Source organism: Solanum pennellii, chromosome 11 (assembly GCF_001406875.1).
Source record: "Solanum pennellii chromosome 11, SPENNV200".
NCBI classification, from domain to species: domain Eukaryota; kingdom Viridiplantae; phylum Streptophyta; class Magnoliopsida; order Solanales; family Solanaceae; genus Solanum; species Solanum pennellii.
This window is the reverse complement of record NC_028647.1, coordinates 24,311,075-24,383,163: the sequence shown is the minus strand read 5'-3', so window position 1 is coordinate 24,383,163 and position 72,089 is coordinate 24,311,075. Positions and strand designations below refer to the sequence as shown.

At 35.1% G+C, this 72,089-nt stretch overlaps 1 pseudogene; it reads left to right on the top strand.

The window, feature by feature from the left end:
* The first annotated feature begins 23,073 nt into the window (after positions 1 to 23,073).
* On the top strand, positions 23,074 to 58,014 carry LOC107003758 (annotated as a pseudogene).
* The last annotated feature ends 14,075 nt before the right edge of the window (positions 58,015 to 72,089 follow it).

Genomic DNA, 72,089 nt, shown 5'->3' with positions numbered 1-72,089 from the left:
CATAGCACCGCCACCATAGGTCGACCATACCAATGATAGCATAATACAGGAGCTACATTACTTAAAATAAAGAGAATTAGGGAAGCATACCACCAATCCATTCTCACCACTTCAATCCATAGCTAAATCATCCGATTCAATACCTTAAGACCCTTACCCATGACCATGAACATAAATTCAACACATAAACTATAATACTCAATGAATATAGGTCAATTCAATATAAATTTATCAATCTAATACTAATTAGACATCAATTGAATACAATTCTTACATCATTCTATAGCCCACATAATCCTTTACTAGGGTTCATCAATTACATGGGTTCATAGATTAATTATGTTGAAATCATATAATTATCAACAATTCAATCAATATTCAATGATTTAGAACCTTTAATACAAGATCCCATGGATAGATTTCAATTTAGAAAACACATCTTTTGAGAAGTCTTTGAAAATTACTTTGAAGATTGTCTCCTTGATGAAAAGAGTTTCAAGGATAAAAAATCATACCTCAATGATGTTGATCCACAAAATTGATGAAAATTCACCACCGAAATCTTCAAATCCAAGCTCTTCCTTGAGTTTTAGCTTCAATGGAGTTCTAGAGAATTTCTACGATATTTTGCGTTTTGATTTTCAAGACTGATTATCCTGAGTGTTTAAGGCCTATAAACGTGTTTAAAATACCCAAATTACCGCTAAGTAACCGACCAAAGTCTCATTTGGACGTGGGGTGAATTTACCACTTCACCTCTAGAATTACAGTAAAGTTGCGCTGGAAAACAACTTCACAGACGGATGCAATCGACTGGCCGTTTCCCAGCCAACGGACCGTCTTGTTGGTCCGTGGTTTGGGACTGAGGCTTGTCGTTTCAAGATTTCCATGCCATTCCTACGTCTTGACTCACTCTCTCAATTGAAGGGGCATCGACCATGCTACTGGTCGTCGATTGCCTCAGTCAATTGGACTGGTCTAAGACAACCTTTGGCTCAAGGCAAGGTCCTTCCTCAAGGACCCTTGGATTGTCCTTGGGGATGTTTTCCTGGACGATACCAAACCGAATATGTTCGTATACAAGTTTAGGACTTCCAAATCAATTTCATCGAAAACGAGCACGTAAAACTCGACGAAACATGCCAAGACACAAAAGGTCGTTCCATGGCAAACCTTTCGAACGTCATGGACGTTCTTGGACGTTTGACCTCCAAACATCATGAAACTAAACACACTACCTATAGGCACTGTAATTACTCATATAAGGACCTCATTAAATTATGAAACACACATATAGACACATAACCACACATGACAGAGATAGGTGACTTAGTCGTCGAACGTCTTAGTCGTCCCTTTACGTTTGACATCCAGTGCACCTAAAACTCTAGACAGTGCCTCAATACCACATTATAGACCAATTTAGGACCTTAGAACCTCAATAAAAACATGTTAGGCTCTAGATTCACCTAAGTTATTTTTGAGTATGACATTCTCCCCCACTTGGACAACATTTGTCATCGAATAACACTTGTCACTCTCCGAACACTTCCAAGAATAGAAATTCAATTAGCATCTCATGATCATACCATATAACACCTTATAAAATACAAAAATCTAGGATAACATCAATTTCACATAATCAAGAGCAGCACAACACAACAAGAAACTAGAATAAATTCTACAACTCATCAAGTCATAAAACTCACATCCTTCATTCCAAATAATAAAAAATCATTTTATATTCAAAATCATGCTCATATACATCAGTTTTAACAACCATACAAATTTTTTCGACTGAAGAATGAATTAGCTAATTTTCATGAATCTTCACAGTAAACTGGAAACCTTTACAGTGATTTATGCAAAATTTTCAAAAATGCAACTTTTAGGGAATTCATGATGGAAACATGCTAATGTGCAAAATAAGATCATATAAACACATTTTACAACATAATCATAACTTCATCAAATACACAGTGCAAGGAATCAATTAAATTCAATTTCAACAGGACCCCCAAACACAATGCTCATGAAACATACTTCTATGACTTTCTACTCTCAAGCTTTATTTGAATAGAGGAGATGATACAATCAATCAAAATTCCACTACTCACCATACTTCCCCACTTGGAAGGAACTAAAAACATTAAAAGAAAGAAATACAAGAACTTATCTTCATTATCACCCAATATTTTTTGGAGGAATTTGCTTGGCCTTCCTTCCTTCTAGTCGCAAAAATAGGAGAATCGCTCCTCTTATGTCCTTCCTTACTAAAATCAAAGCAACTCCCGGTACACAATAGGCATTCCCCATAGTGCCTGTTCGTACAAGTAGAAGAACTGGACTTAATAATTTGAGAACCATTACCTATCCGAAGCTTCTCTTTTGAAGCACTAGCTCTATCTTGATTTGGGGCTCTTTTCTTAAACATAGGTCGACCTTGCTTATTGGACTTTCCATTTTTCAAAGTCGCCATGCTCCTCTTTAAAATCCTCATGCTTCTCCTAAGTTTGGGTTTTTCAACATTCACCTTAGTTTGACTAAGGTCTATGAAATCCACAACCTTCACCTTCCTTCTCTCGTGGAGAAAGTACTTCCTTAGAAATACCTCTTGAACGCCTCCCACTCTATGGGACCTGACTCAACCGGCCTATTATCTTTCCATTGAGTGTACCACAATTGAGCAACCTCCCTATATTTGGCTGAAGCTTACTCCGCCTTCTCCATAGAAGTCACCCCCAAGGCATTCAACACCTTGTACACTATATCTAGGAACTCTTGAGGATTCTCTCGCACCTTAGAACCAAGAAAGATAGGATTCATCCTCACATAGTCTCCCAACCTAGAATTCATGTTACTCCCAAAAGCATCTACTCTAGGCTCAACACCCCTAGTCACATGAGTTGTTATTACTCGGGCTAGTGCAAAGAAAGCCTCCCTAATCTCTCCATTGGTCAATAACGGGGAAACCACCGGAACCTAATTTCATTGAGGAACTTCCTCATGCACTCCTTCCTCTTCCCACCTTCTTGCAGCCATCCTTCTAGAAGTCATCTTCCTATTAGAACAAGGAAAACCATAAGAAAGGAGTACCTATAACTTTTACTTTATGTCACGACATAGGAGTAGAAAATAAATGAAACTCTATCTTCCTATAGCCTCTCGCCCATAGATGTTTCTCGACTCACACCAATGGTGAAGACTCTACTAGACGTGACTTGATAAGACTTTTTGATTCCTAAGACCACTTTCATAACCTATGCTCTGATACCAAGCTTGTCACAACCGACACCTATATATACCCTAGAAGTTAGGGCATTCCTTAGGTCCTGGACCGCCTTACTTGACCTCTTGGAGGTCTTGTACAAGACCTTCCATATCGTTCATCGCATATAAACATATGAAAAGTAGTGCGGAATTAAATGTTTCACAAACATTTGCATAGTCTTTAAAAAACTCTTTCATATAAAACTCCTAGGAAATATTAAGTCTTATTTCATCAAATCTTTGAATCAAGAGTACATTGGGACACGACCCATACACAAATGAAATATAGTATTACTTAGATTATTACAATACTTCAATAAGAGAGACAAAAGCCATCTATGCCCTCGAGTCAAATGAGGACATACTTCAACTTCCTGGAATGATCCTCTAATCCAAACTTAGATGCCAAAAGCACCTTCACCTATGAATCACTTTAGAGATAAATAAATGCATGGAATTTGTACAAACACATGTACTATGTGTGATATAATGCATAAATATCATGAAAATAGACATTTATTGAAAACATGCATCTTTTGATTTAAATATCATAATATAAGCATAAGAATAACATTTCACACCTTATAAACACATAAGATGAAAATTAGTTAATTTATCACATTTTTAGAAACATTACAGTCAACTCGGTCAAGTTACAGTGAACTAATTATCATTGTTACAGTGAAGTTTCTCAACTTCACAAGGAACACTTTCTAGCATGCATTCCTTTCACTAAAAGCTAACTTAAGACTCACTTAAGTAAGACAAAGAAAGACCGCCCATACACCCTCTCTAGGCACACCTAAATGATCTTTAAGACCACTTTAATGAGATACACACACTTACAATACCTCAACCACATCAATCTGAGATCCTCTTACCAAAGGTGATTCTAAGGTTCATTGTGTGAGTTGTGAAGCAACCACCCATACAATCCCTTACACACACACTTAAAAGATCCTATAGATTAACTAAAATAAGATCATTCTCACTTAATACAACAACATACATAAAATATGACATTCACCCTTCCAAAGGTTATCAAAAGACGTAATCAAGAAAATCAAGAAGATAACATCCATGATTGACCTCTCCAAAATTACCTAAGTAATCCTTAAGACTATGTAAGTTTGAATGTCTACATAATCTACCAACATCCCTAACTAGAGTCATTCATAAGACTTATCTAGGTAAGATACGAAATGACCATTCCTATGCCCCCTTCACACATTAACTAGCCAACCCATAACTACTCTCATTTTGTACTTCATTATTTAACATACTTCCTTAACTTAAGTCATCAAATTCATTAGTTAATTTAAGAGACATTTATCATATAAAGAACATTCAGGTAATAGTCTTGGAGAAGACAAGGGACTCTCACTAACATCTTCAAATCTTATTGTGCAATGTTTAGATAGAGTCCCATACTACCACTTAATCTTCATAGAACTTTTCTAATGCTAATAGGTATCCCATATTATGAGAATTTGCAATAACCAAAATAGACCATGATAGCAAATCATGGAATCCGAAGTTCTAACCTACTCCGATGGAGGGTGTTCTACTTGCCAATGGTAGAACGTGGACACATCCATGTAGGCACATGGTTAAATAATAAGAAGGGCTTACTTTGTACTCTATCCTCATCCTTTAACTAGATCTACTTTACTTACCATACTCAGTCGGTTCTAGCCTCTGTTCTCATAGAGTAACTTACATTAAAGGATCATACAAAGGGGTTCCATATCAAGTTCATAACACAATCACATTCACCCTACCAAAGAGGTCCTCTAGGGCTACCATACAATGGTGACAAGATAGCTATTAATGACTTTCCTAAGGAAGATATGATGTCGTTCCAGCCAACCAACCTTAAGTTCATCATTCAATACATGAAGGATACCATTACGACTTTCGAAACCTTACCACTAGTTTCAAGGTTTCACTTAAGGGACTTTCTTATAATCATTCAAGGTCTCATATATTTCATACATTCAACACTAATAGTCTTTAGCACCCTAAGTCAAGACATCTCATATTCACATTCATACATGTAACAAGTAAGGGAAAGAAGTAAACCAAAAAAAGACACAACATACTTCACTTTAACACATATATCATATCTCTCTAGAAGCATAAAGGAATAACCATTATCATCTCTAAGTCATCTTATACACTACTATAACATCATCAATATAACAATCATAGACTCATATAGTCAAGTAGGAATAATTATGCATCAACTCTAAGACTACATATACAAAGACATAGTCATAGTCTAACATGATCACCTAACATCAATAGAAGAACACATACTTTCACTTTAATAACAACTAGATGACTATGATTATACTTCACACAAATCAACTACACAAATCATCAGAATACTTCAAGTAGTGCCGACAAGTCCATGATCATCATAACACATAAAGTAATGCCGACAAGGCCACATCATTCACATAGCACCGCCACCACGACCATACCAATCATATCATAATACAAGAGCTACATTACTTAAAATAAAGATAATTAGGGCAGCATACCACCATTCCATTCTCACCACTTCAACCCAAATCTAAATAATCCAATTCAATACCATAAGGCCCTTACCTATGGGCATGAACATCAATTCAATAGATAAACTATACTACTGAATAAATCTAGGTCAATTCAATATATATTTTTCAATATAAGACCAATTAAACATCAATTGAATGAAATTCTTACATAATTCAATAGCCCATAGAAAACTACACTACAATTCATAAGCATTAAAACAATATAACTTAACCCATTAAGTAGTCAAATCTAGGGTTCATAAATTACATGGTTTCATAGGTTAATTATCTTGAAATCAGATAATTAATAACAATTCAATCAATATTCAATGATATAAAACCTTTATTGGAAGAACCCATGGATAGATTTCAATTTCGGAAACTCATCTTTTGAGAAGTTTTTGAAAATCACTTTGAAGATTGGCATCTTGATAAATAGAGTTTCAAGGATCAAAAAAGATACATCAATGAAGTTAATCCACGAAATTGATGAACAATCACCACTCAAATTTCCAATCCAAGATCTTCCTTGAGGTTTGTCTTCAATGGAGTTCTAGAGAATTTCCAATATATTTTGGGTTTTGATTTTGAAAAATGAATTATCGTAAGTGTTTAAGGATTAAAAATATGTTTAAAATACCCAAAGTACCCCTAAGTAACCACCCAATGTCTTTTTTGGACGTGGGGTGAATTTACCACTTCACCCCAACAATTACAGTTAAGCTGCGCAGGAAAACAACTTCACAGGCGGATGCAATCGACTTGCTGTTTCCCAACCAACAGACCGTCCTGTTGGTCCGTGGTTTGGGACTGAGGCTGGTCGGTAATCTTGCACTGCCACACCTATGTCTTAACACACGCCCTCAATCGAAGGGCCATCGACCAGGATACTGGCCGTCGATTGCCTCAGTGTATTGGGCTGGTCTAAGATAGCCTTTGTCTCAAGGCAAGGTTCTTCCTCAAGGACCCTTGGATGGTCCATACGAATGTTTACCCAGACATTTCCAACCCGAATATTTTTGTATATGAGTTTATGACTTCCCATATAAATTTCATCCAAAACAAACACATAAAACTCGACGAAACATGCCAAGACACACAACATCATTTCAAGGCAATCCTTTTGAACGTCATGGACGTTCTTGGACGTTTGACCTCCAAACTTCATGAAACTCAACACACTACCTATATACATTATAATAACTCATATAAGGACCTCATTAATTTTTGAAATACACCTATAGGCACATAACCACCCATGAGGCACATAAATGATTTAGTCGTTGAACGTCTTAGTCGTTCCTTGACGTTTGACTTTCAATGCACCTAAAACTCTAGACACAGGCTCAATACCACATTATAGACCAATTTAAGACCTTAGAACCTTATGACAAACATCTTAATCTCTATCTTCGTCTAATTTATTTTCGAGGGATTACAATTTTTCCCACTTGGAAAACATTTGTCCTAGAATTACACTTGTTACTCTCCGAACACTTCCAAGAATAAAGATTCAATTAGAAACTCATAACCATAAAATATAACACATTATAAAATAAAAAAATCTAGGATAACATCAATTTCACATAATCAAGATCATCACAACACAACAAGAAACTAGAATAAATTCTACAACTCATCATGCCATAAAACTCACATCCTTCATTCCAAATAACAAAAAATCATTTTATATTCAAAATCATGCTCATATACATCAGTTCTAAATACCGTACATATTTTTGACTAAAGAATGAATTAGCTAATTTCCAAAAATCTTTACAGTAAACTTGAAACCTTTACAATGATTTATGCAAAATTTTCAAAAATGCAACTTTTAGGGAATTCATGATGGAAACATGCTAATGTGCAAAATAAGATCATATAAACACATTTTACAACATAATCATAACTTCATGAAATTTAAAGTGCAAGGAATCAATAAAATTCAATTTCAACAAGACCCCTAAACACAATGCTCATGCAACATACTTCTATGACTTTTTACTCTCAAGCTTCATTTTAATAGAGGAGATGAGACAATCAATCATAATTCCACTACTCACCATACTTCCCCACTTAGAAGGAACTCATAACACTAAAAGAAAGAAATACAAGAACTTACCATCATTATCACCCAATGATTTTCGGAGGAATTTGCTTGGCCTTCCTTCCTCCTAGTCGCAAAAATACGAGAATCGCTCCTCTTATTTCCTTCCTTACTAAAATCAAAGCAATTCCCGGTACGCAATAGGTATTCCCCATAGTGCCTGTTCCTACAAGTAGAACAAGTGGGCTAATAATTTGAGAACCATTACCTATCCGAAGCTTCTCTTTTTAAGCACTAACTCCATCTTGATTTGGGGATCTTTTCTTAAACATAGGTCGACCTATCTTATTGGATTTAACCTTCTTCAAAGTCCCCATGCTCCTCTTGAAAATCCTCATGCTTCTCCTAAGTTTGGGGTTTTCAACATCCACCTTCCTTTGACTAAGGTCAATGAAATCCACAATCTTCACCTTCCTCCTCTCGTGGAGAAAGTACTTCCCTTAGAAATCCCTCTTGAACTTCCTCCCACTCTATGGGACCCGACTCAACCGGCCTATTATCTTTCCATTGAGTGTACCACACTTGAGAAACCTCCCTAAATTGGTACCAAGCTAACTCCGCCTTCTTCCTAGAAGTCACCCCAACAACAATCAACACCTTATACATTCCATCAAGGAACTCTTGAGGATTCTCTCCCACCTTATAACCAAGAAGGATAGGAGGATTCATCCTCATAAAGTCTCCAACCTAGAGGTCATGATACTCGTTAAAGCATCTACTCTAGGCTCAATACCCCTAGTCACATGAGTTGTTATGACTCGGGCTAGTGCAAAGAGAGCCTCCATAATATCTTTATTGGTCATGTCTGGAGAACCACCAGAACCTGATTTCCTTGAGGAACTTCATCATGCACTCCTCCTCTTTCCACCTTCTTTCGGCCATCCTTCTAGAAGTCATCTTCCTATAAACACAAGGAAAACCATAAGAAAAGAGTACTCATAACTTTTACTCTATGACATGACATATGAGTACAAAATAAGTGAAACTGTATCGTCCTATAGCATCTCGCCCATAGATGTGTCACGTCTCACACTCATGGTCAAGACTGTAATAGACGTTACTTGAGGAGATTTTTTGATTCCTATGACCACTTTCATAACCTATGGTCTTATACCAAGCTTGTCACAACTCACACTTATACATACCCTAGAAGTTAGGGCATTACTTAAGTCGTGTACCAGCGTACTTAACCTCTTGGAGGTCTTGGACAAGCCCTTCCTTATCATTCATCACATATAAACATATGAAAAGAAGTGCGGAATTAAAACTTTTCAGAAACATTCACATAGTCTTTAAGAAAACTCTTTCATATAAAACTCTTGGAAAATACTAAATCTCATTTCATCAAATATTAGACTCAAGAATACTTTGGGACACGACCCATACACAAATGAAATATAGTACTACTTAGTTTATTAAAATACTTCAATAAAAGAAACAAAATACATCTATCCCTCGAGTCAAATGACGACATACTTCAACTTGCTTGAATGATCCTATAATGCAAACTTAGCTAACCTTCACCTATGAATCACTTTAGAGATAGATAAATGCATGTAACTTGTACAAACACATGTACTAAGTATGACATAATGAATCAAGATCATGAAATGGACATTTATTGAAAGTTCCATCAAATTGATTTCAAAAGTATGAAATTGAAGTGGGTCTTTTCCAATCTCGAAATTGATCTTTAAAATTTATTTGTTTATGCTTTATTTGGATTGTATTGATTAAATTATGATGAATTATGAATATGTTACACTAATTATTGATGGATTGGTCTAGGTTGTAGAAGATGACCTATTCCCCTTAACCCTAGGTTTTGATCTTGATATGAATTGTGTAATGTTGGTTCAACTAAATTGGATATTGGTTGAATTAGTACTAGATGATGTTATAGTATCAATTATGAAAATATTTCGATGAATTATAGTCCTATAATGCTAGTTCTTGAGTAATTGATCTAGATAATGACTTTGACGTAAGTTCCTTATCTTAAGCTATGAACTAGTGATGAGTTGTGATGTATTGATTCAATTGGCTTTATTGTCATGATTGTTTATTGATATGTGATGATATAACACCCTAATTTGGTTGAGCTAAGGGTTGATGGTAAGACCTTGATTATGGATTATGAAGGATACTTGGGAAGTCTTGAAATCCCTATTCCTTACTTCAATTGTGGTAAATTGTGATTAAGTGATGATATTGCATTAAAGTATATCTTGTAATAGCATTCATAGGGTTAGTATGATGTTAAATTTAAATTTCTTGACTATGGTTAATGAGATGTTGTCTAAGATGTAAATTATATAAGGATGGTGATAAATTACCAATATGCCTTATCATGATGTGATTATGCAAATGTGCTAACCTCACTTATATGAATTGTAATGAAAGGAAGATACTAATGTGATTCTTATTGAGCTATGATGATGATGCTTATACAAGGGATAGACCCTATTACCTACATTAATCTATTATGATTATTAAAGACATTAAAGACATTTCAAAAGGGACTCTAGCTTAGCACCGAACTAGAATGAGTGTCCCTTCCCGCATAGGGAAGGTAGGTTCACTAATGTACTCTTGAGATTGGAGACTATAATGCATGTAGCATAAATAGGGTCCGAACTATATCTCCTAGGTCTTGAACTATGTTGCCCTCATAGGAATACTAGTTAGTGGATCCACGCAGTTTCTATGTTCATGTTTTGGTACTACCTTGGCAAGTAGTCCGCCTTTCTTCGGTGTAGGTTCCATTACACTAGATACCACATCTGCTAATGTGATCTATGTTAGTTAAGGAAATATATTCCTAAAATGTAAAATGAATTAAAGTAATGAACTCTAACTAGAATAACCTAAGGGTTTTAGCTTAGTCTAGGTAGGGGTATGAGACCTACCTAAACATTGAACTAGTTAGGCTTGAAGGAAGTCTTTGGAGGATTTTCTTATATATATATATATATATATATATATAATGGTACAAGATATGTATATGATGATCTTGCATATTGTTGATACTATATGATGATTGGTTAGACTTATGAATGTGTGTTGGTCTTCATTGTTAAAGTATGATGATATGTGACCTTAATGATATGCTATGAGAAGTTGTATGTTGGTCATGATTCTTGTTAAGTTACTTGATTGAGTAAGAATATGGGGCTTTACTTGGTCATTGCACTAATTGAATTAATGAGGGATCATGGGTAATTGTCTTGCTATGGTTATGTTGAAATGAACTCTTATTCATGCTTGTGGCTATTATAACTTGATGATAGAGTTGATTTGACTATGTGTTCAATTATATAATATGCATGTTCACTTGACTAGACTTAGTATTGTTGGTGTTGTGATGTACAGTCTTTAGACTTAATGAATATGTCTTATTAATTGGTATGGTCTTCTTGAATGTGCATAAGGCTTTCTAGAGTTAAAATAGCATGTTTTATTGAAATGTCCCTTTTTAGCATGATTTCATGATATGTGTGCATATGGTCTCATAGTTAGTGCAAGTGGCATACTAACCCCATTTTCTCTGTTTTTCCTAATATTTTAGGTTATGATCGCTGATGGGATTTGAGATGAATTTGAAGAAGACATGGAATTCTTAATCATCCAAGTTGGGTAGGTTCTCACTTTCCGAGAGCATTGCTAATATCAGGATTATGAAGTTGCTCTAATTTTAAGACTCTTATGTTATTTCCTTTTCATTTGAGTATTAAACATTGTATAGTCTTAATGGGACATTATTACATTGATGTATAGTCTAGGCTCAACTTGTTGTACTTATGTTAGATGGTTATGAGGTGAGTCATTTATTTGAGACTATGTTATATTTCATATATCTATGTGCAATAAAAGTAGAAGACTATGTACTACTCCTATACGAAGGGTCTATGTATACTCGATATAAATATTATGCGCATGTAGAGGTCTATGTAAACCTCCATGTAGAAGTAATGAAAAGATTAAAATTTTCTGTATTTTTGACCTATGAATGTAATGATGTAATCTAAGAGGCTATTCTTAGTTCTCAAAAAGGATGACGACGCCTGTTACGTTCTACGGGGTGCTCCCCTGATGTGACAATCTTGGTATCAGAGAATGAGGTTTAATATCTTTGAGTTGATGTCTCTCGCAACAACGTCAATATTGATTCATATTCCTAATTTTTTAGCGCGCCACACTTATTGATAGGAATCTATATGATGCTTAGGAAATTCTCACCTGCTTGGAAGTCCCATATCGTGCCTCTAGAGTTTTGACTCTACGTGCTTTTAGCATCTAATCCTTTTATTGTGATTATAGGCAATGAATACTCTAAGGAATGCGTCATGAAGACTTGAAGAATACATTGGCACTGCAGGAGTTCCTCCACGTGGTGATCAAATCCCTCCTCTTGAAGAAGATGCTAATGATGAACAAGCTCCGGTTAATCCTCCACCTTTGACGGATCGTGACATAAGGGCTTCTCTTCTCCACATGCCCAAGCCATTACTACTCAAGCATAAGCCGTCACTACCCAAGATCAATACATGACGACCCAAGTCAGGAGGTTGCACCCCAAGCCAACAAACATGTTGGTTTCATGGTCTCCCATTTGAGGGATTTCACAAAGATTAATCGCCCTAATTCTATGGGTCCAAGGTTGAAGAAGACCCCTAAGAGTTCAATGATGAAATCTACAAGATCCTCTATGCTATGAGGTCGAATATTAGTGAGAAGGCTGAGTTAGCAACGTGCCAGATCAAAGATGTGGCCCAAACGTGGTACGTCTAATGAAGAGACAATAGGCCTTTAAGGGTTGGACCAGTGACTTGGGAGAATTTCAAGAAGGCTTTTCTTGATAGATTCTTTCCTAGGGAGAAGTAGGAAGCTAAAGTGGTGGATTTAATCAACCTTCGTCAAGGAGGTATGAGTGTGCTTGAATACTCCTTGAAATTGACTAAATTGTCGGAGTATGCTCCTTCTTTGGTTTTCGATCCTAGGGATGAAATGAACCACTTTGTGACTGGAGTGTCGGATGGCTTGCAAGAGGAATGTTAATCAGCTCTTGCTACATGACAATATGAACATTTATTGTCTCATGGTTCATGATCAACAAGTGGAAGAGGCAAGGGCTAAGAGAAAGAATAGAGATGCCAAGAGGGCAAGATCTTTTGATAGTGCTTCTTCAAAGGGTAGGCATGATATCCATGCCAAGCCAAGGTTCAAAAAGAGAGTTTCTAATTAAGTTCCTTCCAAGTTCTCTAAGGCTAGTGATGATAGGGTGCCAAATCCTAAGCCTAAAAGGGGAAGGGATACTGATTCACAAATCAAGAAGAGGCACTTGTGGAAGGTGTGTCAAGAAGCATTATTGTTATTTCCTTAAGGGAATGGATAATCGTTTTAGTTCTAGTAAAAGTGGGCACAAAGCTCGAGATTTCCCAAATGTGAAGTTGAAAGACAAGGAGAGTGGGCAAGTAAGTGGTTCTAATGATGATTCGAACAAGAATTGCTTTTATACTCTCCGCTCTAGCGGTAAACAAGAGACTTCCCGGTGCTAACTTGTCATTTGTTACTCCTGTAGTAGCTAAAAAGGTTGATATTTTGCCCGATATCTTGATTGAACCTTTTATGGTGTCTACCCCGGTGGGTGAGTCGGTGGTTGCAAAGAGGGTGTATAAAAATTTTCCTATAATGTTACCCAATAGAGTTAGTTATGTTGAACTAGTAGAACTTGATATACTTGATTTTGATGTCATTTTGGGTATGGATTGGTTCCATGCTTGCTTTGCCTTTACAAATTGTATAACAAGGCTGGTGAAGTTTCACTTTCTACATGAGCCTATGTTACAGTGGAAGGGGGGGAATTCTATTCCTAGAGCTCGTATCATTTCTTGTTTAAAATCTTGTAGGATGATCTCTAATGGGTGTTTATACCATATAGTAAGAGTCCAAGATTTAGACTCTGAAATTCCCCCATTGAGTTGGTCCCCGTAGTGAGGGAATTTCCGGAGCTCTTTCCTAATTATCTTCCCAGTATTCCTTCCAAATGGGAAATTGATATTGGTATCGACTTGTTACCGAATACAAATCCCATTTAAAGTCCTCCATTATCGGATGGCTCCGGCCGAATTGAAAGAGTTCAAGGAGCAACTCAAAGATTTACTAGACAAAGGCTTTATTAGAACTAGTATTTCTTCATAGGGTGTTCCAATTTTGTTTGTGAAGAAGAAAGATGGGTCCCTTGGGATGTGCATCGATTATCGCCAGCTCAATAAAGTCATTAGTAAGAACAAGTATCATCTCCCTTGGATTGACGACTTGTTTGATCAACTCCAAGAAGCAAGCTACTTTTCTAAGATTGACTTGAGATCGGGGTATCACCAACTTAGGGTGAGAGGTGAGGATATACCAAAAACGACACTTCAGAGTAGATATGTTCATTATGATTTCTTAGTAATGTCCTTTGGTCTCAGTAATGCCCCGACGACGTTTATGGGTCTCATGAATAGGGTGTTTTGAAGTAACCAAGATTCATTTGTCATTGTCTTCATTGACGACATCTTGGTATATTTGAAAAATGAGGGTGAAGTGAACACATGGACAATTTGAGGGTGGTGTTGCAAGTTCTTAAAGATAACCAACTATTTGCCAAGTATAGAAACTGTGACTTTTGGTTGATGTCAATTGCGTTTCATGGTCATATCATCTCTAGTGAAGGAGTTAAGGTTGATCCAAGGAAAATGGAGGAGGTGAAAAATTGGCCTAGACCATTGACTCCAACCGACATTACGAGTTTCTTGGGTCTAGTAGTTTATTATCTACGATTAGTGTATGGTTTTCCATCCATCTCCCTTGCCTATGTTGACCCAAAAGAGTAAGAAATCTGAGTGGTCAGAGGCATGTGAGAGAAGCTTCCAAATCTTGAATGATAGGCTTACTTCCACTCCGGTATTGACTTTACCGGAGTGTACAAAGGGCTTCATTGTATATTGTGATGCATGCTGAGTGTGTTTAGGGTGTGTGCCTATGCAACCTTGGAAGGTACTAGCCTATATTCTAGACAACTTTAGGTGCGTGAGAGGAACTATCCAACTCATGATCTTGAGTTAGCGGTTGTGGTATTTTCCTTGAAAATATGGGGGCATTACTTGTATGGTGTTTATGTTGATGTGTATACCAACCATAATTGTCTACAATATCTGTCTACTAAAAGGAGTTAAAGAAGGTGGTTGGAATTGTTGAAAAAGTACGACATGAGTGTTCCTTATCACTGACAAAACCAACGTGGTTGCGAATGCTATAAGTCGTATAACCATGAGAAGTATGTCTCATGTAGAGGAATCCAAGAATGATCTAGTGAAAGATGTTCATAGGTTTGCTAGATTGGGTGTTAGGTCAGAAGATTCTCCGAATGATGGTTTCATGGTCCATCAAAACTCCAATTCATCTTTGGTGGTTGAGTTGAAGTCCAAACAACACCTTGATCAACCATTGATGAAGTTGAAGAAATCGATTCTTGGTAAGCTTAATGAGTCATTCTCCTTAGGAGGGGATGGTGTCTTATGGTATCAAGGAAGGTAGTGTGTTCCCAATGTGGATGGTTAAAGGAACTTGATTCTTGAGGAAGCTCATGTGTCCCGTTAATCAATTCATCCGGGTTCGACAAATATGTATCATGACCTTAGGGAAATGTTTTGGTAGGGAGGTTTGAAGAAGGACATAGCGGGATTTGTAGCAAAGTGTCCAAATTGCCAACAAGTGAAAGCCGAACACCAAAAGCCGGGTGGTTTACTCCAAGAAATTCAAGTTCCTACTAGACGAACACCATAAGCTGGGTGGTTTACTCCAAGAAATCCAAGTTCCTACTTTGAAGTGGAAAGACATCAATATGGATTTTGTGGTAGGTTTGCCTCGGACATCAAAACAATATGACTCTTTATTGGTGGTTGTCGATAGGTTGACCGAATCCACTCATTTATTTTCGTCAAGTCTACCTATTCAGCGAAGGATTATTCAAGGATCTTTATATATGAGATTATCTATCACCATGGTATTCTATTATACATCATATCGGATAGGGGTGCACAATTCACATCTAGGTTTTGGAGGTAATTCCAAGAAGGGTTGGGTACCAAGGTAAATTTAAGAACCGCCTTTCATCCCTAAGATGGTCAAGCGAAGCATACTATTCAAACCCTTGAGGATATGCTTAGAGCTTGTATCGCATATTTCAACGGAAATTGGGATATGAATTAGCCTTTGGTGGAGTTTGCTTAAGCAATAATAACATTCATCTATATCTATGGATCCTTATGAAGCCTTGTATGGCAGGATATGTAGATCTCCAATGGGATGGTTTGAAGTGGGTGAGTCTTCACTTTTGGGCCCCGATTTGATTTATAAGACTTTGGAAAAGGTTCATATCATAAAGAACCTATAACAAACACCCTATAGTCGGCAAAAGTCTTATGCCGATCATAGGAGAAGGGATTTAGAGTTTGAAGAGGGTGATAAGGTGTACTTAAAAATTTTGCCTATGAAAGGGGTGGTTAGATTTGGAAAGAAAGGGAAGTTGAGTCCTCGTTATGTGGGTACTATATGAAATCATTCAAAAGATTGGTTAGGTTGCCTATGAGTTAAAGTTTCTAGTGAATGGTCTTCGGTTCATCCGGTTTTTCATGTTTCTATGCTTATGAAGTGTATCGGTGATCCCGAGTTTATTCTTCCATTAAGAGTCTTGGTTTGAAGGATAACCTCTCTTATGAGGAGGTTCCTGTTTAAATCCTTGATAGTCAAGTAGAGAAGTTGAGGAACAAAGAAGTGACTTCCGTAAAGGTGTTATGGAAGAATCACCTAGTTGAGGGTGCAACATGGCAGGCCGAGGCTGACATGAAGTATTGTTACCCTCATCTATTTGATAACTAAAGTTAGTTGTTCTTACTTATAATGCATATAATATCTAAAAGTTGAAGTTCCTATTATTTTCGGTGAAGTTTTGCAAAAAGGTGCATTTTAGTGTCATTATAGTGAAGTTACAGTGAAATTGTGCATATTGAATCAAAACTTTTCAATTCTTCTTGTTTTGAGTTATGTTGTGCTTTTTTATATGGTGAGTATTTATGAAATGATATTGTGCATGTGGGTAAGTTGAGTTTAGGCATAATTGACTCATATATGGTATGTTGAGCTCATGTTGTTGTTGTGAGAATGAAATTTCTCATGATGTGATGTTGAGTCTTATAAGTGGTAATTGAAGTTTTTAATTGCAATGTGTAAATGTCATGATTGATGTGGTAACTCATGTTTTCATGTATTGTTGATTGGTTGGGCTGCTAGTCTTGAGTTTATTCCTTCCTTTCAAATGATTTTTGTGTCATATTTCAGGGAGAAATGTTCCTAAGGGGGGGATAATGTAACACTTCGAAAGTCTAAGATGTGTTCTAGAGCCTAACATGAGTGTTAAAAGGTTTAGATACTGTTTTAAGGTCAATTTTAATGTATATAAGTCATTCAGGAAGTTTAGAAATCAAAACATCAAAGAACGTCCATTCCGTTTGGAGAATAGTTCAATGAGGTAAGGTAATAGCGTGCCTTAGCCTATTTGACTAGAATTTAGAAGTCGAAAATTGATGAATTTTGGTGGAAGGGTGTGTAACACGTATTAGAGTTTATTTGTAGTCGAAACGTCCAAGCACGACACTCCAAGGACCAACCAAGGGACCTTGAGGAGGACCCTTGCATTTTGGGGTCCAACGCTGCCAAGTCACTTTCCACCAACGGTTGCAACCCACGATCCGTTGTCCAATGGATGAGGCGTGTACTACTTCCGTTGATGGTTACTTAGCCAAACTTTGGGAAGCCTACAAATGGACAGTCTCTGAACTCATTGAGGAGTGTGCAGCACAGATATGAACAGAGCCTAAAGATGGACACACGATCCGTCGATTGTGGTCTAGTCTGTGGAGCCACTGTTTTGCTGCTCGTTTCTAATTAATTAATTTAATTTGTGTATTAATTAGGAGGTTAATTAGGGGTTAGTGGAGGCATAATTAAGTTAATAACAACCTATATAAATACCCTAACCGAATTAGACTAACCTAAGCTCTCATAGTTGACAACCCACATTCTCTTCATTCTCTCTTCGTTCTCTCTCAAGTTGAAGAACTCCATAGAAGTAAAATTTAAAGGTTATCTAGGGATACAATCACAAAAATTTCTCCATCAATATTCATCAAACATTAAGGTATGGGATTCCTTTGACCGTTGGGACTTCTTTCCCCAAAGGGTTCCATCAAATTGATTTCAAAAGTATGAAATTCAAGTGGGTCTTTTCCAATCTCGAAATTGATCTTTCAAATTGATTTATTTATTGTTTATTTGAATTTTATTGATTTAATTTTAATGAATTATGACTATATTACACTACTTATTTATGGATTGGTATAGTTTGTAGAAGATGACCTATTCCCCTTAACCCTATGTTGTGATCTTAATATGAATTATATAATAATGGTTCAATTGAATTAGTTATTGGTTGAATTACTATTAGGTGATTTTATGGTATAAATTATGAAAATATTTGGATGAATTATAGTCCTATCATTCTAGTTCTTGCGTAATTGATCCAGATTATGACTTTGACCTAAGTTCCTTATCTTAAGCTATGAACTAGTGATTGATTGTGATGCAGTGATTGAATTCGCTTTGTTTTCATGATTGGTTATTGATATGTGATGATATTAAACCCTAATTGGGTTTATTTAATGGTTGATGGTAAGACCTTGATGATGGATTATGAAGGAAACTTGGTAAGTCTTGAAATCCCTATTCCTTACTTTAATTGTAGTAAATTGTGATTAAGTGATGATATTGCATTAAAGTATATATTGTAATAGGATTTATAGGGTTGGTATGATATTTGATTGAAATGTCTTAACTATGGTTTTTGAGGTTTTGGCTAACATGTAAATTATATATGGATGGTGATAAGTTACCAATGTGCCTTATTATGATGTGATTATGTAAATGTGCTAACCTCACTTATATGAATTGTAATGAAAGGACTATACTCATATAATTCTTATTGAGCTATGATGATGATTCTTATACAAGGGATACACCCTATTACCTACATTGAGCTATGATTAATAAGTTCATTAAAGATATTTCAAAACAGACTCTAGCTTAGCACTGAGTGAAATAGAGTTAGAAGTGACCCTTCCCACTTAGGGAAGGTAGGATCACTAATGTACTCTTGATATTGGAGACAATAATGCATGTAGAATAAATAGGGTCCCGACTATATATCCCAGTTTTTGAACTATGTTGCCCCATAGGAATTCGAGCTAGTGCATCCACGTAGATGCTCTATTCATGTTTTGGTACTACCTTGGCAAGTAGTCCGCCTTCCTTCAGTGTAGGGTTCCATGACACCGGATTCCATATTAGTTCATGTGGTCTATGTCGGTTATGGAAAGATGTTCCCAAAAGGTAAAATCAATTAAATGATTGAACTCTAACTAGGATAACTTAAGGGTTTAGCTTATTCTAGGTCGGGGTATGAGACTCTACCTAAACATTGAACTTGAACTAACAAGTTCAATGTTTAGGTAGAGTCTCATACCCCGACTTAGAATAAGCTAAACCCCTTAAGTTATCCTAGTTAGAGTTCAATCATTTAATTGATTTTACCTTTTGGGAACATCTTTCCTTAACTGACATAGACCACATGAACTAATATGGAATCCGGTGTCATCGAACCCTACACTGAAGGAAGGCAGATTACTTGATATATATATGCTTATATTGGTACATGATATGTATATAATGATCTTTCATATTGTTGATACTATATGATGATTGGTTTCACTTATGAATATGTGTTGGTCTTCATTGTTAAATTATGATGATATGTGACCTTAATGATATGCTATGAGAATTTGGATGTTGGTCATTGCACTAGTTGACTTAATGAGGGTTCATGGGTAATTGTCATTCTATGGTTATGTTGAAATGAATTCTTATTCATGCTTGTGGCTATAATAACTTGATGATACAGTTGCTTTGACTATATGGTCAATTATATGATATGCGTGTTAACTTGACCAGACTTAGTATTGTTGTTATTGTGAGGTACATTCTTTAGACTTAATGAATATGTCTTATTAATAAGTATGATCTTCCTGAATGTGCATAAGACTTTCTAAAGGTAAAATAGCATGTTTTAATTAAATGTCTCTTTTTAGTATGATTTCATGATATGTGTGCATATGGTCTCATACTTAGTGCAAGTGGTGTATAAACCTTATTTTCTCCCTTTTCCTCAACATTTTAGGTTCCGGTTGTTGAAGGGCTTTGAGACGACTTTGAAGATGACTTGGAATTGTCAATCATCCAAGTTGTGAAGGTTTTAACTTTTCGAGGGCAATGGAAATATCAAGCTTATGAAGTTGTTCTAGGTTTAAGAATCTTATGTTCTTTCCTTTTCATTTAAGTACTAAACATTGTATAGCCTATTTGTGGCATTATTACATTGATGTATGGTCTAGGCCAAAATTGTTATACTCATGTTAGATGGTTATGAAATGATACGTTCATTTGAGACTATGTTATATTCCATATATCTATGTGCAATAAAAGTAGAAGATGATGTAGTCTTCCTATATAATGGTCTATCTAGACTCAGTAAAAATATTATGTTGTTGTAGAGGTCCATGTAAACCTCAATGTAGAAGTAATGAAAAGTTTTAAATTTTCTGTATTTTTTACCTATTAATGTAATGATGTAAGCTAAGAGGCTAGTTTTAGTCCTCAAAGAGGACGACAATGCCGGTTACGTCTAAGGGTGCTCCCCGGATGTGACAGTGTGGTGTAAGTCGGTTAAGGCAATTGTTCTCAAAAGTAAAATAAAGTAATAAAGTAAACACTAACTAGGCTGACTTATGGGGTTTTACTTAGTGTGGGTAGGGGTGTGGGACTCTACCTATATATTACTCTAATTAGATTTGAGGGAAGTCCTAGGGTTTTTTTCTTATGTATTATGATATCATGAAATGTATAATGTTGTATTCATATGATGTTACTCTTATATCACATTGGATGCACTGGTGAACATGGTATTGGTGTAAATTGCTATGAGTGGTGATGGTTACCTAAAATGATATGTGATATGAAGCAAATCATTATCTATGAGCTCTTATCTTGTTTACATGATTGTGTGGGGTTATAGGTCTTCACATGAGCATTGGACTTGTATGCATGGGATGGGATTGTTGGTAAGGGTTTTGTATGATATGTTGTTATGATCTATTGAGTACGAAGTGTTGGTATGGCTTTATGTTGATGTTTTCTTTGGTTATGTACATATTTTATGTTATTGTGATCCTTAGGTTGTATTTGCTCTCTTGTATGTGCATTAAGGCTTTCCAAATGACATAGGATGTTTCTCAAAGAAATGGTCCTTTTCATGCATTTGTTCAAATGTTTTACTTGTATATACCCATAATTAGTAAATGGTGTATTAAACCATATGTCTATGTTTACTACAATTATGTAGATTTCGGCCATTGAGTTCTTAAGAGGCCGATTGAAGAAGACGTGCACTCTTTTCTCCAAGTGTTGGTAGGTCCTCATGTTCGAGGATGTTACCTTTTTCTATGCTCGAGCTTCAAAGTTGTATTGTCATAAAGACATTGTTCATTCCGTTACCATTCGAGTATTGATGTAATCCTATAATGGCATATTGACTTGGGATTGGCGATGTCCAAGATTTGTACTCATTTTAGATGGTTCTATATAAGACAACGTATTAGACTTATATATTGGTTATGTTTTCTAAATGAGAACCCAATGTAAGCTTCACTAATGAGGATTCTAAATAAACTCCATATGTAGTATGCGAGAGGTCTAAGTAAACCTCACTATATAGATGTATATGAAAAGTTTTAATTCTTTCCGTATTTTTAACCTATGACATGTCATGACGAATGCTAAGAGGCTAGTCTTAGTCCTCTTCAAGGACATCGATGCTGGTTACGTCTGGGCGGTGCTCCCCGGTCGTGACAGAAATAGATTGCTTAATGCTATACTTAACTTTGGATAGGGTTATGGGTTCTTTTATTTTCATTGAACAAGTATTACTTGGGTCACCTACATGTTGGGACGATATAATGTTTGGTCCGCTTAGGATGCATAACTTATGTGTATGTTGGGTTTACTTGATAAAAACATGTTTTGACTAAAATGTCACTTTATGCTTGGACAGATGATTTTTATGCGTAGTAGTCATACTTAGCACGTGTGATGTACTAACCCATATTTTCTTCCCTTTTCCCAAACAATGTAGATTTGGGCCGTTGAGGATTTCTAGGTCATTTCTCAAGGATGCAGCGATTTGCTTCTTCAAGTTGATGAATTGTCAAGTTTGACGACAAGACCATTTACTCTAGCTTTTTAGTTCTTTTGTTATACTGAAATATATTGTCGTACTTTCCTATTGTTAGAGTTCTTATTCATGTAAGGGATAATTCCCAAATTTCTATACTTTTATGTTTAGATCATATGTTGTGCCGAAGTTAGATTTTGTTTTCATATATGAATTGAAGTTGAACTTCCAAATAAAATTTTTTAAATTTTTCGCATTTTTATTATATGATACATGCTATGAAAAATCTAATGGCTTGTGTAAGACCTCTTCGAGATCGAATACATCGGTAACGACTAAGGGGTGATATCGGTTCATTAAAAATGCCATCCATAAATTTTTCCTCGCCCAGTTATAACCCACCAAAGTAATGTAGTAACAGATGACGACATTACCCTATTTTTCTCAAGAATCATTTAACTCTTAATTTATAATGCAACAATGTGAATTCTCCAATAATTAATTCGATAAAGAACAATCATTAAAAAATTATTATTTCAATAACGGGAAAAACTCAAAAATACCCTTAAAATGTTGGAAATAGCTCATATATACCCTTAAACTATTTTCTAGCTAAAAAATACCCTTCCTTTAAAGTATTGGGTCATATTTATCCTCACTATTAACAAAGGTGTATTACGTGCCATGAGGATGCCAAGTAGACACCACATAAGCACCAAACAACTCTACCCTCCACATTTCTAATTTCAGCAATGTATTTATTTCTAATTGTTGTTACATTAGTTAGCTCCTTTCTTGTTCTCTTCTTTCTTTTCAAACAATTTTCCTCAGCTAAAATGCAGAGTAGTAGTAGAAAGGTACCTGAAGCTGCCAGAGCATTGCCTATTATCGACCTTCTCCACCTTCACGCTATATCTGAATCTAATCAGTTGCCTCAAAAAATGTTGAGCCGCTTCACATATAAGTAAGGGCCTATTTCGGATTGAAGGTTGGAATTCATCAGGTTATAGTTGTGAGTGATCACAAGTTAGCAAAAGAGTGCTTCACAACAAACGATTTAGCCCTAGAGAAATGGCCTAAATCCATGGCTTCAGAGATTATAGGCTACAAAGATCCTATGTTTGGATGTCGTGCTTACGATTCTTATTGGAGAGAAACAAGGAAGATTGCCACAGTTGAACTTTTCTCTACTAGTAGAATCAAGATGTTCAAACACATCAGAGAATTTGATGTAAAATCATTTGTTAAAGAGATTTATAATAATTGGGGGAAGAATATTTTAAATGGTGTTTTTAAGATGGAGATGAAGGAACGGATTGGGGATTTAGTTATGAACACTATGGGGAAAATGTCATTCGGAAAAGGGTAGTAATGAAGACGAAATAATCTCACCAAGCAATTCAAATATTTTTCCAATTTTTAGGCGCGTTTGTTGTGGATGATTTGTACCTTATTTAAGATGGCTCGACATTGGCGCCATGAGAAAGCAATGAAAGAGGTTACTAAAGCAATGGACTGTGTTGTTGAAGAATGGTTAACAGAGCACAAAATGAAGAGATGAATTATTAAATCTGGTGAATAAGAAGATTTCATGGATGTAGTGCTCCATTTTTGAAGACAGAGATCTGCCTGTATTTGATGCCGATACCGCTATCAAAGCTACATGTGTCGTGTGCTTCTTTAGAACAAATTACTCCAAAATAGTTTCTATTTTGATCTTGTACCAACTATTTTTGATTTTGTATATGGTTCTGATTGTTGATTTGTCTTTTTTAGGCTTTGCTATCGGCTGGCACAGATACAACGATCCTAACTCTAACATGGACTTTATCTCTACTACTCAACAACTATCAATCACTTCAAAAGGCTCAAGATGAGCTAGACACTTATGTGGTTTGGATACCACTTAAGCACCAAACAACCCTCACAAGGATGTGGCATCTACGTAGTATCCACGTGGCACTTTAACACATTTTGTTAACATTAAGGGTAAGTGTGGCCTAATACTTCAACGGAAGGGTGTTTTTGAGCCAGAAAATAGTATAAGGGTACATGTGAGGTCTACATAACTCTTTTGTCGACTCTAAGTTATCAATAGTCTATAATGATTCATACAGACCTGCTACATTGCATCTCTAAGCAAGTGTATATCAAAGGAGTCCATCTCCACCTAATCAAACTAACATATCAGAGATATATAACATCTTCCATGCAAAGCTTGAATGGGGCCATCTCAATACAAGAGTGATAGATGTTGTTGTAGTAAAACTATGCTAATGGCAAATGTCGAGCCCATCTATCACCAAAATCAACCACAAATGCCCGGAGCATGTCCTCTAATATCCGAATCATCCGCTAAAACTGACCATCTGGCTGAGGGTGAAAAGTTGTGCTCATATCTAATTGAGTACTCAAACCATGTTGTAATGCATTCCATAAATGGTAAGTGAATAATGAACCTCGATCAGATATAATAGAAACGAGTACCCCATGCAATCTTACAATCCTACTAATATATAGCTCAACTAACTTTTTGTTTTATGTTTCATTTGAACCGAAACAAAGTGGGCAGACTTTGTCAGCCTGTTGTAACATTCTGAAAGTCTAAAACATAATCTAGAGCCTCACATGAGTGTTTAAGGTTTGAAAAATTATTAAAAGACCTAAATTAATAAATATAAATCATTTAGAAGGTTTTGATGTTAAAACATTAAGGAACGTCCACGATGTTCGGTGAACCTGTAATTTGGACTAGTGTGGTGCCTTGATAATTTTAAAGGGGGGAATAAAGGTTTAATCATGGTGAGGTAATAAGGATGTCCATAGATTCCAAAGAGGGGTTATAAGGAATCAAGGCCAAGTGAGGAGTGCCAACCTTCAAAGGGAAGACAAAGCCAAGAGAACAAGGCTGCCCAAGAAAGGAGACTACTGCCTCACTCTCCATGAGCATGACCACGGCTTGTGGTCCTGACCACGTCCAAGGTGGGGATCTCGTGAAGATGACTTTTTCATGAAGGGGAATAGGTCTTTGGACCTAGATACTGTCTAATACACCACGAGCCTCTTCACGACTCGTGATGCACTTGACGGAAGGGGGGAGGCTACCGTGTGCTTAGTCAATTGAGGGGTGTTTGGTGAGGCGTTAGGTAGCTACTACCTAAGAGTACCACGAGCCGCTTAACTGGACATGGTGCATCTTCACGGAAGGGGCCTAGGTGGCTCGTGAAGTTCCTTAGAGGAAAAAGTGGAGGTGGTCGTTTGTCGAAGCTACTGCTTCACCACTCCACGACCACCACCACAGTCCATCATGCACTTTACAGATTGTGAAGTGGGGCGTGAATATGGACGGGCGTTCTTAGTTAAGTTAGGTTGGACTTCACTTTTGGAAGTCCAACTTAATCAGGGGTGGTTTTGGTATTTTGGGGGTGGACTATGTATTGAATTTAGGTAAAAAATCATTAACTTCCCACTCAAAAAATCAAACACAAATTAAAACCCGAATTTCTCCCACTTCACTCTACTTTGTCTCTCTCCATTACTCCTCCATTGAAGAACATGAAGCTTGAGGAAGAACACAAAGTCTCCAAGGTTTTTACCCAATTTTCGTAGACAAATCCTCATTAAGGTATGAGTTCTTGACTCTTTTAATTCCTTTCCTCAAGAGGTCCTCTCAAAGATGATTTTTCAAATCACCCAATTCTTAGGGTTTATCCCTACAAATGGGATTTCTTATAAAGTCAAAATCGATGATTAATTATGTTGAATTATGATTTTCTATTACTAATCAAGTGTAGATTGTTAAATAATTGATTTTAATTGTGGGAATGTTTTATAGATTGTGTCATCTCCCTGATTTCCCTAATTCTTGGTTCTTACTTTTACATTGATGAAAGTAGTGGAATGTGTGGGTTGTCTTTATGGTCTTAATTCATGTAAGGAAACTCTCATCTTCTTGCTTTCCTATGTCGTGCCTGTAGAGTCTTATTTTGTGAATTCATCTAAAACTTATATCGTGGTTATATGTATGAATCCTCGAAAGGCCAGCGGAAAGAAGGTCCGAAGAAGCTATTGATAATGTGGGAGCTATAAAAACCAAGATCCACAACAAGACAACCAAGTTCCTCCACTTGAAGAAGTTGCTATGTGCGATCAAGTTCTTGTTTCTCCTCCACCGATGACTAATGAAGAGATAAGAGCAGCTTTTTCCAATTTGGACCAAGACATGACCTCTCAAGCTATTAGCGTCACTTCTAGAGTCCTAGCTATGACGGCCCAAGTTAATAGGGAGGTTAGACCCTGAGTGCCTCAACATGCTAGCACTATGGCCTCTCATTTAAGAGACTTTACTAGAATGAACTCACCTATGTTCTACGGTTCGAAATCAGATGAAAACCCTCCAGATTTTCTTTATGCGGTCTATAAGACTCTCTATTCTATGGGTGTGACCTCAATAGGGAACGCCGAGTTGGTGTCCTATAAACTCAAAGATGTGGCCCAAACTTGGTATATTCAATGGAAGGATAATAGGGCACTAAGGGGTTGTCCGGTGACTTGTGAGATCTTTTAGAAGGCATACCTTGATAGGTTCTTTCCAGGAGAGTTGTGTGAATCTAAGGTGGAAGATTTCTTCAACCTTCTTCGAGGAGGTATGACTATACTTGACTATTCCTTGAAGTTTACTAAATTGTACAAGTACGTTCCATCCTTGGTGTCTAACCCAAGGGATGAGATGAGTCATTTTCTTACGTGGGTTTCTGAAGACTTGGTAGAAGAATGTCATTCGTCTATTATTCATGATAATATGAATATTTCTTGTCTAATTGTTCATGCTCAACAAGTGGAAGAAAGTACACTAACGAAGAAGAATAAAGAGGCCAAAAGGTCCAAGCCTTATGAAGGTGGTTCTTTGAAGGGTCGGCTTGACATTCAAGAAAAGCCTAGGTTCAATAAGTGGTTTTATAATCAATATCCTTCCAAGTTTCCCAAGGATCGTGATGATATATTTTCTAACCTTCATCAAAAAATGTAAAGGGTACTAGTTAACCAAGTAAGAAGCCAACTTGTGGAAAGTGTGGTAAGAAATATAATGGTGAGTTCCTTGTTGGGACGGAATTTTTTTTGGATGTGGCAGAAGTGGTGTAACATTCCGGAAAATTTTATGTCTAGTAAAGAGCCCAATAGGTCTTTAAGAATGCGTATTGGCGATACATAGGCATTCCAATGCCAATATTGAAAATATTGGGCATAGTATAGAAAAATGGCTAAGGGGTGTTAGCCAATTTCTATATAATACCCAAATAAGCAAAAAATTGGGCATATTAGAAAATATTGGCTTTAATGGTGTGATCCATATATCTAAGTATTAATGAGCTTGTTTAGGAATTGTACCTTTAATGAAGACCCTAAACTAAAATGCTTTTTCCTTTAACTCACAAAAAGGTATAAGACATCCAAGTGTCAAAGCTAGATATCATGTCACATGATCAATTAAAATGATCATGTAGAGTAACCAGTGCCCAAGGACATAGTCAGGATTCTTGGGACAATATGTAAACATTTCCAAAGGAACCATAAATAATAGTTAATTAGGAAAGTACAACCAACCCATGTGCAGGCACATGTGCAAGACATGTGAAGAAGCACCAAAGAAGGGGACCACCCTAACCGAATTCGGTTAGGGTAGTTAAGAGGACAAAAACGTTCATAAGGGACCACTCCATGTGGTGCCTAACTTCCTAACAAATTTTAGACTCTAACCTACTTCACCAAATAGCTAACTAACCTAGGACTAACCGAAATGGACCCACTAGTGCACCCGACAACCTAGGACCAAAATCGGGTGACACTAACCTAGTACTAGTTAAAGAGACAACCTAGTACCTAACCTAGGATAGTCCAAAGAGTTAGTTAAGGTCCTAACAACTTAAGGATAATTTTTTAAGTACTCTAGGTTACTTAATTAATTAATTTAGCATATTAATTAATTAATTTGAAGGGTCAAAACCGAAATCATAAAGAAGTTTCAAGATTTTGGTTGAGACAAGAAAAAGACAACCTAGGATGGTCCAAAGGATTAATTATGGTTATAACGACTTAAGGGTACTTTAGTAATTACACTAGGTTACTTAAATTAAAGGGGTAAAACCGAAATTCTTATGCTATCCTAGTATAATGCAAGAAACATCCTAGTACTTAATCTAGGATGGTCCTAGGGGGTTGATTATGGTTCCGATTACTTAAGGGTACTTTAGTACTAACCCTAAGTCCCTAAATTAATTAAATTAAAGATTTAATTAATTAATTTATATTCAAAATGTTGACCTAAACCATAGTCAACACCATAATATTAGATTATAGGTCAAGTCAACATTCTCCTATGTTTAGTCAACTTATGAGGTTTTTTTATAGTAATTAGTTAATTCATTTATTGAATTAACTTATTAAACCCTAAGTTTAATAAGTCAAGGCCAGTTCCTAAACCTAAAAACCAAGTTATAACTCAAACAAATACACGACTAAAACCAGAAAACAAGCGTGAGAAAAATAATGACAAAACGCAAGAAAGAAAAATAGAAATTTTCTTAGATGATTTTCAAGGTTTCTTCAACGTTCGTTCAAGGTGGTCTTCGTAGATTAAGTTCTACTTAAGTCATGGGTTTTTTCTCATTGAATTATCTCTCCAAGAGGCTTTTAAAACGTTTCAAACTCATGAATTTTGGAACTAGGGTTGTTTCCCAATGATATTATTGAACGTCCATCTCTCTAGTTATCCTTGTTTTTGATTCTTTAAATATATAGATGTAATCTTGAACATGTTGTTTGTATGTGGTTCTAACTGATTTTATAAGTTATTGATTTATTAATGATTAATGTGGTCTATAGATTGGATTCGTATGATTGAGTAATTAGTTACACAGATTAAGGAGTGACATAATGCTTAGTTTTGTGTTCGAGAAAGATGAAGTTGTTATGAGTTCTTTATGAAGTTGAGTCTACTGTTATAGGCTGTTCATTGAATGATAATTATGAGTTAATTGAATGTAAAAAAGGTTATCTTACAACAAATGAAGTTTAAATGACCACCATATGTGAAAGTTTGGTTTATGCCAACAAATTGGCTAGCAAAACTATGTCCAAAATATTATCTCCCAAAATGTATAAAGTTATACTAACAAAGTGATACCAATCTCCACATCAATGAACTCATAACATAGGGTATGCCAATCAATGGGGCAAGTCCCAACATACCATATCCACACGAACTTGTGAACGTCATAGCATTGAATAAGTAGTTATAACTTTCATAAAGAATCAAAGCTAGTTCATTAATCAATGATGACAAAATAACTTCATATCTTGGCCAAATCAAGCGTTGAATTGTTCTTGTAAGTTAATCAAAGATTAAAAGTTCAAGTGTAGTGAAAGTTTGGCTTATGCCAATAAATTTGTCTACAACATTATTTTAAAAATATGCAATAGAATTGGCTAATGATTTCATGAAATTATACTTGAATGAATTGCCTGCCTTATGACAATAAAATGGCTAAAAATATATTGTCTAAGAGTGATGAATAAAATTGGCTATAATGTTATCTTTAAATAATTAAAAGATTAGGTAATGGCTAAGGTATACCAAACTAAACATAAACGAGTGTAACTTTGGCTTGTTCCAATAAATTGGCTATGAAGTCACTTTTCAAATTTTCTAGGCCAATACTAATTTTGTGCTAATCATATATAGCCAAAGTATTGAAATGACAATATAAGAACATCTAAGGTAATTCAATGAATCCATATCCAGAGGCATGCCAATCATTTGGACAAGTCAAAACATGCCCTAACCAAATGAACTATGAACATATGTAATTCATTGAGTGAAGTTCTCATCGTCAATAAACAATGATATGAAGCTATCAAATGAAAGTAAGAAAATAATGTGAGTTATAACATAACTAAAGATGTCGAAGTTAAGAAATTCACCAGAATGAGGTGTTAAAATATGTGAGACAAGCCTCACTTACACCTAAGCTACTATGTTAAAAATACTCACGAATGAACGTGTTGGAATGTGTGAGACAAGTCTCATTAACACCAAACATGTTATGTAAGGACAATTCACAATTCATCAATGTAAAGAAAAGGATGACAAATCATAAATAGTATAAGTAAATGTTACCAAAACGTATTCACCTATGACAGGATAAAGTTAATGAAGAGACCAGTCTTTATTTACACTCTAATGAAAGTATTGAGACTCATGTATACTAAATTCTAATGATGAGATGAGACATCATCTATTGAGCTATGATTTCCTCATACTAGAAGCCAACTTCCATGACATATGAGTTGCATGAAATGGAACTTTATACTGAGCACCGATAACCTAGCTATGAGTGGTGATGCCTTTATTCGGGAAGGGTGGAGGTTCACGAAACTCTCACGAGATGAGACTGTCCTTCATGTAGGGTATGGGTCTCCTTATATCTCCTAGTATTCGGACCTATAATTCCAATATAAGGATCTGGCAGTTTTTACTTCCCATGTGCGCTAGCATGTTTTGGGTCACTTTGGCCAGTGATTCCATCTCCTTTCAATGTGGGGTAGACACTGGATTTCATGATTCTCACATGATCTATGTCGGTTAAGGTTGGAGTTCCTCAATGTATGAAAGATAATTAAATGAACGATACCGAAGGTGTTTGTGCAAGACAATCAAGAGGTGAAATCAGATTCAAGTAATTACATTAGGTCATTCTTGGTCATTGCACATCATGATCCCGATGAGAGTCTTAAAATTCATCCTAGGTATATCTGGGGTTCACATCAGCCTACGAATGAATGAAATGAATAATGTGAAGTACGAATGAACGAATGAAGTAGACTCTGCGTTTTCTAAAGAAGGCCCTCGGTTGAGGTCCCATATGTTGGGCCCTCACTTGATATGTCTTATGCTACATCAACGATTCCAAAGACTCGTATATGTGAAATGTATAATATATAAAACATGAAATTAATGAAATCCATGGCATGATCAATAGAGAATTTCTTATGAATGGTAATGAATATATAGTGTAAAGAATGACTCACTATAAGGTACTGAAATCATTCCTTAGTCCTTGGATTACTTACATCGAATAACTATGGGTATGGGACTACAATGAATCATTGCACTTGTAAGTAAAAAATAGGACCAAAGCAGTTATTGAACTACACAACAACAAGAAGAAAAAGACTGAAAAATAAACTAAGTGTACAAAGAGGAGCTCTCGTCCTAAGAGGATCCAAATCACAAATCTTTGCCCGAGTTGTTTTAAAATTGTGTGGATGATACTAATGTTTTGTAATCATATAGAAAATGAGTTTTGTGCTTTGAATGCATTAATATACATCATATTCGTACCACAATTCACATCTAACGACTTAGGAAAGTCTAGTCACTAGGCTTTCCAGAAATAGCATGTTGTTTAGGAAGAGCTTTCTTTGATCATGCATAGCTTTATGTGTATGTGTGCATACACCCATACTTAGTACAAGTGTTGAACTAAACCCTTACGATTTACCATTTTTATAAGTGCAGGTCAGAGGACAGGTTGACGACACTTGCAGCCGTTTGGACTTCAGCGTTTCTCCAAACCATTTGGTAGGTCCTCATGATTTCGAGGATTTTACACATTTAGTCTAGTCTTATTTTTAGACATAGCTAGTTGATGTTGTCCCTAGCGTTTCTTTCGCACCTTCATTCGAAGCTTTGTAATAAGGCCATGTTTGGCAAACGATTTATGATAGATTCATCTTCAGTTTCGTATTGATTCTTTATGTTAGATGGTTGTTCTCTTATGTTGAGCTTAGTATATGATGTATCAAGTTAATAATTAGATGAAGTATATGTATACCTCATACATATAAAAAATTTTAAATTTTCAGCAAATTTAACTAGATGAATGTGATGAATGCAAAATGAAGCTTGTCTGCAACCTATGAAAGGTCGACGATGCCGGTTGCAATCCGGATTATAGAATCCGGGTCATCAAAAACTTGGTATCATAGCATGAGGTTAGATTACCTAAGAACTAAAGCTCAACAAAACTATGTTATGTAGTTTCTAGCTTATGGTTGTGAAATGCGCCACAATCATGACTTAGACACTACGGGATGATAGGAATTTTTCCCTTCTTCTACTCTTAATCGTGCTATCTAGAGCTTTGACACTTTGTGTCAATATATGTAGCTAACTTCCTTATTGTGTGAATGCGTAGAAGGATACACACAATAATTGAGATGGCCAAGTGGTCTAAGGCGCCAGAAGCAAGATCTAGCCTTCCCAAGAAAGGGACATAATGGAAATTCCCAACGTGGACGAAAGACGTGTGGTGAGTGTGGCTGTTCGCATGGAGGTGATTGCATCGTAATGTCTAAAATCCTGCTATTAGTATTAAGGAGGAGTATAAGGATACGTTGGCTGCATACAAACTCAAGAACATGGCTTAGACATGGATTTGCTTCTTATGTGTTATACTATAATAGACTATAGAAATAGGGTAGTAAGGCTTCAGTTTCCAAATAAGTTGATTTAAAATGAGAAGGGTGTGGTTCAAATTAAACAGGTCAAGGATGATGCTCAACATCGGCAAAATTATGTAGCCGAACCCCCCCAAAAGAAACCAGTTCTATGCATTGAAAGGAAGAGTGGAACAAGAGATTGTGCAGATGTGGATAATGGTAACATGCCTGTATTATACTTTCATGTTTATGCATTACTAGATCCACGATCTACCTTGTCTATGGTTACTCCTTTGTTGGCTAATCAATTTGACTTATTTCCTGAGATCTTACATGAACCGTTTCTAGTTAGTACTCCCATAGGAGATAGTGTTTTGGCCAAAGGGGTATGTATAGAAGTTGATGGTATAGTGGCAAGTCCCTTTGATATTAAGTAGGGTGTCATTAGGTTCAAATCTTAAGGCCAACTAGATGTTATTTAAGAGGTTAGATATACTCTTCCTAATTCTGGTTTATCTGTAAGAAACTCTAAGTGTAAGTGTTTTAGTGGCTTTGTTGTGGTAAGTCCCTAATAGTATGTCTTATATAGAAGCATGTGAGTTAAAACGAAGTTATGTTGCATTTTGTTGTTTTATTGTAGCATAGACATGTTTTCTGTGTTGCATGATTTATGATGTGCATTAAGTTAAGTGTGATTGAGAAGGAAGTTCCTCGATCTTAAATATGAAGTTTCAGATAAGCTTGACTGTTATGCATCATCCAGATAAGTGTGATTCAGATAGTCACAAAGAGTAAAGTTTCAAGCATGTTAAAGTGTTTCCGAAAATCACCCTCTTTAGTTTAAAAATGATGTGTAGTGTCATTTGAGGACGAATGTTCCTAAAGGGGGGGGGGGGTAATGTAACATTTCGTAAAATGTTATGTCTAGTGAAGAGCCCAATAGGTCTTAAACAATGCCTATTGGGGATACATAGGTATTCAAATGCCAATATTGAAAATATTTGGCATAGTATAGAAAAATGGCTAAGGGGTGTTTGCCAATTTCTATATAATACCCAAATAAGCCAAATATTGGGCATATTAGAAAATATTGGCTTCAATGGTGTTAGCCATATATCTAAGTAATAATGAGCTTTTTTAGGAATTGTACCTGCAATAAAGACCCTAAACTAAAATGCTTTTTCCTTTAACTCACAAAAAGGTATGAGTCATCCAAGTGTCAAACCTTGATACCATGTCACATGATCAATTAAAATGATCATGTAGAGTAACCAGTGCCCAAGGACATAGCGACGATCCTTGGGACAATATGTAAACATTCCCAAAGGAACCATAAATAATAGTTAGTTATGAAAGTACAACCAACCCATGTGCAAGACATGTGAAGAAGCACCAATGGAGGGGACCACCTTAACCGAATTCAGTTAGCGTAGTTAAGGGGAGAAAAACGTGCATAAGGGACAACTCCATGTGGGGCCTCACTTCCTAACAAATTTTAGACTCTAACCTACTGCCCCAAATATCTAACTAACCTAGGACTCACCGAAATGCACCCACTAGTGCACCCGACAACCTAGGACCAAAACCGGGTTTAACACTAACCTAGTACTAGTTAAAGAGACAACCTAGTACCTAACCTAGGATGGTCCAAAGAGTTAGTTAAGGTCCTAAAAACTTAGGTATACTTTAGTAAGTACCCTAGGCTACTTAATTAATTAATTTAGAAAATTAATTAATTAATTTGAAGGGTCAAAACCGAAATCACAAAGAAGTTTCAAGATTTCGGTTGAGAAAAGAAAAAGACAACCTAGTATTTAACCTAGGATGGTCAAAAGGATTAGTTATGGTTATAACGACTTAAGGGTACTTTTGTAATTACCATATGTTACTTAATTAATTAAATTATACATTTAATTAATTGAATTAAAGGGTTCAAACAGAAATTCTTATTCTATCCTATTATAACGACTTAAGGGTACTTTTGTAATTACCATATGTTACTTAATTAATTAAATTATACATTTAATTAATTGAATTAAAGGGTTCAAACAGAAATTCTTATTCTATCCTAGTATAATGCAAGAAACATCCTAGTACTTAACCTAGGATGGTCCTAAAAGGTTGATTGTGGTTCCAATGACTTATGGGTACTTTAGTACTTACCCTAGGTCCCTAAATTAATTAAATTTTGGATTTAATTAATTGATATAAATTAAAAAATTTGAACTAAACCATAATTTTAGATTTTAGGTCAAGTCAACATTCTCCTATGTTTACTCAACTTAGGAAGGGTTTTTTAGTAATTAGTTAATTAATTTATTGAATTAACTTATTAAACCCTAAGTTGAATAAGTCAAGTCTAGTTCCTAAACCTCAAAACCATGTTCAAACTCAAACAAATACACGACTAAATCCAGAAAACAAGAGTGAGAAAAAAGTGAACAAAATGCAAGAAAGAAAAACAACAATTTTCTTAGATGATTTTTAAGGTTTCTTCAAGGTTCGTTCAAGGTGGTATTCGTATATTAAGTTCTACTTACGGTATTGATTTGTCTAATAGAATTCTTTCTCCAAGAGGCTTTTGAAATGTTTCAAACTCATGAATATTTGAGCTCGAGTTGCTTCCCAATGATATTGTTGAACGTTCATCTCCCTAGTTATCCTTGTTTACGATTCCTTAAGTATATAGATGTAATATTGAACATGTTGTTGTATGTGGTTCTAACTGAGTTTATAAGTTCTTGATTTATTAATGATTAATGAGGTCTATTGATTGGATTCATATGATTGAGTGATTAGTTTAACAGATTAAGGAATGACATAATGCTTAGTTTTGTGTTCGAGAAAGATGAAGTTGTTATGATTTGTTTGTGAAGTTGAGTCTACTGTTATAGGCTTTTCATTAAATGATAATTATAAGTTAATAGAATGTAAAAAGGTTGGCTTACAACAAATGAAGTTTAAATGAACACCATATGTGAAAGTTTGGTTTATGCCAACAAATTGGCTAGCAAAACTATGTCCAAAATATTATCTCCCAAAATGTGTGAAGTTATACTAACAAGGTGATACCAATCTCTACATTAATGAACTCATAACATAGGGTATGCCAATAAATGGGACAGGTCCCAACATACCCTATCCACACGAACTTGTGAACGTAATAGTATTCAATAAGTAGTTATAACTTTCATAAAGAATCAAAGCTAGTTCATTAATCTATAATGCCAAAATAACTTCATAGCTTGGCCAAACCAAACATTGAATTGTTCTTGTGAGTTAATCAAAGATTAAAAGTTCAAGTGTAGTGAAAGTTTGGCTTATGCCAATAAATTTGTCTACAACATTATTCAAAATATGTAATAGAATTGGCTAATGATTCCATGAAATTATACTTGAATGAATTGTCTGCCTTATGCCAATAAGATGCTAACAATACATCGTCTAAGACTGAAGAATGAAATTGGCTATAATGTTATATTTAATTAATTAAAATATTAGCAAATGGCTAAGGTATACAAAACTAAACATGAATGAGTGTAATTGGCTTGTGCCAATAAATTAACTATGAAGTCAGTTTTCATGTTTTCTAGGCCAATACTAACTTTGTTCGAATCATATATAGCTAAAGTATTGAAATATATAATAACATCTAAGGTAATTCAATGAATCCATATCCAGAGGCATGCCAATCATTGGGACAAGTCCCAACATGCCCTAACCAAATGAACTATGAACATATGTAATTCATTGAGTGAAGTTCTCATCGTCCATAACTGATGATATGAACCTATCAAACGAAAGTAAGAAAATAACTTGATTAATAACATAACTAAATATGTCTAAGTTAAGAAAGTGACAAGAATGAGTTTTTAAAAGAAGTGAGACAAGCCTCATTTTCACCCAAGCTACTATGTTAAAAATACTCACGAATAAAAGTGTTAGAATATGTGAGACAAGTCTCATTAACACCAAAGATGTTATGTAAGGACAATTCACATTTCATCAATGTAAATAAAAGAATGACAAGTCATCAATAGTGTAAGTAAAAGTTACCAAAACGTATTCACCTATGTGAGTGTAAATCTAATGAAGAGACCAGTCTCTATGTACACTCTAATGAAACTATTGAGACTGTTGCATACTTAATACTAATGATGAAATGAGAAATCATCTATTGTGCTATGATGTCCTCATACTATAAGCCAGCTTCCATGACGTTGAGTTGAATGAAATGGATATACTGAGCACCGATAGGCTAGCTATGAGCGGTGATGCTTTCTTTCGGGATGGGTGGAGGTTCACATAACTCTCATGATATGAGACTATCCGGCATGCCGGGTATTGGTCTCTTTATATCTCCTAGTCTTCGAACCTATAATGCTTATATAAGGATCTGGCAGTTTTCAATTCCCATGTACGCTAGCATGTTTAGGGTCACATTGGATGGTGATTCCACCTCTTTTCAGTGTGGGCTAGACACTAGATTTCATGATGCTCACATGATCTATGTCGATTAAAGTTGGAGTTCCTCAATGTATGAAAGATGATGAAATGAACGATACTGAAGGTGTTTGTGCATGACAATAAGGAGGTGAAATCAAATTCAAGTACTGACATTAGGTCATTCTTAGTCATTACACTTCATGATCCCGATGAGAGTCTTAAACTTCATCCTAGGTATAGCTTGTGTTTACATCAGCCTACGAATGATTGAAATGAATAATGTGAAGTACGAATGAACGAATGAAGAAGACTCTGTGTTTGCTAAAGAAGGCCCTCGGGTTGATGTCCATTTGTTGGGCCCTCACTTCAGATGTCTTATGCTACATTAACGATTCCAACGTCTCATATATATGAAATGTATAATATATAAAACATGAAAGTAATGAAATCAATGACATTTTCAATAGAGAAATGCTTATGAAAGTTAATGAATATATAGTGTAAAGAATGACTCACTATATGGTAGGGAGATCATTCCTTAGTCCTTGGATTACTTACTTCGATTCTTTATAGGTATGGAACTACAATGAATCATTGCATTTGTAAGTAAAACATAGGACCAAAGGAGTTATTGAACTACACAGCAACAAGAAGAAAATGACTGAAAAATAATCTAAGTGTACAAAGACGAGCTCTCGTCCTAAGAGGAAAATCTCAAATCTTCGCCCTAGTTGTTCTAAAATTATGTGGATGATACTAATGTTTTGTAATCATATATAAAATGATGTGTGTGCTTTGAATGCATTAAAATACATCATATTCATACCATAATTCATATCTAATGATTTTGGAAAGTCTAGTCACTAGGCTTTCCAGAAATAGTATGTTGTTTAGGAAGAGCTTTTTTTTTTATCATGCATAGCTTTATGTGTATGTGAGAATACACCCATAATTAGTACAAGTGGTGTACTAACCCCCTACGATTTACTATTTTTATAGGTACAAGTAAGAGGACAGGTTGACGACACTTGCAGCGGTTTGGACTTCAGCGTTTCTCCAAACCATTTGGTAGGTCCTCATGATTTCGGATGCTACAGATTTAGTCTAGTCTTATTTTTAGTCATAGCTAGTGGATGTTGTCCCTAGCGTTTCTTTCGCACCTTCTTTTCGAAGCTTTGTAATAAGTCCATGTTTGGCAAACTATTTATGATATATTCATCTTCAGTTTCAAATCGATTCTTTATGTTAGATGGTTGTTCTCTTATGTTGAGCTTAGCATTTGATGTATCAAGTTAATAATTATATGAAGTATATGTATACATCATACATATAAAAAGTTTTAAATTTTCCGCAAATTTAACTAGATGAATGTGATGAATGCAAGATGAGGCTTGTCTGCGACCTCTGAGAGGTCAACAACGCCGGTTGCGATCCGGATTCCAGAATCCGTGGCGTGACAGTGGCCACAAGATTAGAGATTGTTCTAATTTGAAGGGGAAAGACAAAGGGAGTGGGAAAGCTCAAGCTAGTGGTTCAAATGTTGATACTCTAATAAAGAATCGCTTTTATGCTTCTTGCTCTAGGGGTAAACAATAGAGTTCTCCCAATGTAGTGACCGGTATGTTACAAGGCTTCCCTATTTATGTTTATTCTTTACTTGATCCGGGTGCTACATTATCTTTTGTTACTTCTTTTCTATCTAGAAAGTTTAATATTTTGCCCGATGTCCTAAATTAACCTTTTATGGTGACTACCATGGTTGGTGAGTCTGTGGTTGCAAAGAAAGTATGTAGAAATTATCCGATAAAGTTTCCCAATAGAGGTATTCATGTTGAATTAGTAGAACATGATATGGTTGATTTTAATGTCATTTTTGGTATGGATTGGTTGCATGATTGTTTTTACTTCCATTGATCAATTTTCCAAATGAACCCGTCTTAGAGTGGAAGAGGGAAAATTCTATTCCTAGAGGTCGTATTATCTCTTATTTTAAGGCTTGTAAAATGATCTCTAAAGGATGTTTATACCATATTGTAACAGTCAAGGATTTAGACTCCAAAAATCCTCACATTGAGTCGGCCTCCGTAGTAAGGGAATTTCTGGAGGTCTTTTCTAATGATCTTCCCGAGTTCCTCCAGAACGGATTATTGATTTTGGTATTGACTTGCTATCGAATACCAACACCATTTCAATTCCTCCTTATCGGATGGCTCAGACTTAACTAAAAGAGTTGAAGTCTCAACTGAAGGAATTGCTACATAAAGCTTCAGTAGACCTAGTATTTAACCATGGGGTGCACCAGTATTGTTTGTGAAGAAGAAGGATGGGTCTCTTAGAATGTTCATTGATTATCGCCAACTCAATAAAGCCACTATTAAGAACAAGTATCCTCTCCCTAGTATTGATGACTTGTTTGATCAACTCGAAAGGGAAAGCAAGTTTTCTAAGATTTACTTGAGATCGGGGTATCGCCAATTTAGGGTGAGAGGTGAGGATATACCAAAAATGGCATTTTGAACTAGATATGGTCACTATGAGTTCTTAGTAATGTCCTTTGGTCTCACTAATGTCCCGATGACTTTTATGGACCTAATGAATAGGGTGCTTCAAAGTTACCTTGATTCATTTGTCATTGTCGTCATTGTCGACATCTTGGTATATTCAAAAAATGAGGTTGAACACATGGAACATTTGAGAGGGTCTTGCAAGTGCTTAAGGAACACCAACTATTTGGCAAGTCTAGAAAATGTAAGTTTTGGTTGAGGTCGGTGGAATTTCTCTGTCATATAATCTCTACTGAATGAGTTGAGGTTGATACAAGGAAAATTGAGGTAGTGTAAAATTGGGCTAGACCAGTGACTCCAACTGACATTAGGAGTTTCTTGGGTTTAGCGAGATATTATAGGAGGTTTGTGGATGGTTTTGCGTCTATTGCTTCTCCATTGACTACCTTGACCCAAAAGAGATTGAAGTTTGAGTGGTCGGAGGCATGTGAAAGAAGCTTCCAAATTTTAAAAGGTAGGCTTACTTCCACCTGTATTGACTCTACCGAAGGGTACTAAGGGCTTGATGGTATATTGTGATGCTTACCGAGTGGGATTGGGGTAATATCCTTATGCAATATGATAAAGTCGTAGCCTATGCCTCAAGACAACTTAAGGTGCATGAGAAGAATTATCCAACTGATGACCTTGAGTTAGAGGCCGTGGTATTTTCCTTGAAAATATAAAGGTGTTATGTTTATGGTGTTCATGTTGATGTGTATACCGACCATAAGAGTCTTCCATAGGTTTTTACTCAAAATGAGTTAAATATTCGACAAAGAACATTGTTGGTATTGTTGAAAGATTATGACATGAGTGTTCTCTACCACTCTGGCAAGGCCAATGTAGTTGCGAATACTCTAAGTTCTATGACCATGGGTAGTGTGTCTCATGAAGAAGAAGACAATAAAGACCCAGTAAAAGATGTTCATAGGTTGGATCTTTTGGGTGTTAGATTGGAAGATTCTCCAAATGGTGGTTTTATAATCCATCATAATTCCGAACATCTTTGGTGGTTGAGGTGAAGTCCAGGAAACACCTTGATCAATCATTGATGGAGTTGAAAGAATCGGTTCTTGGTAAGCTCAATGAGTCCTTCTCCTTAGAGGGATGGTGTTTAATGGTGTCAAGAAAGGTTGTGTGGTCCCAATGTTGATGATATGAGAAATCGCATTCTTAAGGAATATCATGGTTCACTTTACTCTATTTATCAGGGTTCTACTAAAATGTATCATGACCTTAGAGAAGTGTTTTGGTTGGATGAATTAAAAACGAACATAGCAGAATTTGTTGCCAAATGTCCAAATTTCTAACAAGTGAAAGTCGAGCACCAAAAATTGGGTGGTTTACTCCAAGAAATGCAAGCTCCCACCTGGAAGTGGGATGAGATTAATATGGACTTTTTAGTGGATTTGCCTCGGACTAGAAGGCAAAATGACTCTATATGGGTGGTGGTGGATAGCTTGATAAAATCCGCTCATTTTATTCCTGTAAAGTATACTTACTCGGCGGAGAATTATGCAAAGATCTTCATTGATGAGATTGTGTGTCTTCATGGTTTTCCGTTATCCATCATATCAGATAGGGGTGCACAATTCAAATCTAGGTTTTTGAGGTCATTCCAAAAAGGGTTGGGTACAAAAGTGAAGTTAAGTACCGCCTTTCATCTTTAAATGGATCGTCAAGCGGAGCGCACTATTCAAACCTTTGAGGATATGCTTAGAGCTTCTGTGATCGACTTCAAAGGAAATTGGGATAACCACTTGCCTTTTTTTGAGTTCTCTTACTATAATCAATAACATTCTTCCATATCCATGCCTCCTTTTGAAGCTTTGTATGGTACAAGATGTAGATATCTTGTTGGATTGTTTGGGTTTGTGAGTTTTCACTTCTTGGTCTCGAATTAGTATATGAAGCTTTGGAAAAAATTTGCTTCATAAGGGATAGGTTGAAGACGGGCTATAGTCGGAAAAAGTATTATGCTGACAATAGAAGAAAACAGCTTTACTTTGAAAAAGGTGATAAAGTGTATTCAAAAATTTCACCGATGAAAGGGGTGATGTGAATTGGCAAGAAAGGGAAGTTAAGTCCTCGTTATATGGGTCCCTATGAAATTTTTCAAAGGTTTGGTAGTGTTGCATACGAGTTGAGACCACCTTGTGAACTAGCGTCAGTTCATCCGGTGTTCCAAGTCTCCATGCTTAAGAATTGCATCAGTGATCCCAAGCCAATTATTCTTATTGAAGGTCTAGGTGTGGATGAAAACCTCTACTATGAAGAGGTTCCAGTGAAAATCCTCGATCGTCAAGTGAAGAAATTGAGGAACAAAGGGGTGGCCTCCGTAAATGTTCTACGTAGAAACCATCTAGTTGAGGGAGCAACATGGGAGGCCAAGGCCGACATGAAGTCCCCTTACCCTCATCTGTTTGTTCCTATTAATAACAAAAATAATGATTTACTTTGAATTTGACTTGTATTGAAATATATGCATAATGGTGGTAAAGGTTTTTGCTAAAATAAAATGTGTAAAATGATCTTTTTCTTGTTTTGCTTTTATTATGTACTTTGTATGTTGTTGCCTTTATAAAAACAATATGGAGCATGTTGATAGGGTGAATGTTGGCATTACTGAGTCATTAATGATATGTTGAGCCCATGTTGTTGTGAGAAGGAAATTCCCTATGTTGTGGTTTTAAGCTCTTATGTGTAGTAACTGAAGTTTTGAATTGGTATGTGTAAATGTCATGTTTGAGTTGTAACTCATGTTGAATATATAAGTTGTTGATTGGCCTTCTAGTCTCGAGTCTATCTTTTCCCCTCAAAAGGTTTTAGTGTCATTCAGGGACGAATGTTCCTAAAGAGGGATGGTGCATAATGTAACACTCCGAAAGTCTTAACCTTAATATACATCCTCACATTAGTTCCTAAGATTTGCAACACTATTATAAGACCTTAAATAATGAATATAAATCATTTAAAATCTGTTGGAGTTAAAACGTCAAGGAACGCCCACGATGTCCGGTGAACTTGTAACTTGGACTAGTGTGGTGCCTTGATGATTTTAAAGAGGGGCATAAAGGGTTAATCATGGTCAGGTAATGATGATGAATATAGGCTCCAAAGAGGGGGTATAAAGAAGAAAGGCCAAGTGAGGAGTGCCAACCTTCAATGGCAAGCCAAAGCCAAGAGGCCAAAGCTTCCCAAGAAAGGAGGCTACTACCTCACTCTACACGAGCATGACCACGACCAAGGTGGGGAGCTTGTGAATATGAGTTGTTCATGAAGGGGAAGAGGTAATTGAACCTAGATACTGTCCAAGACACCACAAGCCTCTTCATGACTCGTGGTGCACTTGACGGAAGGGAGAAGGCTGCCGTGAAAATGCCTTAGCCAATTGATGGGAGTTTGGTGAGGCATTGGGGAGCTACTGCCTAAGATCACCACGAGCCATTTAAAGGTACGTGGTGCATCTTCACGGAAGGGGTAAAGGGGCTCGTAAAGTTGCCTTAGAGGAAAAAGTGGAGGTTGTCGTTTGAGAGAGATATTGCCTCACCACTCCACGACCACCACCACGGTCCATCATGCACGTCACGGACTATGAAGCGGGGCGTGAAGATGGATGGGAGTTCACAGTGAAGTAAAGTTGGACTTCACTTTTGGAAGTCCAACTTAGTGAGGGATTGTTTGGATATTTGGGGGGTGGACTATGTATTGACTTTAGGTAAAAAATCATTCACTTCCCATTCCAAAAACTCAAACACAAATTGAAAACAAAATTGCTCCCACTTCTCTCTACTTTCTCTCTCTCCATTCATCCTCCATTGAAGAAAAAGAAGCTTGAGGAAGAAGACAAAGTCTCCAAGGTTTTCACCCAATTTTTGTGGACAAATCTTCATTAAGGTATGGGTTCTTCACTCTTAGGATTCCTTTTCCCAAGGGGTCCTCTACAAGTTGATTTTTCAAATTAACAAATTCTTAGGGTTTATCTCCACAAATAGGTTTTCTTGTAATGTCAAAATTGAGGATTAATTATGTTTAATTATGATTGCCTATGACTAATCAAGTGTAGATTGTTGAGCAATTGATGTTAATTGTTGGAATTTTGTAAGATCATGTCCTCTCCCTAATTTCCGCAATTCTTGGTTCTTACTTGTACATTGATGAAAATAGGAGAATGTGTGTATTGTCTTTATGGTCTTAATTCGTTTATGGACTGCCTAGTAGTTGTTATTTTGGGATTGATCTTGGTTCTTGAAGAATTCATGAATGAAACCTTTTGCTCTTAACCCTTGATCATGAACTCATAATTGAATTGAGTAGGATGGTTATGATTGACTTAGACATTATCTATTATACCATGGTTTTATGATATTGCACCTATTGTTGAGTGGAATTTATTTGTTGATGGTAAAGCCATGAATGATGGCTATTGAATGAGATTGGGTAAGTTTTTGTGATCTCAATTTGTAAAGATATGAATTTATGAATATATGAGGTTATATTTTATGGAGTATGATACTAATTATAGTTCTTGTTGGGTGATTTGATTAAGTAGGGTTTGGGTACTTTTACTTGGTCATTGCACTTGTTGACTCCATGGGATTTTATGATTTGTTACCTTACTTTGCTATCTATGTGATTACTCTTATTCATGCTTGTGATGATGTTACTTTGTGATATAGTATTCGATATTATGGGATTAAGGGTGTTGATATACATTTGACTTCCTTATCTATTGGTGGTGCATAAGTTCTTAAGGAGTAACATGGCATGATTTTTTCTAAAAGCTCCCTTTTGAATATTTTGCTTTTATATGTGCATAAGATCTCATACTTAGTACGTGAGGAGTACTAACCCCATTTTCTTTCCTTTTCCTCAACATTTTAATTTCCGATCATTGAAGAGTTTCGGGAGGCGTCATTGTTGAAGGTTTGGATTCTTCTTTCATCCAACTGGAGTAGGTCCTCAACTTTTGAGGGCAATGTCATCTTCTAGTTTTGGATTTCTTTATGAGATTATTGACTATATCATTCCTTTCATTGTTATTTGAATATTGTACTTTCGTATGACCTACACATAGTTTTGTTGAGTTGATGTAAGGGTTATTCCCACATTGTGATATTCGTTTAGATGGTATGAGATGAGACAATCATTGAGACTTTATTCTATATTCTTATATATGTATGTGCAATAAAAGCAGAAGTCTATGTAATCTTCCTATATGAAGGGTCTATGTATATTCGATATGAATATATATTATGTGTATGTAGAGGTCTATGTAAACCTCCAAGTAGATGTAATGAAAAGTTTTAATTTTTCCGCACTTTTCAACCTATGAATGTAATGACATGAAACTAATAGGCTAGTCTTAGTCCTTCAAAAGGATGACGACGCCTGTTATGTCTAGGGGGTAAACCCGGATGTGACATGTATGAGCCCTAATTCAGGCTATAAGAACCCCGAGATATCTAACCACATTCTAATTTCTGCATAGATGCATGAACTGGTCCCTGATGCTGAAAGGAACCACTCTATATGTTATACCCTGCTTCCAGATGAGGCACCATGAAACTGACTTGATGTACGGACCCTTTTACACTCCCCAAACTCTTCTCTCCATCAGTATCGTATCTTTGGCAGCGCTCACAATGGTGTGAAAAGAATCTTCCTCTTTAGATGCTCAAAACACAGCCAATCAGATAGAGAAACTCATCCCGTTCACAAATCTACATATTCTCTCTCTCATGTTCCAAGGTAGAAAACTATCATTGAAGGCACTGGAAAACTTCCCCCAAGTCACTAGAGAAGATCAAACAGGAAAATCCCCTGAATAAGTTCTCCACCACTCTCCTACTTGTCCATAAAGATGGAGTGTAGCATATCAAACCCTATGTGACTCAGCTAATCCAATAACCTCTATCAACTCTCACCATGTATCAGAAACTCATGAGCACCTAACTCTTACCACCATGAAACCGAGGTCAGTCCATCTCTCTATATTTGTAATACCAATGTTGCTCATCCTATATAAGAATAGACAATGGTTCAATTTGACCCTCAAATGCTGGTGCAAGATCATTCTCAACCAGGGCATGCTTTGGTTGCTGCCCCACTGCATCCCTTATAACTGGAGCTTCATGTTGCTCTTGGGTTTGATCCACCTTTCTAGTTTGAGAGTCATGTTGTGTGACGGTCGCACCACCATCATTAATAAATGTCTCAAGAACACTTAACAACCTCAATAATGTATCCTAAAGCAAAATGTGTGGTTGTAGGCTTTGGAGGAACTTGGTCCTCTTTGTCATCAATCTGAAGCTCTAGAGAGATCTTTATAGAACGACTCATCACTGATTCTTCTCCACAACCACTACCTCTTGCTAGTGTCGTTCCACAAGAATGGACTCTAGCTCGGGCTCTACCCCTACCCCTTGTTGGGACTCAATAATTTCCTCGAGAAGTGCCTCCCCTCTACCACCAGTATCACTACCTCTAATCCTCGTTATTTGTCAAAAGAGTATACAATAGCTCTGTACGAAATAAGGTAATCACGTATGATGAGAAAGAATAAACAAAATGGACCTAATAGTATTTATACAATCTTAGATATAAGTATAGACGTCTCTGTACCGATGCTTAAGACTATACGTTGACTTGAATTGTATACAAGTGAGACTTATGAACCTGAAGCGGTGATACCATTTTGTCACAACCCAAAAATTGATGTCATGGCACTCGTCTGATCCCACAAAGATAAGTCAGCCTAAACCTAACAATTTTGATCAAGTTCAAAAGTAAATGAAAGTCCAGCAATAATAACTAATATGAAAAACAAGTAAACTTAATTCAACCCCAAAACCTAATTATCGCGTGCACAAGTCTCTAATGTAAATAGTACAACTGAAATAATATATGAAGTCTCAAATGACGTTGTCTTTCCAGTAAAACTAAAATTATAAATATGAGTAGAATGTATGCTGAGATGACAACATCTACCACAAAATCTCCACAAAACGCGTCATAAATGAAGAGAAAATGAGGTATTACGAAGATTTGGGCTCGTAAATTAAAAATTTTGTAGAATTAATGGGTGAGAATCAATTCACACGGTACCCAACAATAAAACCTCTACACAAAAGCTAAGGGATTATAATACTGGTACTCTTTACACCCTATCCGAACCTCCACACTATAACCTGTCTAAAACCAGCCCAATCTAACAGTTCATAGTTCACAAGATACACAAATCAATAACAACACTCTATCAGACTACATATTCTAAATAACAACTCAATATTCGTCAGTCACAAGTTTCACAGAAAAACACTCACAAGATCATCTAAGCAAAAGTTCAAGTTAATCAATGAGTAAAATGTGTAATGACATGAAATGCAATATCAAGTATGGTGATGCATGTTTGACCTAATGATACACACATGTTGTCTCTACTTCTGGGACCTACGGAGGACATATTTTTAAATGTATCAATCGGGGCGCACTATACGACCCTCGATAATAGTAATCATTGCGGCGCATGATACGTCCCTCGAAATATAGTATCCATCGATGCGTGCAATACATCCCTCGAAATGGTACATTCTTTTATCACATAACAGTTATCACAACCATGATTTAGATCCACTGCAAATGAAATATTTACATAAATAATTAGGAGATAACCATTTTCATAACAGGGCATAATTCACAACAATGCAACTGTGATACACATCAACAATAAATCACATCACATTTTTATTACCCTTTTTCCATCATTACAATTATTCAACATGGACAAATTAACCCATCTTATATTATCAATACTCCCCGACATATACCACAAGGAAATACACGAATTTCACACACTTAACAAGGCTTTGGAAATCCACTTGCCTCAAATAATCGAACAATCACTCCGGGACTTGTCCCTTCCCTTTTCACTTAGTTTCGAAAGAAATAAAATTTATTAAGTAAATAATCACGATAATGTTTTTGAAACTAACAACGTCCATATTATTATATTTTTAACGTTGACCTAAAAGTTCACCCAAAGTTATAATCAAGTTCATAATTCTTGATGCCAAATAATATTTCAACTATCATATTTTCAAGTTCCAAGTCTAGGGTTAAATTTCGAGTTTTCGAATATCATAATTCATATGGTACTCACAAAATACCATACATGTAATATGTAATTACACATACCAATATATCAAAACTTGAATCATAATATAATAACAAAAAATATAAATTTCAACCTGACAAACTTTAAGAATAGTAACCGAAAAGCTGATTTCTTCATTGTATTTACACTCTCTGTTCGAATAATGATTGTCTCATTATTTCCAATCATTGGACCACATATACCTATTCATTTAATTCCCAAAACTTGCCTTAAATCCCCAGAATGTAGTTACCGACTACTTTTATAAACATGCAGCAATATACTTAAATTTCCAATCCAATATTTCAAGTGTCTAATTTTATTATTGTACATGTCATTGACTTCTCTACTTCAATCCATAAATTTGTCCTCAGCTATTTATAGCCCACCAAAGTAATAGAGTAACATACAACGACGTTACCCTGTTTTTTTCAAGAATCAATAAATTCTTAATTTATAATGTTACAATGTGAATTCTCCAATGATTAATTCTAGAAAGGACATTCATTACCATATCATTATTTTACTAATAGCCATCAATGGTAATGAATTTAGGGTACAAAGAACGATATCGTGCATCTATAAAACCTACAAATTTAAGGGGAAATTCTTTATACTTTCTCCCCAATATAATATTAATATATGTATATGTAGAAAATAGTCATATTTAGCAGAGTAATTATAGGAACAGAATATACTAATTATGTTAGTAGTATATATCCTGTATAGCTGTTTCCTTATCTGTTTCCTTTTTTTTCTCTCTATCTTTCCTGTATAAATGTAACAGTATTTCACAAGAGTTATACACAGAAAAATTAACCTAAAATTATTCTCTTTATTTCTGTAATTTTAACAGTATACATATATTCAAAAAGCATTTCACCATATGGATTGAAGTTTCTCCCAAAGTTACTTTAAAGCGATTCATCTCCTTCGATTCAATGCCACTTCTACTATTCTCCTTTTTCCTTCTGTATTTTCTAACTCTTTTTTAATTATTATTAATTGTTTATTAGAATTGAAAAAATACACTAACTTATTTTTATAATCATGGGTTTAATGGTATAGGATCTTAAATAAATGATCACTTTAGCTCATTAACTATCGATTAATTCAATTATCTACAATTTATCCATTAATTAATTAACTCAAGTTAAACGAAAAAATCAAGGTTTCCAAAAATGACCTTTCGGGTCTTTACACTCATACTTGCAAGTTTTTAATATATACTGTTTATAAATACTTTATAGTGTTAATTTCTTTTTAATAATTGTAGCTATTTTCATTTTTTTAACTCAATATAATTCTTTTTCTTGGTTATATAATCACACAAACAAAAGATAGTTGGCACTCCGCATTATAAGAAAGACTTAATTATCCCTTGAAGTTGTATATTTGATAGTTTTACACCCCCTTAAATATTTTGGTGACATCCACAATAAAATAGGCATATAAAATATTGTGATGACCTGACTTTCCGTATGATGGTAACGCCTACTATAATCCACATTTTGTAAGACAAACTTTACCTAGAATAACAAATTAATGGGTACAAGGGTAGCAAGAAAATAGAACTAACAATGAGAAAACTCACAAAGTGAAGCAAACCAAAACTTTACATATACTAAAACACTCCTGTAATTCAGAAGAAACGAGTCCAAAGTTTTCTAGTATGAACATATACATGTCCCAAAAGTGGACTACAAGAAGGTGTCTCGGATGCAAAAGACTAGCGAACATATGTACATAACGAGATAGGTTGATCCTTTAGAGACAATTGGTATTGTAACTAACAAAACAAAACAATTAGTGATTAAATAGTTTTATCGTTGTTATTAATTTTTTTAGTGACAAAATAATACTATCAATACAAAAGATTAGGCTTTTTACGACAAACAAATTTGTCAACGCATGGTATGTATTTTGGGAGGATTTTCTCATTTTTTAGTTAATGTAACTTCATTAGCTACGCACTAAATCATCTTAAAATACATTTAGAGACTCACATTTACTGACGATTGAAAACTAAAAATATTTTCATCATACAAATGTTTATGTGACCAAATATGATTTATAAATGAAGAAATGATTTGTCCCTAATAACCAAATTTGTTGTAGTGATNCACACAAAATATATATATATATATATAATATACATAAAGATTTAGTTCAAAATTATTAAAGAAGAAGTACACATTTAAAGTGTGGTATTAATTCAATGTTGTTCAACTGTGTGTGTATATATATATGTCGATGAAAGCTATAAAAAAAATTCATGTGGTTAATTCTATTGTTAAAAATAATTATATACAAAAATACTAATATAAAGTTGGACAATCCTACTGTACTCAAAGTCTTTTTTTATTTTATTTTTCCTTTACCCGGACTACTTATCAAGGAAGAACTCTAAGACATTCTTAATATAGGGTTGCCACTACAAGTTTCCAATGATTAGATGTAGGAAACCTTGATTAATTATTTTTTGAAAGATTAATTATATAAAGGATGGAACAATTACTTTTGTCTGTTTACAAGGATTTAGAGAGAAAACAAAAGTTAAATAAATAACATATTTTAATTATAAAGAAGTTTCAGTGTTGAATTATTACTTTGTTGGGATAAAACCCGTTAATCAAAACATCATATGTTAATAAATACAATAGGAAACACTTTTGATATGTGTTACTTATTGTTAGGATTTAGTATTTAAATATTTTTGGGTTGTATAAATATTAATTTATATAATAAACTATATATATTACACTTGGAATCACTTGATAGTATAAAAAGTGTACATCAACGATGCCCAAAACATACACTCTCTGTAAAAACAACATAACTTGCTATATCAGGTCATTCTACATGATGACGTCAAAAAATTATACAATAATGATGCAAAAATATTATTTAAATTATATTTAATATTATTATCTGTTTACATGTAATTTATGTTAGTTTTATGATTCACTCACATTAATATTATTTTGGTTTAATATTTAATTACTAACTAAATTCTAATTCTAATTGGATAAGTAGAGAAGTTACTAATATGTGTGGAGATTTAGGAAATTAGGAAAGTTACTTAGTAACTTCCAACTACCCATTAAGTCTTCCACTTTACCTATTACCTCTTCCAACTATCCATTAAGTGGGGACTTACTTGGTAGTTTTAAACTACCCATTATCTCAAATACTCACCATGATGAAAAGGTGAGAATGATGTTCACCCTATTTAAAGGGTCCTCTCTCCACCATAAAGGTATAGCCTCATCCATCAAAGTTATTCGTAAAAGTATAAGGCAAGAGAGAGAAATAACTTCTGATGAACCAAAAGAAAAGACTTCCGCTCAATCTAGTCAAGAAGTATAATGGTTGATTCCGGTATATATTCTATAGTGAATTATCATAGTAATAGATTTATATGAAAATTATATAGTTCTACGATCCTCAATAATTTGATAGGATTTCTGAATGTGTAGATTATATATGTTTTCAGCATCACTAAAATCCTTAACATATATTAGAGTCTTGTTTAAGAACTAGTGACTTTCATTAAAAAAATAATGTTCTCGTTATTTGAAAATGGGAATAGGTTGTATTAAGTGAAACACTTATTCACTATCATGATGTATTTTATTTTGAAATTATGCATATGAGATTAGTTAATGACCAAAGTGATCTAATCTTTGAAGAATTAATTCTAATTCAAGCAAATGTACATTTCCCCTTTTTTGTACAAAGAATAACACCCCTACGTCTTTTTCTTTTGATATCTCTTAACTAAGTAAACCAATTTTTTTGAAATTGGACAGCTAAAGCTGGAGAATTCAAGATTCTAGAGTGTAGAAAATGTTCCCAAGGGGGAGATATTCTTAGCATTGTGAAAGAAAGCGTATTCGAGGATGAATGTTCCCAAGGGGGAGATATTGTAACATGTCATAACTCGTAGTAGCCTAGAATAAGCGAAGCAACTAAAAAATTTCATTTATGAAAACAAAAGGGAAAAATTTTGGAAATTTTTCTAAGTTAAGAAAATGAGTTTCTTGTCATTTTCAAATGACCATAACTTCTAACTCGGAATGTTTTAGATTCAGTTCTATATATGGTTGGAAAGCATTTGGAAAGATATTTTCAATTGTGTCGATTTTATTCGATTTGGATAATGTATGAGGGAGATACGCCTTTCAGAAGTTTGATTGTTAAGGTAAGGAATGTCCATACCGGATTGAAGAAAAGCAGAACTAGTCGTTTTACCATTTATTTCCATATTCGTTTAAGGGTTTAATAGGGGTATAAATAAGTTTTAGTTCAGACAAAGAAAATTCCTTCCACGCTTAGGGTTTGGGAGAAAAGACAAGCGAAGAAGGAAAAGGAAGAAAGATCAAGATTTCTCCAAGAGTAATCCATATCAAGGTATGTGAGGTCTTTCGTGTTGGTTTAATTCATCTGCACAACAATCTTTTCTCAATTAAGAAGTTTTAGAATTGATTACATGATTGTAAGTGAATTCTTTATAATCTCGTCGAATCCTTTTTGGTTTAGTTGATTTCATACCCATTGATGTTGATTAGTAGCTAATATGTTGTTTGGGGATTTTGATCTGATGGGTATGGAAGTTATTGATGATCCTTAGGGTTTGGGGATGAAACCATGGAGGTTTAGGCGATTTGGAACTAGAAAACGAGTTGAAAAATTCGTCAGACGCACCTGGGCAAGGGCTTGTATGTCGCACCTGCAGTGTGCCAAAACAGAGCCTCAGTCAACAGGGGCCTGGCGTGGCGCGCCACCTGTGCGCTAGAACCAAACCTCTGTCAACAAAGGCTGGCGCAGAACACCACTAGTGCACCCATATCATCGTTTTTCGCCAAGTTTTTGTAATTTAGCCTCTTTAAGTCCTTCTAAGGTACATTAACACCTTCGGATGAGCCTAATAACTTCAAATGATTTCTAAACACCTAGAAATCACTAAAGAACGTAAATGGTAACCTTGAATTTATAATCCGATTCAATAAAGGTTAAGCAAAACAGTTAAGAGTCAAGTCTAGAAATTAAGAAGAAAGTCAAAGTAAAGTTTCTAAAAGATTCCAAGAGTCTTTATTAAACGTTTCAACTTCAGTTTAAGTATCAAATTTAAAGTCAAAATAAAGAGTAAAAGTTGAAGTCTTTCAAGTGTGGTAAGAATAGAAAAAGAGCAATGCCAACCGGTCATCGTTCTAGCAGAAACAGAAGGGACCTTCTACATCATCGGCTAGTGCACTTGCACCCAATAAAAAGGTGAGTACAACAATCAAAGTTTCAGATTTAAGGCTACCTAATATTAGGGTAGCGTGTCACAAGGGGGTAGTAAGACTCATGCATACGTCAAGTGTGGCAGAAACTATTCAGGTACTTGTTGTGATGGTTTCACTAGTTCTTTCAAGTGTGGTAAGAATAGGCATTTCTTACGAGTGTGTCCATAGAACAGGCAGGGAAATGATAATGAGGGAAATTGAGCCCAATCTTTATCAATTGCTCCACCAGACAGGGTTGCACCTACAGGAGCCACTTCTGGTACTGGTGGAGGGTAAAACCACTTCTATGCAATCACTAACCGCCAACAACAAGAGAAATCTCTAGATTTTGTCACCGGTATGATCAAAGTCTACTTTTGATGTTTGTAATTTGTTAGACCCAGGAGCAAGTTTATCTTTTGTAACTCCTTATGTGGCAAATAAACTTGAGATTCTTCTTGAGAAACTTTGTGAACCTTTTGTGTTTCTACCCCTTTTAGAGAGTCTATTCTAGCGAAAAGAATCTATCGTGATTGTCCTCTTTCCATCAATCACTAGAACACCATTGCTGAGCTAGTTGACTTAGACATTGTAGATTTTGATGAAATTCTAGGTATAGACTGGCTTCATGTTTAATATGGGTCAATACATTGTAGAACTTGAGTTGTCAAGTTTCAGATTTCTAATGAGCCAAATATAGAGTGGAGTAGTGGTTCAACAGTGCCTACGGGTCATTTAATTTCGTAACTTAAGGCGAGAAAGTTAGTTTCAAAGGGGTGTAACTATCACTTACTCCAAATTAATGACTAAAGTGTTGAGGTACCTTTGCTTGAGTCCGTTCCCATAGTAGAAGAGTTTCGAGAAGTTTTTCTTGATGATCTGCCCAGAGTCCCTCCTGAGAGAGGAATACACTTCGGCATAGACAACATTCCAGATACTCGTCCTATCTCTATTCCGCATATATAATGGCAAGTTAAAAGAATCGAAAGAACAATTGAAATATTTGTAGGATAAGGGCTTTATTTGACCAAGTGTCTCACCTTAGGGAACTCCGGTCTTGTTTGTAAGAAAGAAAGATGGTTCCCTTAGGATATGTATAGACTACCGCCATTGAACCAGGTTACCATCAAGAATGAGTATCCTCTCCAAAGGATATATGATCTTTTCGATAAACTTTAGGGTGCCACCTTTTTTTCAAAACATGATATCTTATATATCTAAAATTAGTGAAGAGTTAGGGAATGTGTTATTCCAAAGACAACCTTTAGAGCCTGATATGGGAATTATGAGTCTATGATTATGTCTTTTGGGTTGACCAATGCACCAACAACGTTTATGGATCTTATGAATAGAGTTTTCAAACCTTATTTAGAGATGTTTCTCATCCACTTCATTGATGACATACTAATCTATTCAAGGAATGAAGAAGACTATGCTATCCGCCTCATAATAGTAATTTAGACTTTAAAAGAAAAGGAGTTGTATGTTGGGCCACATAGTTTTTGGTGATGGGATTAGAGTTGATACCCAAAAGATAGAAGCAGTTCAGAGTTGGCCTAGACCCACGTCTCCAACTGATATAAGGTGCTTCTTGAGTTTGGCTTGTTACCACAAAAGATTTTTTGAATTATTTTCATCTATCTCGTCTCCCTTGACGATGTTGACTCAGTAGACAATTAAATTTCAATGGTCTGAATCGTGTGAGAAAATCTCTCAGGAGTTGAAGAAGAGGTTGACTTCGGCTTCAGTTTTGACCTTACCATAGGGTACTCAAGGTTTAGTGGTGTACTGTGAGGCAACAAAAGTTTGTTTGGGCTGCGTCTTAATGCAGAATGACAAAGTTTTAGATTATGCCTCTAGATAGTTAGAGGTTCATGAGAAGAATTATTCAACCTGTGACATAGAATTGGTTGCTGTTGTTTTCGCCTTGAAGATATAGTGCCACTACTTGTATGGTGTTCATGTTGATATATTCACTAATCCCAGGAGCCTATAATATGTGTTCACCCAGAAAGAGCTAAATCTCAAACGGAGGAGGTAGTTAGAATTACTAAAGGATTGCATGAGCATTCTTTACCACCCATGTAAGGCTAATGTGGTTGTTGATGCTTGAAGAAGATTATCCATGGGTAATACCATCCATGTAGAGGAAGAAAAGAGGGAGCTAGCCAAAGATGTGCATAGACTTGCAAGACAGGGATTCAGACTTATGAATTCCACAGAAAGAGGGATAGTGGTGAAAATGGGGTTAAATCATCACTAGTGTCTTAGGTGAAAGAAATGCAAGACCAAGTCCCCATTTTGCTTGATTTGAAGGTGAATCTTAATAAGCAAAGATTATTCGTTGTTGAACAAGGGGTAGATGGTTTACTAAAGTATCAAGGTAGATTGTGTGAACCTAGGATGGATTCACTTCAAGAGAGGATCATGGAGGAGGCTCATAGTTCCAGATATTCTATTCATCCGGGTTCCACCAAGATGTACCGCAATTTGATAGAGCTATACGAGTGGGAAGGTATGAAGAAGGACATTGCTGAGTTTGTTGCCAAGTTCCCTAATTGCGAACAAGTGAAAGTAGAACACTCAAAGGACTATATGTTTTTCTCAAAATATAGAAATTTTGAAATGGAAGTGGCAGATATTTAATATTGAATTCATCACAGGTTTACCAAGGTCTCGCAGGCAACATGATTCGATCTTGGTAATTGTCAATAGAATTACAAAATCAATACCCTTCTTGCCAGTAAAGACCACTCATTCGGCAAAGGATTATGTAAATTGATACTTCCCGGAGGTGGTAAGACTTCATGAGGTTCCAGTGTCAAACATTTCAGATAGAGATACACAATTTACTGCTGAATTTTGAAAGTCTTTCCATAAAGGTTTGGGTTCAAAGGGGAATTTAAGCACTATTTTTCATCAGATGGATGGACAAATGGATCATACTATTCAGACCTTAGAAGATATGATGAGGGCTTGTGTGATTGATTTCAAGGGGAATTGGGATGATCACCTACCTATCATTCAGTTCGCATACAATAATAGCTACCATTCGAGCATCCAAATGGCTCCACATGAAGCTCGTATGGGAGAAGATGTTTATCTCCTATTGGTTGGTTCGAAGTTGGTGATTCAGGGTTGATAGGGCCAGATATAGTTCACCAAGCCATGGAGAAGGTAAAGGTGATTAAAGAGATATTGAAAATGGCATAGAGTTGTCAAAAGTCCTACCCATATGTTAGGAGGAAGCCGTTGGAGTTTGAAGTAGATGATTGGGTATTTTTGAATGTTTCATCCATGAAGGGTGTTCTGAGGTTATGTAAGAAGGGGAAACTTATCCCCGACATATTGGACCTTATAGGATATCCAATATAGTTGGTAATGTAGCTTATGAGTTGGAGCTACCACAAGAATTGGTGGCGGTCCATTCGGTATTTCATGTTTCCATGTTGAAGAAGTGCATGTGTGATCCTTCATTGATAGTACCAACTGAAAATGTTGTGATTAAGGATAAGTTATCCTATGAAGAGATTCCGGTTAAGATTTTAGATCGACAAGTTCGCAAGTTGAGAACAACAGGAGGTTGCGTCAGTCAAGGTCTTTTGAGGAACCAATTTGTTGAAGAATAAAATTGGGTAGTTGAAGAGGATATTAAGAAGAAATATCTACTTCTCTTTGAATCTGGAGAGAATGCTCATCAAGGTACTAATTATCTTGTTAAGTACCCTATAAACTATAAGTAAGTATGTTATACTTGCTTTTGATTTTGATTGTTGAACTTGATGTTACTATTCTTAGCATTTTGAAAGAAATTTTATTCAAGGATGAATGTTCCCAACGGTCAGATATTGTAACATGTCGTAACTCGTAGTAGCCTGGAATAAGCGAAGAAACTAAAAAAATTCATTATTGGAAAAAAAGTGGAAAAATCCAAAAAAAATTCTCTGTTAAGAAAGTGAGTTTTGTTGTAATTTTCAACGGTCACAACTTCTAGCTCAAGATGATTTAGAGTTAGTTCTTTATATGGTTAGAAATCCTTTGGAAAGATCTTCCAACGGCACCGAGTTTTCTCGATTTCGATAATGTATGAGGGAGATATGCCTTTCGGCGACTAGTGAGGTCCAATCCTTATTTATAAAAGGACAAACTAGTCTTTTTACCCATTTTTCCTAATTGTTTTTAATGGTTTAATAGGGGTAAAAATAAGTTTTAGTTCAAATTAAATAATTATTCCACGCTTAGGGTTTCGGAGAAAGAGAATAGAAGAAGGATAAGGGAGAAAGATCAATATTTCAGCCAACAACGCCAAGGGATTTCTAGTGGAATTCGTCGGGTGATCCCTATAAAGGTATGTGATCTCTTCAGTGTTGGGTTAATTCATCCACACACCAATCTTGTTTTAGTTCAGATGTTTTAGAATTGATTACATAATTAGAAGTGAATTCTTGATAATCTCATCGAATCCTTTTTGGTTGAGTTGATTTCATACCCATTGATGTTAATCAGTATCTTACAATGTTGTGTTGGATTTAGATCTAATAGGTATCGAAGGTAGTGATTATCCTAGGTGTTTGGGGATTAAACCGTGGAGGTTTAGGCGTTTTTGAACTAGAAAATGAGTTGAAAAATTCATCTGATGCACCTGGGCAAGGCAAGCCATGTTGCGCCTGCAGTGCACCAAAAGAGAGCCTCAATCAACTGGAGTCTGGTGCCGGGCGCTACCAGTGCGCAAGAACCAAGCCTCAGTCAACTGATGTTGGCACGGCGCGCCACTAGTGCGCCCAGATAGGCGTTTTTATCCCAGTGTTCACATAAAATGACTTCTAACCACCTAGAAATAACTAAAGAACATAAATCCTAACCTTGAATCCATAATCCAATTCAAGGAATGTTAAGATCAAAGTCAAAAGTTTTAAGAGTCAAGTGTAGAAATTAAGAAGCTAGTCAAAGTAAAGTTTCTAAAACTTTCCAAGAGTCTTTATTAAATGTTTTAACTTCATTTTAAGGCTCAAGTTTCAAGTCTGAGAAAAGAGTAAAATTTGAAGTCTTTTCCTTTAAAGAAATATACGAGAACTAAGTATTCCCTAGAAGTTTGTTAAGACATAAGTTTTCAAGTTAAGCAAAGAGTAAAAAGTTGAGTTAAATTCTTAAAAGTTATAAGGGAACTAAGTATTCCCTGAAAGTTTATAAATGTTTTCATATTTAAGTTAAGAACGGAAACTGAGATTTCAAAAGAGCTTTTGGGAGAATTTTTAAAAAAGAGTAATCGTTTTCTAAATAAATCAAGAGAGAGAACTAAGATTTTTAAGATAGACTTTTGAGCTAAGTTTTGAACAATAATCTCAAAGAACATAAGTAAGTATGATTTAAAAAAAAAAAAAAACTAGAGCTAGTATAATGATACTTTTGGGAGTATTATTGGGAGACTATATGGGGAGAGTTCAGATAACTCGCAGCCCCCCATAAACCATCACTATAAGAAAATGGAGATACAACGACATTTTCTCAATGTCGTATTATGATGTTTAAATGTCACAAATTTGTTTACCGACATTTATTTTACATTTGGACCAAATGTCGTAAATTTTTGTGTCAGGAATTCTTACAACATTTAGATAACTATCGGGAAGAATTTGTGACATTTAGGTAAATGTCAAAAAGAATTTGCGACATTTACTTCACAACATATATGTAAATGTTTGTTCGATTATTACGATATTTATTTTTTGACATTTATATGAATGTCGATAAGAAATATATGACATTTATTTTTTGACATTTAGGCGAATGTCAGTATATGATTTATGACATCTATTTTTGACAAATAGGTAAACATTAGTATGAGATATATTACTTTTATGTTTGACTTTTTGGTAAATGTCGATATGAGATTATGACATTTATTTTTTATGATAAGATAAATCTTGGTATGAGATTTCCAGCATTTATTTTTGAAATTTAAATAAATGTCGGTATGAAATATATGACATTTATTTTTTATAATTATGTAAATTTCATTATGAGATATATGACATTTAAGTAAAAGTCAATATGAGATAAATGACATTTATTTTTTCGATATTTATGAATTGTCATTTAAACTTTCTGACATTTAGATTAAATATTGGTAAAACAAATTTCAAGACACTTGTGACATTTATAAAATGTCATATTGAAATTTCTTACACTTTAGTTAATGTCAATAAATTCTATTATCGAATGTCATAAAATTGGTAACATTATTTTATATTCTTCTACATGTCATATTAATATTCTAAGTTCTCTACCAAGTTTCTCTAAACATCACAGAAAAATTCTATATATAGTTTTTCTCAAGACACAAATACATACAAACTATTCGGGCATTCAAAACTATTGTTAGAATATATGCGTCCACTTATCAGTCAATGGACCAGGTCCCTTGACACACAAACAAGTATGAACAGAAAGTAAATGCAGTTTAACAACACATCAATTTTATGTGGAAACCTCCTTGCTTAAGGGAGTAAAACCACGACCTGTCTCATAGGATTTTCACAACTGTTTCACTAATCTTTGCAAGCAAAAGTAAAATCAGTTACACAAATGTGAGAAAAAGTTTTTAAGCTCACGTTCAAGCAATGACTCTATTACTTGATAAGCCTAAGTAGAAGTTATTCTATCCACTAAGCTATCGCTTCTAGAAACTTAGAATTTCAACACCACCACACTGATTCCTTTATAGATTTAGGAATAGTTTACAATGTAAGACCAAAAAAATATATTCTCAAACAACTACAGGATATGCTCCTGAATTTTCAGTTGTTGTTGAATAATTCTTCACGTTAATTTTCTATAGCCTTTGCAAGTGTTCTTGAGAGTACTTTTTCAAGTTGCAAAAACTAAGGAATGATGTTTAGGAAAGTGACATTGTATAGACAAGTCCCTTTCCTTAAACTCTTGCCATTGGTTGGAAAGATCAGACTTTTCTGACGCAGTTGGGAAATGTGCACCCACTTTCTGTACCTTCTCCAGGTGGCAGTCAACAGACTATTCATCTTGGGAACCGGTACCTTTAAAAGGTCCCTGAGTTTGTCACATCATCAAAACTCATGTTGAGAACCTGGTACCTTTACAAGGTCCCTGAGTTTGTCATATCATCAAAACTACAAATAACATTTTCCCCCTTTTTGATGATGACAAACAATACTTAGGCGCCACTCCAGCTTCATAACTAGTTCCCCCTGAATTACTAGTCCATCCTCCTGAAAAAAATTCTCCCTCTGACTGTATTCCCCCTCAGTGTATTCCCCCTCACAAACATATCTACCACTTGTCAGTTATAATTCCCCCTTTTGGCGTCATAAAAAAGAGATACAGTAAACCAATAGTATCAACAATAATATCAGAGAAGATCAAAGCTTGATAGCAATCAAACACAAAGGAAAGCATTCACAAGAGATAGTAGCTAGAACACCAGGGGAATAAGATAAATAGCATTCCAAGATAAACATTTAATACATTAATACCAAACTGAGAATCCAATGAGAGAAAGACAAGCCACACAAGGAAGACACAGAAAACGATTGGGACAGACTAAGAAGGGGGAGGTTGATGAGAAAGGGACTTAATAATGAGAGTGAGTCTATCATTTGCAGCATCATTATCCTTTATTGCCTTTTCTTTCAAGGCAATAACCTTGGACCTCAGCTCTGCATTTTCCCTTTCCAGGGCTTGAATCACAGAAGTACCAGGTCCCTCTGTCTGTGCAGTGAGCAGCTCAGCTTTGAGTATAGCAATTTCAGCATCTTTTCCACTCAATCGCATAGTTAATTCTTCAACTTCATTCTTGAGTTGGTCCTGGTCTTCTATGAGTTGAGCCATATTGATCTTGGGATTTCCTTTCCCTTCAATACACTCACATTCAACCAGAGTATTCTCTGAAAAAGCTTGTTTCATTGTACCAACCTTGCCAACGCTCAGAGGAATTTAAAAGTGTTTGAATACTTCAGTAAGAAAGTATCCATATCCCATTCCATGTATTCCTTTCCTCTCAATGACCGTTTTGTAGATGTGTTCAAGCATGAGCCCTGGGAGATTCAGAGGTTCAAATTCGCACAACAACTCCATCACAAACAAATCAGCAGAAATAGCTGAGGTCCTCTTTTTAGTTCGAGGAAGTAGAGTTTTGTTTACAAACTCAAACACCAACTGATACTCACTTTTCATCACCTTCTTAAAAAAACCTGCACACTTTGTTGTGGGAAGCTTCGAAACCAATGCCACAAACTCAGCCGAACATGTTTTACCAATCACAGACCTGGTACCCTCTCGAGGTACCCAAAGAATTTTTCCCAATAGAGACTCATCCAGATGCACTACAATATCATTCACTCTGGTATGGACACTCCCATCTTCCTTAAATTGAATGTTGTAGTAAAATTCACACACTTCCTCTTCATGAAGAATAGGAGATTTTCTGTTGAAGAGATGCATCCATGACTGAATCTCTACCATGTCATGAAGAGAGTCTATTCCGGGAAGGTTGATTATTCCTATGTCAAAGACTCTCCCAGCCAGCACATTTGCTTTCGCAAGTTGTCAACAATTTCTTGTTTGTTGACCTCCTCTTCAACTTTTCTTTGGGTATCAGGTCCCTGTGATCTTTTCCGTTTTCCTTTAGAACTCTCCTTCGTGGATTTTGCTTTCTCAACCCTTTTTGGATCTCTTGACTTTGTTTTTCCTAACTTTTTCTTCTTGTGCTTCTTTTCTGTCTCTTCAGCAGACACCTCTACGACACCAGATTCAGGCATTTTAAAGTTTGACAGTTTGAATATTCTGGCACTCCTGATTTCTGCCGTAGACCTTGCGCTAGCCTTTAAAGCATCAGCCAGCAACTTCCTAGCATCAGATCTAGTAGTAGGTCTTCTTCTAGGCACCTCTTCCACTACCTTTTATTTTCCCTTTCTTGATACACTAACATCCCTCCTTTCAACCTTCCATTGGATACGTTCATCATCACTTTCAGAATCAGAGGAGTTAGAAGATGGATACCTCCCAAAATCTAGAGTTTTATCAAAAATGGGTTGAGTCTCTCTGATCTCTTCACCTTGAAAAAGTTCATTTTGTTCTACCCTGGCTTTTTCTCTCATCATTGCAAGACTTTCAATTACGAGCTCTTCACTTGCAGCCAGAATGTTTGACTCAGAAGATTTGTTTCTTGGCAAATCTCCTTCAAATAAAGCGTCTGGCAGCATTTCATGATAAGGACCACGTCCAGTAGGGACACTAGAGATGTTCAGTTCTATGGAGTGAAATGGATTTCAGGAATATCTTGGTGAAAACTTGAAGGAATATTAGACCTAGATTCTACTGCTGAAGGAGAATAAAAGGCAATAGGTTCAATCTCACTAAGAGCAGTGAGAATTTGCTTAGAGGTTGAAGAAAGATCAGACATCTCGACCAGAAGAAGAGAAAAATAACAGCTTTTCGAAGACAATGAAAAGGGGATAAAACCAGATTTCGTCTTTTCTCTTCTTTCTTTTTCTTTTAGAGTGAAGGAATGTTGAGAGACATATTAAGAATTAAACGAAAGAAGGAGGGTTTAAAAATATTTGAAACGGCGATAGGTCCCTTGATTTGACATGTCGCTTGAAGAATAAGCAATGGGACTAACGGTCAGAATGACCGATGACTGACACGTGGCTTTATCAACGGTCATATTTTTTCCATTTTAAAATTAATGTAAAAATGCTAACCTTGACTGGGACCAAGTTCCATAACACAACTTTATCATCATTCCTCAACTGTTCTAGCCATGTCTTTGCTCAGCTAGTCCTTCCTGAATGTATACCTACAATAGGTACCAAAATGATCTAATCCAGATAATAAATTATTGACACAAAGGATACCTGCACTGCAAGTTTATCCATCAAAGGAATTCAACTATTGAAACTCTGGAAATCAGTTAGAGGTCATCATGCCCAACTTCAACGTATTACTTCCAAATTGATCTTTGGTGAGAGCCTTGGTGAAGATATCTGCAATTTGTTCCTCTGTTGGACAATATGTAAGCACAATATTCCCTTTTTCAACATTGTCTCCCAAAAAATGATGTCTATCAATGTGCTTGGTTCTCTTATGTTGAACTGATTCTTTCCCATACTAACTGCACTAGTATTGTCACACATAAGAGGAATAGCTTTGATGATTACACCAAAATCCTCTAAATGTTGCTTGATCCATAAAAATTGTGAACAACATGCAGCAGCTGCTACATATTCAGCTTCAGCTGTTGAAAGAGATACAGAATTCTATTTCTTAGTTCCCCAAGAAATGAGTGAAGATCCAAGGAAATGAGCCATTCCAAAAGTACTCTTCCTTTCAACTTGATAACAAGAAAAATCAGCGTCTGCAAAACCAACAAGATCAAAAGTGTCACCTGCTAGATAGAAGAGGACCAGGTCCCCTGTCTTCTTCAAGTATCTTAGAATACGTTTTGCAGCCTTCAGATGTGAATCAGGAGGACATACTTTGAATCTAGCACACACTCCAACACTATATACAATATCAGGTCTGCTAGCAGTCAAATACAATAAGGACCCAATGATTCCCCTATACATGGTTTGATTCACAAGAGAATCAGATTCATCTTCTATAAGCTTGGAGTTTGTTCCCATAGGAGTATCAATAGGTTTTGAATCAAACATATTGAATTTCTTCAACAGCTCCTTAATGTACTTCTCCTGACTGATTGAGATTCCATTTGATGATTGCTTGATTTGTAGACCAAGGAAGAACGTCAATTCACCCATCATGCTCATTTAAAATTCCTTTCCCATTAATGATGAAAATTCTTCACACAGATGTTCTGATGTGACTCCAAAAATTATGTCATCCACATATACCAGAATAATATGCAGTTCTTGTTCTCTTTTTAATAAGAACAAGGTATTTTCTATTTTTCCTCTTTTGAACCCATTATTCAATAGAATCTTTGACAGCCTTTCATACCATGCTCTAGGAGCTTGTTTCAAACCATACAGAGCCTTATTCAATCTGAACACATGATCTGGTAGCTCATTATCTTCAAACCCAAAAGGTTGTTTAACAAACACCTCCTCTTTCAGGTTTCCATTTAGAAATGCACTTTTGACCTCCATTTGATACAGCCTGAATCCCATGAATGCTGCAAAAGCTATTAGAATTCTGATGGCGTCCATCCTTGCAATAGGTGCAAAAGTTTCATCATAGTCGATTCCTTCTTTCTTATTGTATCCTTAAACAACTAATCTTGATTTGTTTCTAGTAATCACGCCATTTTCATCAAGCTTGTTTCTGAAAACCCATCTGGTTCCTATCACTGTTCTTCCAACAGGTCGAGGAATCAGGTACCACACCTTACTTCTTTCAAACTGATGAAGTTCTTCTTGCATTGAATTCATCCAGTCTGCATCACCTAATGCCTCTTTCACATTCTTAGGCTCAATAGATGATATGAATGCTGAGAATGCAACTAGATTCCTTGTTTTTGATCTAGTGTGAATTCCATAATTCAAGGGAGAAATAAGATTATCAAGAGGATGTGATGAAATATGTTTCCATCCTGGTCTCAAAGTAGACTGGTTCATCTGATCAGCATGTTCTTCTTCTTCAAGGAGCTCATCAATTTCTGGAGAGTTTGAGGTATTCTGACTGGAATTCGGAGTAGTATCAGGTCCCTCATCACACTTTTCAACTTCATCAGTCTTTTCAGATAGACTATGATTATCATTATCATTGTCATTCCTCAACTGATCATTTGCACCAGCTTCACTTCCTTCAATTTTCTTTGAATTGAACAGCTTACTCAACTCATCTTCATCATTTGATGCATCACTTTTCAAATTTCCATCTTCATCAAACACAACATGAATGTTTTCTTCAATACATTGAGTTCTTTTGTTGAAAATTATGTATGCTTTACTTGATGAACAGTATCCAACAAACACTCCTTCATCACTTCTAGGATCAAATTTTCCCAGATCATCTTTTCCATCGTTCAGCACAAAACATTTGCAACCAAAAGCCCTAAGATAACTCAACATAGGTTTTCTGTTGTTGAGCAACTCATAGGGAGTCTTATTCAATAAAGACCTTATCAGACACCTGTTAGTAACTTGACATGCTGTGTTGATAGCTTCAGCCTAGAAACTTTGAGGAAGATTTGACTCAATAATCATGGTTCTGGCAATGTTCACCAAGGTTCTGTTTTTTCTTTCCACTACTACATTTTGTTGAGGAGTTCTTGGAGCAGAAAATTATGACTAATACCATTCTCCATGCGAAATTGATCATGTTTTAAATTTTTAAACTCAGTTCCATGATCAGATCTAATTCCAACAATCACTTGATTCAATTTTGTTTGAATCATTTTGAAGAATCTAATTCCAACAATCACTTGATTCAGTTTTGTTTGAATCATTTTGAAGAACACTACCAATTCTTCAGGTGTTTCTGCTTTTGATCTTAGGAATCTTGTCCATGTGTAACTTGAGTAATCATCAACTATGACCAGAATGTATTTCTTACCATTTCTGCTTTGCACCTTCAAAGGTCCACATAAGTCCATATGTAACAGCTCCAGTACTCTTGATGATGTTACTTTCTTCTTTGACTTGAAGGATGATCTGATTTGTTTTCCTTTGACACACGCTTTACATATTTTGTTTTCACAAAACTTTAACTTTGGAAAACCTTGTACCATGTCCTTAGAAATCAGTTTATTCAATAAAGATGAGCTCATATGCCCTAGTCTTCGACGCCAAAGATCAGCATTTTCATTTTGAGCACTAAGACATGTCAGATCATCTCCATGAGACGTTTCCAAGTTAGCAACACACATGTTTTTACTTCTAAAGGCAGTAAGAATCACTTTCTTTGTGGTTAGATTAACCACAGTTCACTTCTCAGAAGTAAACATAACTTTATTTCCCTGGTCACAAATTTGAGATACACTCAAAAGACTGTACTTCAATCCACCGACATGATACACATTATCAATTGATTCTCCAAAAGATTTTCCCACTTTACCAACTCCAAAAATGTACCCCTTCTTTCCATCACCAAAAGAGACACCTCCTCCTTGAAGTGTCTTGAGTGAGAGGAAATTTTTAATATCACCAATCATATGTTTAGAGCATCCGCTGTCCATATTCCAACATTGACTGATGCTCCTCTCACTCACCTGCAACAAGAATCACTTGTTAGGCTTGGGAACCCATTTCAATTTGAGTTCCCAGAAGGCAGACAAGGGAGTGATCGGATTGTTTTTAGTCCAATGGGGTAGTTTTTGAATTTTTTTGACAAAAGATTTTGGAGCAGAATCAGATCCTTTCTTTGAAAACCTTTTAGTTGAAAGTTATTTTGGGGGACCAGGTTTCTTTTGATACTCTTTGCTTCTCTGTATAATTAAAAAGTCTTTCATGAGACTTTCTCAGCCAGTACCCTCTTCTTTTAAATGTCCATTTTTACCACAGTGAAGACAAAGCAGATTGTCAGACACAAAAACATACTTGCTGTGAGGATTAAAGGGAGGAGTAATATTCAAACTTCCTACACTTCTTATTGAAATTGCTCTGATATCACTTGTTAGAATATATGCGTCCATTTATCAGTCAATGGACCAGGTCCCTTGACACACAAACAAGTATGAACAGAAAGTAAATGCAGTTTAACAGCACATCAATTTTACGTGGAAACCTCCTTGCTTAAGGGAGTAAAACCACGACCTGTCTCACAGGTTTTTCACAATTGTTTCACTAATCTTTGCAAGCAAAAGTAAAACCAGTTACACAAATGTGAGAAAAAGTTTTTAATCTCACGTTCAAGCAAAGACTCTATTGCTTGATAAGCCTAAGTAGAAGTTATTCTAGCCACTAAGGTATCCCTTCTAGACAACTTAGAATTTCAACACCACCACACTGATTCCTTCATAGATTTAGGAATAGTTTACAATGTAAGACCAAAAGAATATATTCTCAAACAACTACACGATATGCTCCTGAGTGTTCAGTTGTTGTTGAATAATTCTTCACGTTAGCCTTTGCAAGTGTTTTTAGAGTACTTTTTCAAGTTGCAAAAACTAAGGAATAATGTTTAGAAAAGTGACATTGTATAGACAAGTCCCTTTCCTTAAACTCTTGACATTGGTTGGAAAGGTCTGACTTTTCTGACGTCGTTGGAAAATGTGCACCCACTTTCTGTATCTTCTCCAGCTGGCAGTCAACAGACTATTTATATTGAGAACCCGGTACCTTTACAAGGTCCCTGAGTTTGTCACATCATTAAAAACTCATGTTGAGAACATGATACCTTTACAAGATCCCTGAGTTTGTCATATCATCAACACTAGAAATAACAACTATCTTCGTCATGACAAGCAAGAAATATTATGTATAACCAATATTTTCAAATATTATAATCAAAGAAAAAAATAGCAATCTAATAAGTTTTCTGTAAAAGTTAAAAATGTCAAAATAAATTATCTTTTCTATCTCAAGTAAAATTGAGATCTAACTAAATGCAGTAAGCTCAACATAACCAACTAATTAACTCCTAATTCAAATGAAATTAAAATCTCTAGTAAATTTTCAATAAATATCTATGAAATCATCAATCGAAAAGTCGAGCATGTTGAAATGGATACTTGACATCAATTTCCATAAAAGTTCTGCATAAGATATTCGCATAAGAAAATATATAACTATATAATAATAGAAATTACATCCCCATTAACTAGAACAAATTGGGATATCAAAAATTACAAATTGAATTTTTCTAAAAACAAACATTAAAGAATTGAAGCAAAATCAGTAATTATATACATGATTTTACTCCTTTTGAAAGAAAAGAAAGATCTTGTAATTTTTTCAGACATACCCACTTCTTTTTATTTGTGGCAACTACAGTAGATCCAGTCCTCTTGATCAAGTTAGCCTGAGAAAAAAGATTAAATTGATTATTTTGGTACATTACAAAAAAAAAAACTTAACATTTCATTGAATACATGAGTGTCATTTTTTCAAAAGGAAAATAAAAAAAGGGTATAAGGTGTTAAATCTATTAATGTAGCTCAGTCGATACATGTCTGATATTGCATATTCAAATTACATATAAAATAAAAGATAAATTTTGTAAGAATTGCTTCAACAAAACATTGAATAATATTGATTCTAGAACAAAATACAAAACTTAAAATTGATTGCTTCAACAAAAACTGAACAATTATTTTCATGAAGTAAATTCGACAAAGCAAGTCATTATTGAATATTCACATATTCAAGTAGTAAGAAAGCATATCACAGATAGATCGTCCAACAGTTTCCTCGGATTTGGGAAGAAAAGAAGCGGTCCACATTGCATTTTCAGAGAAGGAGTTACATTGGGCTCGAAAAAAAATTTCCCTAGATACGTATGTTGTTCATACAATAAATTGTTCATATGACTGTCAAACTAAAACTTTCACATTCTTTCTAGCTTTACTGAAGTCAAATATGGAAGATTCCAAAAGAGAGATTTAGTTTACAAACACCGACTCCACAATAACAAACTCAGATTATCCGCATGAACCCATTCATCATAAGATGCATAGCATCATTCTCTATTGTATGATATCTCACATTTTCACAATTAACACATGAATACCTAATCAATCTTGAAGATAAGAAATCTTCAAGTGTCTTTGCATGATTAATAAATCTAGTGACACCTTCTGCAAATTCTGGAATAATACCCATTTGGCAAAGATTGTTTCTACTATCCATTCAACTTCGATCAAGCTTCATCTATATAAGCAATAACAATTTTAATTCCAACAGTTGAGTAACATTAACCCTAACTAGTTTTGTATTATTTGTGCTCACTTAAAAAAATTATTCTAAATAATGAGTAAAACTAGCTAAGTATTAACTAAAATTTATTTGAACTAATTTCACCATCTAAATTTATAAAATAAACCACATTATTTATTTAACTTATTTACAAAACTAAACAACTTTAACTCTAACTAGTTTTAACTTAATTCCAACAACTAAATTCACCACCTAAACCACATTATTTATTTGAACTTATTTAAACAATTTAAAAACTTTTTAACTCTGACTAAGTTTATATATAATTCAAACAATTAAATTCTTCACAAACTAAACCACATTATTAATTTGACTTTTTTAAACAACTTAACAACTTTTTAACTCTCACTAATTTTGATTTAATTCCAACAACTAAATCCCCCAACTAAACCATATTATTTATTTGAATTTATTTAAACAGCTTAACATGTTTATTTATCTCTAACTAGCTTTGACTTAATTCCAACAACTAAATTCACCAACTAAACCACATTATTTATTTGAATTTATTTAAACAATTTAACTATTTTTTAACTCTAACTAGTTTTGACTTAATTTCAACTACTAAATCCACCAACTAAACAACATTGTTTGTTTGAACTTATTTAAAAACTAAACAACTTTAACTCTAAGTAGTTTTAACTAAATTTCAATAGCTAAATCCACCAACTAACCACATTGTTTATTTGAAATTATTTAAACAACTTAAATTTTTTAAGCTCTAACTAGTTTTAAGTTAATTCCAACAACTAAATCCACCAACTAAACCACATTATTTATTTGAACTTGTAAACAACTTAACAACTTTTTAACTCTAACTAGTTTTGACTAATAGATCAACTAAACAATATGATTTATTTAAACTTATTTAAATAACTAAAATAACTTTAACTCTAACTAGTTTTCACTAAATTCCAACAAGTAAATTTACCTACTAAACCTCATTATCTATATGAACTTATTTAAACAACTTCATTTTTTTCCTAATTCTAACTATTTTTTACTAAATTCCAAAACCCAAATTCATTATCTAAACCACATTATTTATTTGAACTTATTGGAAAAACTTACAACTTTTTAACTCTAACTAGATTTGACTTAATTCCAACAACTAAATCCATCAACTAAACTACTTTATTTATTTGAACTAATTTAAACACTTTACAACTTTTTAACTCTAACTAGTTTTGACTTATTTCGAATCACTAAATCCACCAATTAAATCACATTATTTATTTGAACTTATTTAAACAATTTAAATAACTTTTTAACTCTAACTAGTTTTTACTTAATTGCAACAACTAAATCCACCAACTAAACAACTTTATTTATTTGAAATTATTTAAACAACATAACAACTTTTTAACTCTACCTAGTTTTGACTTAATTGCAACAACGAAATTCACCAACTAAACCACATTATTTATTTTAACTTATTTAAACAACTAAACATTTTTTTTTAACTCTAACTAGTTTTTAATTAATTCAAACAACTAAATCACCTTATTTATATTAACTTATTAAAATAACTAATCAACTTTGGTTTTAAAAAATAACTAAACACCTTTGACTCTGACTAGGTTTTAATTTATTCCAATAACTAAACCATATTATTTTAAATAATGAGTCAAACTAGCTAGAAGTTAATTAACCTTTATTTGAACTTATTTCAACAGCTAAATAATATTAACTCTAACTAGTTTTTAACTATTTCATAAATTAAAAGCTAAGTGTCAACACTAGATGGATATAAATCAATCTTTCAAGAAAACCAATTATGTCATCAATAAGATGTACTTATGCTTAAAAACACATTTTTCCTAAATTAATGTTTAGTGTCAGCACTAGATGGACACAAATCAATCTTTCAAGAAAATCAATTTTGTCACCAATAAGATCAACTAGTGTTGGTACATATGCTTACCAAACAGATTATTTCTAAATTAAAGTTTAATATCTACACTAGATGGACACAGATCGAACTTTAAAGAAAATCATTTTTTTCATAAGTAGGATCAACTAGTGTTGTACTTATGCTTAACAAATATATTTGTAAATTCAAAGCTTTAACACTAGATGAACACAAATCGACCTCGCAAAAAAAAAACAATTTTGTCATCAATAGGATCACCTAGTGTTGGTACTTATAACAAACAAATTCTTCATGAATTAATATTTGATATCAACACTACATGGACACAAATTTGTAACACCCCAGAAAAGTTTTTCGGACTAAGACTCGAAATGTTCATCGTAATGAGTGAGATTTTACAAAGAAATTAAAATTCTTAAGTATTAAGCTCAGATCACTAGATGTAGCACAAGGAGTTCCAAAAAGAATTTAATTGGAAATAGCAAAATCTAAAATGTTTGCAAGTTAAGCTAAGTATGAGTGTTGGGCCAACTTCAAACGACCATAACTCCTAGCACAAGATGTGTTAGGTGTGCTACAAGATACCATAGGAAATAAATTTGAATTATCTTTCCAAAGTCGTCGAGTTTGCTTAATTTTGAGTTTGGATGAGTGAGATATGACCTTTTGAATTTAAGTTGTACTGTTCAGGAAAGTTAGCCAAAAATAGTGAAGTGTATTTTGGTCCTTTCCTTACCCAATCAGATTTAATTCGTTTTTAGTACTATTTTAAGGGTCTATTGCTTTTGGGTTAGGTTTTAGAATCCTAAAAAATACCTATTGTTTTAGTTGATAGTTCAAGAAGAGGCAAGAAGAGAAAAGAAGAGAAAAGAGAAGAAAAGTTGAAAGGATGAAGTCGTTCATCGACGTTGTTGAGTTTAGTTGCGGATTTTCGCTATGCGTCTAATCCCTAAGAATATGTAAGCTTCCATAGTGTTAGGTTATTTCACGCACACACCAATCATGTATTTTTCGGTGAAATTTCATGCTTTAAGTGTAAAGATTAGAGTTATTGATGAGTTCTTCAAAGGTGTTCTTGAAGTTCATTCAAAATCTTGCTGTGTTGGAGT